At 46.5% G+C, this 70,313-nt stretch overlaps 4 protein-coding genes across 13 annotated transcripts; 3 read left to right on the top strand and 1 right to left on the bottom strand.

Annotated features, from left to right (window-relative positions):
• Nucleotides 1–11,276: 11,276 nt before the first annotated feature.
• LOC1278020 (dachshund homolog 2) lies at nt 11,277–32,917 on the top strand. Of its 9 annotated transcripts, none has more exons than XM_061656442.1 (12): nt 11,277–13,095; nt 20,188–20,214; nt 21,946–22,103; nt 24,098–24,311; nt 24,372–24,440; nt 24,796–24,872; nt 25,009–25,266; nt 25,367–25,621; nt 27,002–27,085; nt 27,597–27,743; nt 27,878–28,339; nt 31,282–32,917. In XM_061656442.1, exons 1-12 carry the CDS (start codon nt 12,281–12,283, stop codon nt 31,410–31,412), a joined length of 2,697 nt encoding a protein of 898 aa, XP_061512426.1. In that variant the 5' UTR covers nt 11,277–12,280; the 3' UTR covers nt 31,413–32,917. The 9 variants fall into 9 exon arrangements, with proteins under 9 accessions (XP_061512426.1, XP_061512425.1, XP_061512431.1 ...); XM_061656441.1 differs by having other exon boundaries at nt 21,934–22,103; XM_061656446.1 differs by having other exon boundaries at nt 11,278–13,095; nt 21,973–22,103.
• A 1,534-nt stretch (nt 32,918–34,451) lies between these two features.
• LOC1278022 (transmembrane protein 87A) lies at nt 34,452–37,967 on the top strand. 2 transcript variants are annotated; one of them, XR_009765999.1, is made up of 10 exons: nt 34,462–34,793; nt 34,948–35,008; nt 35,138–35,244; nt 35,323–35,493; nt 35,561–35,764; nt 35,843–36,126; nt 36,201–36,419; nt 36,499–36,770; nt 36,848–37,149; nt 37,215–37,967. XR_009765999.1 is itself a non-coding variant. In XM_061656484.1 (9 exons), exons 1-9 carry the CDS (start codon nt 34,683–34,685, stop codon nt 37,066–37,068), a joined length of 1,650 nt encoding a protein of 549 aa, XP_061512468.1. In that variant the 5' UTR covers nt 34,452–34,682; the 3' UTR covers nt 37,069–37,967. The 2 variants fall into 2 exon arrangements, 1 of the variants encoding a protein (XP_061512468.1); XM_061656484.1 differs by having other exon boundaries at nt 34,452–34,793; nt 36,848–37,967.
• Nucleotides 37,968–38,255: 288 nt separating this feature from the next.
• Nucleotides 38,256–41,155, bottom strand: LOC1278023 (uncharacterized). The gene is made up of 6 exons (XM_061656485.1): nt 40,490–41,155; nt 40,095–40,303; nt 39,876–40,011; nt 39,510–39,775; nt 39,289–39,424; nt 38,256–39,225 (listed from the first exon to the last, which is right to left on the bottom strand). The coding sequence occupies exons 1-6, from the start codon at nt 40,623–40,625 to the stop codon at nt 39,107–39,109; spliced, it is 1,002 nt and encodes a 333-aa protein (XP_061512469.1). The 5' UTR covers nt 40,626–41,155; the 3' UTR covers nt 38,256–39,106.
• A 9,148-nt stretch (nt 41,156–50,303) lies between these two features.
• LOC1278024 (uncharacterized) lies at nt 50,304–54,171 on the top strand. The gene is made up of 6 exons (XM_061658050.1): nt 50,304–51,160; nt 51,397–51,605; nt 51,738–51,873; nt 51,965–52,227; nt 52,309–52,441; nt 52,669–54,171. Exons 1-6 carry the CDS (start codon nt 51,049–51,051, stop codon nt 52,785–52,787), a joined length of 972 nt encoding a protein of 323 aa, XP_061514034.1. The 5' UTR covers nt 50,304–51,048; the 3' UTR covers nt 52,788–54,171.
• The last annotated feature ends 16,142 nt before the right edge of the window (nt 54,172–70,313 follow it).

Raw genomic sequence — 70,313 nt, 5'->3', positions numbered from 1 at the left:
TCGCTCTCTCTCTGCTCGGGTGCTATCAAATCCAAACAGTTGGTTTTTTGTTGCCGCTTTGCTTCCTCCTCCACCTCCTTTCCGCTTCGGAGCTCGGATCAGATTCAGGTTCGGATGGGTTTTGGAAAGAAGAGCACACGGCACTGACGCCACGCCACAGGGCGTGAAAGTTTGTTCAACCGGGATGTGTGTGGGTGTGGGAGTGAGTGGGTGTAAGCAGCAATACGATTCCTTTTTAACTGTCCTTAGCAGGCGACAGCAGCAACATTAGCTTGTACAAAGTACAGAGGACAGTTCTCGAAACAATCCGTCCTTACGGACGAAACGAGATCGGAATCGAAAGGGTACCCCCCCACATCTTGTAGCAGGCGTTGGCGCGTTGGCCGGGAAAGCATAAAAGGTTTTAATTAAATACTCATTGGTTATTGTTACAAGTCGACAGGACTACTTTTTAAATCCCCATTTATGCAAATGTAGTTTGGATGACTTTTGTGTCCTGTTATCTCTTCCCCCTCCTTTGTGCTGTGGAATTAATTGCGCAAAGCGGAGCGGGGACTACATGTGATGATGGACATTCGAAAGGATTGACTTTTGGTGGCGACACCGCAACAAAGGAGGCCAGCAGCGGTACACACACACACACTCATCATGAAGCATACGGAGGACACAAAGGAGCACAACCACGCAGTGGACCTGCTGTCGATCTAGTAGACAGTGGTCAGTTTGGGTGAAAGGCGTGAAAACTGTCATTTATCCTGCTAAACAACAAGTTCATACGGTCGGAAGGAAGCGCGAGGGCACGATTCGGGAAGTGAAGGGCAAGAGAAGTGAAAAGATCAAAGGAAATCATGTTTCAAGGTGGGTGGTTTGAAAAATATCAAATGCAGATTTTGATTGTTTTTGTATTTTGGGTGTGATGCTGGTCGATGCTAGCCATTACTTTATGCTGCTTTTAATGCTGTACATCAGCTCGTATCTTTTGAAGATCAATACACGATACCGCATGCATCGTTTCACCTGTGTCCATGGGCAACAGAATGTGAGCTCCACCTCGTGTACGGTCAACCGTTGTGTTTCCTCTGCACACACACACACACACACACACACACACACACACACACACACACACACACACACACACACACACACACACACACACACACACACACACACACACACACACACACACACACACACACACACACACACACACACACACACACACACACACACACACACACACACGCACACACACACACACACACACACACACACACACACACACACACAGACACACACACACACACACACACACACACACACACACACACACACACACACACACACACACACACACACACACACACACACACACACACACACACACACACACACACACACACACACACACACACACACACACACACACACACACACACACACACACACACACACACACACACACACACACACACACCGTTTGTGTGTGTTTGCTTGCGTTAAGGGACATTTAAAAAGGTAGATTTAATATTTCTGCGAGCTTTAATGCTCTTGTTTACGCACCGAAAGGCAACATATTTGAGATACTCCTCTTCAGAAAAGCGATTTAACCTTCCCATCGTTCCACCCTTGTTGCGATGCTCTTCGGATCCGAAACGGAAAATTTACCAACTATCTCACTATACACGGCAAGGATCAACTACATCTTGCATATGTGATAAGAAAGGTGCCGGCACCGTAATAAAATCAAATAAAAGGATCACCGGAAAGATACGGCGCGACAAGCGAGCGTGTGTACGTTGTGCCCGAACCCTGGGACACACAATGCGTGTGCGTGTGTTCGTGTGTGTGTGTGGGTTGCGCTCTCGTGGTGTGTGGGAGAGGTTGTTGGAATAAATTAAAATCTGTGTTCAAGATCTTATTAAAGATTCAATCTCACTTTTAGTTACACACTGAAACCAACAAAGTGTAAAATATTGTTTGGAATTATTATTACTTCCCAGGGACGATTATTTTCTTGAATGCTCTTTCTCCCCGACACGCTACATGCAAATGGAAACTTCAGATTTGTGTGTAATAAAAACATGAAACAAAAGGGCACACCCTTCCTTTATTAGGTATTCAAATAATTTATATCCTCGGTGCCGCTCCCACCCACCCTCCCATCCAAGCTGCTCTTCTCTGCTTCGCTAGAACCTTGGGCCTTGGCCGGAAGGTAGCCGAGACCGTTTTCGTGAAGAAAGTTGGAAAGGATTATTTCACGATTTTCGGGCGTTTTCAAGAAGTTTTAAGGGAAACAGGGGAAAACGCTCTGGAAAATGGGTGGGCCCGCGGAGCATTTCGGGGTTCGGAAAAGTCGGGGCCCCTTTTCTGGTCCGAAAGGGGTAACTGGTTTGGGCAGGCCTGCCATAGCACACCATTCATTGTAAAAACATTGCAGGGAACGGGCAGTGAGGCAGTGAGTGGCTGGAAATAGAAATAATATTATCTCTGACGAAAATTTAACCTGTTGATGTATTTGGCAGAGCAGAGCAGAGTGGCAGCAATAAGAGCAGCAATAATAGAATCAGCAAAAGCAGTGAAGAAGAAGCAACAGCGATGGTATTAGATCTAAAGCTACTTGGATGGAATTAAGAGCAACAGGCTTGCTGTTTCGCATAAGCACGGAAGACACAGGTTGTTGCTGTTGCTGCTGCTGGGGGATGTTTTGAGGCAACTCCCGATACGATTCAAGGATTTCTCCTAATTTTTCTGTCCTTAAGGCTGGCGCTGGCGAGGGATTTGCCCTAACCCGTTACCCCTTCCGTGGGTGGTAGGAGAGAAACTAAGCTAAAACCTGTTTTTGTGGGATGTTTTTCCCGTTTCACCTGTGCTCTCGGAAATGGGGTGAATACATTCACCCCGCGCTGGTGATAAGTTCCCTTGTTCGATTCTCGGCTCACCAGTTTTAATCGGTTAAAGCGCACACAGCGCGCACGATCTAATACGACTCGTTTTTGTCCCGGCGTACCCGCACAGTTGGCTTGAATGAATTATTAATTTTTACGCTACAGGTTGCCTGTACTGTACTTGCAGATTGTTGTAGGAGTTACATCCTAACAAGGATGTAGGAAAATAGTAGCAATGCCCATGGTGGCAGGCAAACAAAACTGCACCACCGTATTCGTATGTCATTTGCAATGCTGCCAAATGCTGCGGGAGGCAATGCTGCATTCTGCGAGTTTGTGAGCTGAAATATATGTAATCATACTTCACCACAACGCGTTCAATGAATGAAACGAATTCTGAGTGATTTTTGAATGCATCATTCCTGCATCAATTCAGCATTACAGCGTGCGGTCGCAGAAGCGTCCCAGGTTTCTTTGTGAGGGAAAAGTAAACACAAGCAACAGCAGCAGTGGTTTGCAAATCAAATACAGTTTTTCCCTGCAATTGCAAATCCCTGTGCCGGCCGTGCTGTGCTGTGCTGTGGTGAGGTTGGCTCGGTACACCCGTCTGGAGTGGGCTTGGAGTCCGATGCAAATCGTATCTTTTGCAAGCATTTGTATTTGCTTTACTATACAAACGGAGCAAATCAAAAGGGACCATAAAGCGTCTGTCCATAACTGGATGGATGGCTTGAAAATGCACGTCCCTTTGGCGGACATGCCAACCAAAGGGGGGGTGGGTGTGTGATTAAAGTGGGACATGATTTGCTTACTCTCAAATGCAGCTAGAGTAGGAATTCAATTCAGCAGTTTGCTTTTCATCAAACGGCCGATTACGGAAGATAAATACACAGTTTATAAACCATATCCACTTCTTCCTGGCACGTCTCATGCGCAGGATGCTGAATGGAACATCGCTTCTATATTGCAACCCAGTGGGCCTTGACCAACGTTTTTAGTCAGTTTAATATTCGTTAACAGCACAAGACACCCTACCCGAAAAAAAAAAAACCGCTGGCGGTGTTGTACCGGAAATATTGATTTTCCTGTTAAAATATCCAGCCCAAGACGCCGCTCTATGGCAGTCGTTAGCCGTTAAGGGCAGCAGGGCCGAGAGGCCGAGGTAGGACGGTGGTGGTGGAATGGTGTTATGATGGAAACAAAAAACCCAAAAAATTATCTTCGTTGGAGGTATTGTGGGCATGTTGGTCAATGTGGGATGGATTGGGAAGAAAAACAGCAAGCAAGAAAGTGAAATGAACCGTTGATGCTTTATTCACACAATGGCCCTACGCGGAATGAAAAGGGGATCGGAAATTTAATCTAACGTTATTGGTTAAGAAAGAAAAGAAGAAAAAAATCACTCCCAAGAACCACCTTGAGTTTCGGGCCACAGTGACAACAGCACTGTAAAGAGTACGAAAAAACAAAGCACAAAAAAACTGAACTAAACAAAAATCATTGATGCGGGCTTCCCGAGTTCTGTGCGGTTGGTGAGTTATTAAAGGACAGGTAGCAATCAGTTGCGTTTTTTTGTTGTTGCTGTTGGTTGTAGCAAACTTTTAACTAAAAACCTTAACACAAGCTGCCAGCAGTGGCGACAGCAAAAACTGAGAGCGCGGGCTGCAGATTAATTTTCAATTCTTTCGACGAACCCCCAGATTGGCCCTTGCGGTAATTCGCCCTGACAGTTGCACGGGCGAAAGATGCGCGGTGGTCCTGCCTCCTTTTGCTGCTCGGGCCACGACGCACAAATGTGGGTATTCATATTGTGTTTTTTTACATCGATTTCCGTCCTGTCTAATATAATTCGGCAGGCAAATTTGAATATCGGCTTTCATTCGGACGAAAATTTAAGAGTGATATTTGATATCTCGTCATCAAACATCAAGCAGCTGAGGGACGCGCCGGCTAGATTCGACACCAGATTCGTCTCGCCACAGAACACAGAACACAAGGCAGAATAACCAACAAACTTCCTTCTCCGAATGCTGGCTCCTTGAGTATTATGAGGCGATCCTTTCTCTTCGTAGTACCGTTTTCCTGCTGCGGGCACCTGCACCGCACCGAACCGAACCGAATGAGCTGTTGCTTATTAGCTAGATTGAAGATATTTCATTTCCAAGCTTTTGCGCTATACAGTGCGCAGTGTTGAGGACTCGTCGCTCACTTGAGATGCTCACACTTTTGGGGGGGGGGCAGTATTATAACGCTTCAGTTTTTACTTTCCCATTGACAAGCGCTGATTGTACGCTAACAAGAGTAAGTAATAGATCGAGGGAGGGGATCGTGGGAAGCTGTGGCATGCGAATTTACAGTAGAGAAGGGGCTGGTTTCCAACAGTTGAAAATGCAAACATGCCTTAGTTACTAATGACTACCGAATAAGTCGACTTATACAGATTGGGATGATAAAATTAGTTGGCCACAAATACGTGGTGGGGAGGACGCTTTGCTCCTTTCCATTCCGGTGATAAACGAGTGCAACATGGGTCGACCGCTATGCGGTTTCTACCAGCAGACTAATAGCGAGGAGGGGGGATATGACTCCTCCATGATGGTGTGGTGTGGTTTGGCACGTTAAATATGAATTAGACATTCTCCGCTGCGGAAAGTACGGACAGCCATTTTAAGGATGGTGGGTTTTGTAATAATGCTGGACCATATGTTAAACATTGCTATGAGTTATTGAACTAATAAAGTTGTGCATACAAACTTCCGAAAGATTGGCAAACGTCCCCTGCGTGGAACGGCTTCGGTAGCAGCGCTCTCGGTCGTCGTAGCAAGCCAGTAGTGGGCAAGATAGGAAGAATTGGACAAAGATTTTCGTGCCCTTGTGCCTCTTCACCGTACCGTACCGTGGATAGAATCCTACCAAATGCAAAAGAGATTGTAATAAGAAGAATTTAATTTGCATTTAACATCGATGCAGGTGGGCCAGGCTGGCCCATGAGGATTGTCTATTGTTGTGGAGGATAAGAAGCATAAATCGGTTGCCCACACTAAAGTGGTAGTGAAATGGGAGGGAGGTGGGATAGGTAACGAGCGGCCATAAGATTTGTGGAGTGAATGGAACATAGTACAAAGTAGTAGTACACTGCTGCCGCCCGGAGTCGGGAGCCCGGAGTCGTGCTTTCTGCGCATGGTCCCCACAAAGCGGGCGTGTTTTCGGCAACAGCAGCAGCAGTAGTGCTCATGTACATGCATATTAAAAGTCGTCCTGCGGGGCTCTATCCTGGCTAGACCCCACCGGCGAGGTATGTTGTGCTGATGCGCATCCATACACTGGCAGTGTAGTATGGATCCTTGTAGCTGGAGAGTTTCCTACCGCGACAGTTCCGTGACTCGCCAGTACGCAACCTACTACACTCTCGAGCGGTGGTGGCAGAGGCGAACAAATTGTAGAAGATTTCAAAAGCGAGTCAGATTTTCTTCTGCGGCCAGCACCGAACCCTACGTGTCGGCGCTACACGCTAGGCGGTGCACGCGTACAATCGATAAGCGCACATGTAGTCGGGCGTTGTTCCCATCCGAAACGGTGCAACCATCATGTTCTAGCGCTCTAGCTCTCCTCCATAGCTGGGCAGGTCTTCATAAAAACGCATCAATACGCTTGCAGAGATATAGAGGGTGATAATCGATTGATTTTCTTCAGGGGGCCCCCGAATATTTCCCCTCTCTGCCGCGCTTGGCAAAGGAACCGGGGCCCCATGGCACTGATCCTTTATTATTGCGTTTTTATTGCATCCAGTTCCTCCGGTTGTGTCAGAGAGAGATAATAAAGTGACGTGAGTGTAGGAAGATAAAACATGAAATATGTGCAGATAGAAGTAGTTCCGCAATAACCTGTACGAGTTTTGATAACCAACTCTATTCGACCTGGCCGGGGCCGGTGACGAGTGACGACGCAGCGGAAAGATTATGGAACGAATTCGAACTTATTCGTTCGTAGCACTTCATCATAAATTGGACACGATAATGGCGATGATATTTTTCGGAGTATCAAATCGAATCAGCGAGTATGCCTCGCTGATAAGTCCGATGATTGCACCGAGCACCGAGCACCTTATCGTTAGCTTGCCTGTGGGCAATTTTCCCGGCTAAGCTCTTGCAAAGCCGGCCACGGAATTGTTGCTTAACGACTTTCAGTTGTCCTTCACGGTGCTTCTTCCTCTATAACCAGGTGGCCATGGCCAGTTCGGCGGGGAGGTACTGTACTGTATTAGCAGCCGAAAATCCGCAATAACCGACCGACCACGCTACTGGCATGTTAAGTAGGATAGGCTGAGCAGGCTGTTTTTTTCAACCCTGTTCAACTCTCGTCAACAACTCGTCATTCGGTCGGTCAGCAGCGGACGAGGCATATTGAGATGCGATGAATTCTGGAACATGGAAAATGCGTGCGTGCTTTCATTGCGGAAAACGATTCTCATGAAGAGCGGAAGTAAAAACGGCTTATCATCTTTTGTGTGTTTGTAGATGTTGTTGTCGATGGTTGGAATTTCAAAGGATTTTGAACGATTTGTGCGACTGAGGGGCAGCCCCGGGTTTGTCGGTTGTCGGCTATGGCTGAGAAGATATCAATTTCTGGAATCTGTCAGATTGGTTAGCCTGGTTTCGAGAGGAAGCAAAAAACGGCTTCGTCATTGTATAGACAATTAAATTCGAACAGAGATTTCGGCTCAAAATTGAATTACATTCTGGCATGCTGGCGGCATTGGCGGCTGGCGCCGAGGGTTGAGGAACAATTTTAAAATGCTCCCGTTTGCAGCTACTACTACTGCTACGACGATACGCACGGAAAGCCTTTCAGCTATTGCCTAGCCGTTTCGAAGTCGAATGATAAAAATGGCTTTGATAAGGCATGTATGTGCAATAAAAAATAATAAATAGTCATCGTTTCCTTTTGTTGTTTGTGTCTGTGTGGCACGCAACGTATGGGAAAGCAGGGAGAGACTATCCGTAAAAGGATAATGTGAAAAGGATAAGTTTCATCTCCATCATTACGGTGGTGACATACGAAAAGCGATATTAAATTTATATACCGTAGCAGCAGTACGGGGTGAAGCAGGCAGTACTCCCGGTTGAAGAAAAATCATCGGAAAACCCCGACCAAAATCGAACGAAAGAAAATATCACACAGAAATATGAATATTACGACATTTTCAAGTCAACGGTTGATAAATATCGCGACACACAATGACACCAAACAAAAAAAAACGGCGACGAGGGACATCAGGCGACCGTGACGTGAAGGAAGGTGATTGGAAAAATAGGAAACACGTTCACGCGCACCCTTTTCTATTATTTTCTCAACTGAACCAAGAATGACATTTCACATTTTTGGCTTTTATAGCCTCATGGCCGCTGGCGGAAGGGGTGGCCTCTAACAAAAGCCAAAGTTTGAAATAACATTTATCACACGGGGCACAATGATGTTGCAAATGCATAGATATCAAATACAGATATCCCGTTACAGTTTCGATCAGCGGTTTTCGGGGATTGTTGCATGCCTGTGCGGTAATACCGTTGTGTATGGTTGTGGTAGCTAGTTTTTTGTTGTCGTTGTTGTTGGTCAAAAACAGTTTAAGCGCTTGTATCCGCGCGAATAGATAAGCGAAGAAATTGCTTTTTAATCTAGATCTGGACCCACAACACAGAACAAGAAGCAAGAAGATATGTATCGAAACAAATTGTGAATTAGACAAAGTTCAGCTTTGAAAGGTTTGAATAGACATGTCAGTTTAATTATCACTTCGCTTTAGTTTGAATGTCAAATTAACACATGAAAAGACACATTTGGTTTTGACAATGTAAAATATATTTATCATAAAACGTATTGCAATTTGCTGCTTATGTGGCGCAGCAAGCTAAGTTGACTTAGATCTACCATAAGCCACAAATGTACCGGGCTATGTATGACTGATCTGCTAACCTAGTAACAACCGGTTGCTAGGTGCCACAAGAGAAACGCGTTTTTTTAATACAGTTTTGTTCGTGATGTAATAATCTTTTCGCTCGTGTCGGCATTGTAAAGACTTACAGAGTCTTTTTTTATCATATAACCTGTAGGGTGGCTTGGATGGGAATTGAACTACATTCAAATTTTACAGGGGCCGATGCGTGTACCAGTAAACCATCCATTCATCCCTTTTTGACCAGAGCTCTCCAACCTCTTAGGTATCACGGACCATTGCATAAATGCATTTGCCGCAGCCCACATATATTTTGAGGGCATATATTTTGTAGACTTTTTTCAATGCTTTTTGAAGAAATGTGTTTAAATCTGATTCTAGACATGCCTGTTAAAAATATAATCTACATTGTTCAAAAAAATATTTACAGGATACGTATTGTAATCGCTTTGCTTTAAAAAAATCATTCGCGGACCAAGTCTGTTAGTGCCACGGACCACAAGTTTGAGACGACGACTTTAGACAGTTTTATTTTATTTATTTTTTCAAATTTTGTTCTGTGGCAAGAACTGCTGTATTCGAGGTATGTAACGATCCTGCCCTGTTTATTTGACGTTCCGACCCATCGGAGAGTTAACTCAGAATGTTACATTTACTGGCGATTTTGAGAGTTTTTGCGGTTTCCGCTCCATCTTACCCAAATCGTAAGAATGCTGACAATGTTTTACACTTTCTGGAGAAATTCGAACCAAATCATGTATTTTTATTTACATATTACCACATACTTTCTTCAACGTCTTGTGGAAAGTAAAACAACCGTAGAATGAATACAATTTCCTTGAAGGATATTCGTAAAAATATATTTGTTCAAGAATCATATTCTAAACTATGGTTTGGTTGTGTTTTAAGTTTCATCTAAATAAATGCTATATTTTTACGCTTTTGTGTGTTATAATTGTATTTGTATATTATGCATTTACATGCAGGCAAGCATTAAAAAGACTAACACTAGTCTTTACTTATTGCTCCTTCAAACTGTTGAAAAACTGTTTATCCAAAGCCTGATAGCTGACTAGGAACATGGACAATTTGCTTGCTTGGCATCCTGGAAGGGTGTGTCGTTACGTAAAGCACTTATATCTATATTGCATACTAAGCTGATGATAAAATAGGAACACGCCTGATTGAGCTAAAAAAAATGCATTTCAATACAGTCTAATTCCCTATTTTGGACAAAAAAGGATTGTATGCCTCTCCATAAAACCATTATGTTTGAACATTGTATGTGATCAGTTCTAGTAAAAATCAGGAGATCCTCATATACTCTGCTATAAAGTACTGCTACTGATTACAATTGCATTGGATGATTTGTTTGACAAATTGTGCATGAAATACATTTGAATCTGTTACGATTGCAGGAATAAACAACAAACTGTCATGTATGTTTGTAAACCGCAGAATGATCATTTTTACTAGCAAATCATACGAACAACGGGTCAAACAATTTCGTAAGCGAAAACCCATAAATAAAGCATTTAATCATGCATATGCCAAACAGTAAAACTCTTCCATCTTGAATAATAGCAGTTATTGTCGATGGCAAAATGAACTGATCGCTTGAACATAAACGATCACGGGACAGGTTTGGTCAGATTGTAGTGCTGCACCACGTTGAGGTAATTGTCAATACTTTTGTAATTTTGACATATTTTGTGAAGTGAAATCTCGTGTTGCAGCACCATTCGCATTCTGATTATGGCGGATTGTATATAGTAGATATGCATGTATATATAGACAGAAGTTTAATGAACATTTGTCTGCCCCGCATTGCCCTACACAGCTGCCGGGCGATAAGAAGCAAATAGAGATCGGTTTGCGAACCGTACCGGCAAGTATTGGTGCAAGTGGGGCCTTTTGGTGTGGCATGTCATAGTGTTTAAAACGGAAAAGATGCAAGAAACACAAAAAGCAAGAGGTTCGAATAATAATGTAAAATAAACATTAAATATGCATACATTTGATGCAAATATCAGCGAACTATTCCTGGCCTGGCATAAAGGTAAAACGTTCGATCCGATTCGAGGGGCGTGTCTTCGGGGCCAGGCGAACAGCATAAGCATAAACACAGCATAGCCCCATGCTCTCGCGTACATATGCCAGTTCATTCGTGTTCGGTCGCGGCTGCTTCGTGAAGCTGTCGTACTCATTCCCACAAGCTGGGAAGAGGCTAGGGCAGCGTGCCGGCTCGCTTGCACCAACACGGCTGGGCGGACTATTCTCGCTGCTCAGTGTGCTGAGACGGGCGCGTTCGGTCTCACTCACTCACAGTGGCGACGCCGGGATTACTGAGCATAACTGTGTGCGTCTAGCATTCGGCACAGAGGAAATGCTCTGTACATATGTAATGTAAGCGAAATACAGATGAGAAGTTGAAGTTGAATTGAAATGAAAATACAGTTGAAATGAAAATACAACCCACCTATTTTTGTTTCATTTCAATGTTGTACGATTAAGTGATTCGTTCTTTAATATATATTTTTAAACTGTTATTTATTATTCGTGTGACTGCGGCGACGGGGATTCGTGTGTATCTCTCGGTCGTGCTCAGCCCCAGCCAGCATAGCAATCCGATTTAGACACTCGTAACGAGAGCGCGTTTTGCCGTTTGTTGTGTGATTCTCGGGAAATAAAATCTTGTGTGTCTGCAGATGGGAATCTGCGGCTGCCGGCTCCGCTGGTCGGTGTAATTTCTGCTGCCGTCACAGACCAAAACGGACACTGCAGCAGCAGCGAACCGGAGTGGAAGCAGAGAGAAAGAAAATAGGCATCGCAAAGCGGGAATCGCAAGAAGCAAGTTGTCCGCTACAGAAGTTGTGGCCACGGCAAGCAAATCGCCAACCATTCGCCTTGGCGGATGCCGTCGTTCACTTGTACGTTCGTTCGGTTCGTTTGTGCGTTCGCTCAGATGGTCGTGCGTGTTAGCTGGCTGGGACAAGGATTACTGCCGTGTGTTCGCGCGTTGATTAGTTGGCTAGAGTGTGGTCAGTGAAGGTACTTTGCCACAGTGACAGTGTCTGAATATTGTTTGACGTTCGTGTTTTGCATCCAGAAAAAGGAAGAGCTCGGTATCGCGGTGCGTATCAGGAGTGCGAATAATTTATCGACTGGATAGTGTGGATCATTGCGGAGGTGCATGAGTTGTGCAAATTGCGTGCGTTCAAAGCGATTGAACGGCCCGAAAATGAATTGGCATCAGTTTTATTCGTACTGAAATAGTAGAAATGGTTTGAAATACGCACAATACGAGTTGTGTGCGTGTGTGTACGTGTGAGTGGTGTGGAGTGAATCAAAGTAAAGGATTAGATAGAAGGGTGTTTTTCTTGTGATTCATACAGTGATAGTGAAGTGTTGCTGTGATCGTCTCAATCGATCGCGAGTGATGGATTCCGCGATGGATACTGCATCTACGGCCAGCGATCACAGTATCGCTTCGTCGAACGATTCCAGGGGCCGCAACATTTCGTCCCCAATACAGCACAACCACAACGGTAGCAGCAGCCATCAGCACCAGCTGGACAAAACGCGCACCCCGACGCCCGTGAGTCCAGTGCACAATAGTCACAGCGGCGGCAGCAACAACGGCCCACTGAGCAATCATCACAGTAGCCGCCAACTTTCGTCTAGTCCACTGAGCGCCGGCGGTCCGGTCCAAATGATGGGTCACATGGGGCACCCGCTAAGCCCTCCGCACGTGTCCACGCCGAGCAGTATGGCGGGCATGGTCGGTATGCCGCCCCGGATGGCACAGAATCTGTCGCATTTGCCGCCCCACGGACTCGGCCTGCTTAACTCCTTCATGCACCACGCTAGTCCGCTCGATCTGATGGCCGCGGCGCACCATCACGTGCCGCCGCGATCGTACAACAGTCCACCGCCGATCTCCAGCTCTGACCCCACGGCGAACGAGTGCAAGCTCGTTGACTACCGGGGACAGAAGGTGGCCGCCTTCATGATACAGGGTGAAACGATGCTATGTCTTCCGCAGGCTTTCGAGCTGTTCCTCAAACACCTCGTCGGTGGTCTGCACACAGTCTACACCAAGCTAAAGCGGCTGGACATTGTGCCGCTGGTGTGCAACGTTGAGCAGGTGCGAATACTGCGCGGATTGGGCGCCATCCAGCCCGGTGTCAACCGCTGCAAGCTGCTGTCCTGCAAAGACTTCGACGTCCTCTACCGGGACTGCACCACGGCCAGGTGAGTGTTTTACCGATGCCAACCTGTTGGCAGTGCGCCGACTCATGCACACTTATATGTATAGCAAACCATATCATAGAGCGTATAGGAAGCATGCATTCAGTATTTTGTAGTTAAGTACTTGAAACACAACATTACCTAGAATGGCTTGCGAATGGTGGTATAGCGGTTCAAAATGTTGGACAGTTATAACTGCGTTGGACCGAAAATATTACACAAAGCATGGAGTGCAGAGTAAATTGTACGCGTTCTTAGTAAAAGTTAATAACCGTTTAGTGTTTGTTATCTGAAAAATGTTTGTTTTGTTGCATGTTAAATGTGAAGCTTTCAAGATTTTCTGTTCTATGGAGATGCAAAGATTGGTACTAATTGAATTATATGCAACAGCTAGTAACTAATTGATAATCGATCAAAATTGCTAAACGATCTTTCGATAAGAATGTTCTTTATAGAGCAATAGAAAGTAATGATTTATAATTGGAGTTGAAAATATTTGCAATTGATTTAAGATGGACTATAACTTCTATCTTTAATCTATAATATATGTATGCACATTTCATGGTACGTTCATGGCCTTGTCATAAATGTAATTAAAGCTTGCAAACAATTTTGAAGACCAAAAAACTCCCAAAATATTTGTTTACCAACATGCACGTAAAATTATTCCAAGCAAGATTAATAACCACTGCTACAGTACTGTATTACTGATAAAAAAAAGGATTTACAGTCTAGAGCAATGTTTGGCAACTGTAGCGGAGAGTTGGCGCGCTACGTCCAATTATTAAATTTCAAGCTGCAAAACTTCAACTGTATCAAGTACAAAACCCTCCCATATCACATCTGTCTCTCGAATTGTACGTAACCGTAAAATGTAAACTATTACCAGCATTGGAAGGCAAAACTCATTGAAGCGTAAAATCTTCTATCTGTTAATCCCTTGTTTGTGCACCGTAGGAAACCATCGGAACCGGTTGCTTCCCACCGTTCTCGCCCGAATCTCACCCGTTCGGTGCCAGGAACCAGGCAATAAGGGAACAGTTGGTGCCACCGCGCCTTTGGAAGAGTGGTGGCAGTGGTAAACCACCAAAATAGTTTGCGGTCATGGGCGGGAAGGGAGGCTAATGCACTCCGTTTTTTATTATTGTTCATATTGTACACACGTTGTAACACGTTGCATTCAATATTTGCTACATGTGCTGATCGGAAACGCAATTGTAGGCACCTCTTTTTTCCGACGGAGAAATGCTTTTTCATGTTTGCGCAATTTTGGCAGGGATATTGAACATCAGCGGTGGTTTGGAAGCCCGTACCAGAAGAGCACCGCAACTGCCATATCCGCGGTACAGGATCCACGGTAGGTGCGCGTGCATCTATGCTTCCCAAATGCGTCTCTCTTTGTGGTGAAAATGACGACATTCAGGAGCAAGGATCGCGATCTGAACCCTCTGGGCGATCATTGGCGAAGTGTAGAGCAGTGGTGGTGGTGGTGGTGGCAGCGGTGGCAAGGAGCAATAACAGAATCGATCACTTTCAACACGGGAAAATGAGAGCGGAGTCGTGATCGACGCCGCGCTCGCCGCGATCGTGGATCGTGGACGGGAGGACAGGAAGCTTTCCCCCGTCCAGCTAAGCTTGGGTCTCACTGCGAATTGGCAAGTGCTTGAGCGCAGAGGCGAATGTAGCAATTTTAATTCGCATCGCGTGGAGGTAACAGATATCGAACACGGTATGCTTGTGGACCCCGCCTGTCGAACGGTTCAACCCGGTTACCGAGCACAGAAGATAATGCGGTGGCAAGCAGGAAATGGAGTTTTGCTGCTTTTACGATGCGGTGGCAAATAAGCTGAACGTGTTTATGCCCCTTTCCGAGGGATAGGTTCACAGGCAGAAGAGTGGCCACGGAGGCAACGCGTATGTATGTGTGTGTGTGTGGGTAGGTTCGAATCGCAAACTCGCAGGATCAGAAGCGATGCGGCAGAGGAGAGTTTCATCTCGCTCGCCTAGCATACATTGTGTAATTATCGTTAACCTGCGTTAAGAAAACGGGAAGATATGATTGATGGATTTTCTTTTGAATCGACACTGTAATGAACGCGCACCATTCTTAAATTACGACTACTGTCAGTCGTAAATCTGGAGGGAAAAGGGTAAACTGTGTTCTTGAGCAATAACAGTGCTGATTGAAATCTTCGTTTCAAATTTAGGCATTAGTTCCAGTTAATTTAAAAGGTTCGGATTGTAATTAAACTGAGTCACTACTACCGTACAGCGCGGCGCTCGGCGCAAGGGCATCGATTCCGAGCGCGGGCAAGAAATGGTAATCAGTGATTTTGAACACCGAAGATGCGCGCTGCCCCCGAACACTAGTCGGCAGCAGCAGCAGCAGCAGCAGCCCGGCCAACCACTACTAACCCCCCCTTCGCCACCCTTCGTCCAGGTCCTGGCGAGTTGTTGGCTGCATCGGAATGCCTTATTTTAATGATCCAAAGTTCGACGAATCGTAATGGATGTTTGTGGCGTCGATGGATAGTTAATTGCCGGCTTGTCGTTAGGACGCAGCGCTATTTGTGCGTAAAGTGTGATACATTGTGTTTCGGCATTAAGATTTGAATACCGTAGCCGCGTGTACTAAAATGGAAGGAAGGGGGGGAAAACGGCAGAGAGAGAGAGCGGTGAGCAAAGGCTGTAAAATTGGAAATGTTCGATTGCCTCATTGAGGTGGAGGGCATAAAAAACAAAACAAAACAAAACAAAAAACGCTAATAATATTTTGTTTGCAAGCGGAAGGTGTAAAGTGGCTCATTCCCAATTAGGAGCGCTTGCCCAAGCATAAGGAACAACAAGTGCAAAGGTATGCCAGTGCATTTCACAAGACGATATACAAGTGATACGATGAATGAGTGGAACTGTTATAATGACGTGATCGTATAAACAGATTGGGTTAAAATTGCATTGCATGTACAGGTATTCCCCGATATACGTCATACTCGATAAATGCGATTTCGTTATCTTTTGTTTATTGTTTGTTTATTTGTCATTTTGTATCTTGCATAGATTTGCTGGGACACTTGCTTGTATAATACAGGGTTTTCGAGGATTATATAGACATGTTCAGCGAGTTGTAGATTCGTTCAGGCATATAAAAGACTCTTTCAGCGAGATATAGAATTGTTCGGAAGTAGGCGTTGACATGTTCGGTTATACTGTAGAGCTGTCACTTTCGTACCCCTTGGACTGCTGTTTGCATCATTCTCATCAGAAGGTAAACAAACGGTTTTCGAAAAAAATATGCTTTTTTTCAACTAATTTATGTAGTAAACAGCTTGAGGAATTATTATTTGCTGCTTTTAGGTCATTTAAGTATGAAAAATTAAACATTGCGGCACAGTGTGTAAACAAAACAAATGACAGCACTACAGAATCGCTGAACATGTCAACGCCTACTTCCGAACAATTCTATATCTCGCTGAAAGAGTCTATTATATGCCTGAACGAATCTACAACTCGCTCAACATGTCTATATAAACCTCGAAACCCCTGTCATTCCTTAATTCATGTACAAACTCCAGCGCTATCAATAAGGAAACGAGAGACAATTGGTTTTAAACTGAGCTATACTAATATTGACGTCAAAGAATCTTTGGTATTTGTTGAAGCTATGTATCATTTGGTTAATAGGCGCATTGTAGGAATGTGCAGATCTTGAGAACGTAGGTCTTAACAGCTCACGTGTCCTGAGAGGTCGTTGAGGAGCATAAAGATTCAGCTATTGTAGCAGGTAGGGAGAGTCTATGTCCCCGATGATTAACTTCGCGACAAAAGTAGCTTGTAATGCCTGACGTCTATGTTCTAAGGTTTGTAGACCAAGAAGCATGCACCGTGACAGGTAATCTAATTGTTGCTGATGAAGCCCATTTTAATCGGTATATTGCTATTCTGGAGAATCTTTTTTGTATGCTTTCTGTCCTAGCCGTCCACACGTGACAGTATGGGGAGAAAAGAACTGAGACTCTCTAGGATAGAACGTACTAATGCGAAATATAATGCTTTCAGACATTTTGGTTCTTTTATCTCAAGAGTTTGCCTGATTACAAATCCTAACATCCTATTGGCCTTGGTTATACGCGATATTCTAAATTTGACAGTTCTTTGAGCAAATTGCACTGATTTGAGACATCAATTGTCAAATGCAAAATAAATTCTCGTTTGGTTGAATTTAAAAATCAATTTTAAAAGGTATAAAATTGTAGTCTTGAGTTGAAATCAGATCCAATAACCTCATTGAGTGGCTAAAACCAACGACTTCATTGCCTCCAGTCCGCATTAATAGCTTTTAGCGGGTAATACCTGTATGTATCTTTTCCTTTGCAACATAGTCGTCATCGCCGTTTGGGTCGGCCCTTTCGTACTAACCAAATAGTTGAATCTGTTCAAATTGATTTAAAAATGATAAAATATTTAGATATAAGAAACACCACACCAAACATCGGTGAACACATTTTTGTAAAGTAAAAATTATGTATTCATATTGAAGTAATGTGTAAAACTAAAAAGCATTTTAAGTCTAGCAACACGATACGGATGCCCTTAGGAAGTTAGTTTGCGTTGTAGAACAGTACACTTAGACAATGGGCGATAGGATCAGGTGTTATTTTGCAACCGGTAAGAGAGTGTGTACTTCACTTCACGCAACCTTCCCAAATGCAGGCCTTTGTGACGCATACATGTAGTGGCATGTTAGACATGAATGATGAGGTTCCTTTATTATATTATCTCAATTAATCTAGGACGTAATTTTAGCAGCTCACTTAAGTCTGGGGGGGGGGTGAATGGCTGCGGCCCGTAATGCAAATGATTCGTAACAAGGCTTTATCACGAAATAAAAATATATGCACATCGAGGCTGCAGATCGTACCGAGTCGCACCGAAAAGGGGAACTTGGCAATAATTGTTCTGCTGTGCGCAGAACGTGCACTGGTAGCGAATAGACGATATGTATATATATATTTAATGCCTTTTCTTCATGCTAACACCTTCCTGCGTTGTGGCGCTCAGTGTGTTCCATTTGAATTCGTTGCATAATTGGCATACATTATTTCCTCCTAAATCCGAGTTTCCGAGATGTACGGACGGTCGCGGAACATGGGACGCTTACACAAAAAAGCCATGTAAGACGCAAAGTGTAGACATTTTTATTTATGGCGTAGTGGTGGGATACACCATCCATTACCTGCTCCAAAATGCTACCAAACGCATCGACCAAAAATGCTGAGAAGTAGAATTTGCGGTGAAATGAGGAGAAGCGAGCTAATGTGAAATTTGTTTCAATTGGTATAAATTAAATTACCTATAATAACTGGAAAATTCTGCATTCATTAACATGCAGTGCTGTGCTGGATGCACGTTGCACCTAGTTGCGCATGGTAAAGCAACAGCATGATGGCTAAGTATGTCTTACAGTACATAATATAGCAAGAAATGCCCGCACAAATAAATTTCAGTTCCTCACCATTACACTTGATGTCCATTGAGCCGGTATGGCTGGTATCCGTCATTCATTCAACACACTTGATGAATTGTGTCACGAAAATCCGTAACACGATAGCGATGGCGATATGTAAATAGACAAGTCCTTTTCGAGAATAAGTGAAATAAGCAACAGCAGCAGTAATAACAACAAGCACATACAAACGATACTGGGAATGCTGGGCTAGCCAGGGCTGGTGAAAATGGTATATCACTGTTGTGATCTTTGAGTGCGACGTCCTCAACCACAAAGCGAATCCGTAGAGGGTAGAGCAGCATTGGATGGGGGACGTAAGTTAACTTCTCCAGCGTTTGCTAGCGCGGGAACATTAGTAGCTAATTCTATTACGCCACGGAAGGGTGCCGATGGTGTCGTAGCGGCAACGAACCGAAGTATGCATTGCCATTGAGCATGGCAAAAGAAAGCATTTGCCAATGCGGGTTTGGCAGGGAAAAATCACGGTTTCCGTGCGTTGAATAGCTTGGACCTGACAAAGAATCGTTTAACATTACGGAGTGGTAGTCATCATTGTTGTTGTTGTCGTCGTCGTTGTCCTCTCCCTCGATTTTCTTTTCGGGCGTGTTTTATTGCGAATTGATGTTGAACAACAGTTTGTCCATAACCTGTTTGTCGTTTGCTGGTCCGTTTGCTGGTGCTGTCGAGGGGGAAAGCATTGGAAACAGATGGGGTGCTAGTGGCTGTGGGGGGAGATGGGGGAAGGGATAAAAAGAATGAAGGGATGGGAAGAGTGTGGCATCCGCAGGCAAAAGAGATGCAACAAGGACGAAACGAACGAATGAACGTGCGAGCGAGCGAACGAACGAACGACCAAGCGAACGAACGAGGCTGGGCGGAAGGATCCACTTGTGTGCAATCGGATCTCGGAAGATAAGAAGAAACATCGCGGTAGGCTTCACAGAGTTTTGGCGCTTCGCTGCTATGCAACCACAATTGCGGTCGCAACCACCGCCTGCTGCCAGGTTTGCGGTTTTACACCTTATGCAATTGCCCTCTTCTGTCTGGGCTGGGTTCGGTTGGTTCGGTGGGTGATTCCAATGGAACGGGGCCGCGGACGGAAGGACGGACCATAGAATGCGAGAGGGTGACCCGGGACCCGGGGAGTTAAAACATCACCTGTGCCTGTGCCTGTCCGTTTGGCTACCGCCTGCCTGCTATTGATATGCATTTATGATCTTAATATTCGACGTAGACATGATGTGCGTGCCCGTGCTCGTCGTGTGCGTGTTGTAGCACACTCTCTGTCGACTCCCATTGCTCGTGTTCGTGTGCTGTGTGTGTGTATGTGTGTTCGTGCCGTGGTTCGTGCTATGCGCCTTTAAATAGTTTTGGATGTTGTTGTTTACTAACGAATTGATAAATGTAAACGTGTTCCTTTTGTTTGTTGGTATCCGTGCGATTGTGTTAAGATTGTTTATCTTTCATTTTTGTGTTTTTTTTTCTTCTTCTTCAAACAAACCCCTTAGCTAGTTTGTGTATGTGCGTGTGTATGTGTGTATTTACAACTTCACTGAATGAATGGATGATTTCTCTTTTTTTAATTTCAGATGCTTGTCCATAAAGCCACCTGAGAGGTATGCCTTCCAAAAATGTGCGATTGAATTAATTGTAGATGTAGCAAAACTTAAACCTAAAGCTAGCCAAAACCGAGATTCGAGATTCGTGTACACCGTGTACGATAAGTAGTGCAGCCGTGCAGTGCAATGCAATGCGCGCTGCAAAGTAGCGTGAAAAGCGACGGTTTTCCTTTTGTGCCTGTATGTATGATGGTACATTTTTCCAAAACGGTACGTTACTTATGCGGCAACATGATGCACTTAGGCTAGCGGTTCGTCAAGCGCACCATATGCTCTACTCCATGTCGCTGGTTCAGCAGGAACAGCAGGAACAGAGCGCACACTGAAGCGAACACAACTGCGAGGAGTCATTTGCGTGCGTTACAATGCGTACACACGGTCTCGCGACGTGTTGAAATCAGTCTTAAATGAGTCGCGAAAACAAAAACAAAGCAAAAAAAAAAAAAAAAAACAGAATCATCCATTCGAGGACGTTCCGGCGTTCAGCCTCGTTGAGGACCGGCACCGGCATGGCATCCAACCATCGACATCGGTTTGCTTTTGGCGTCGGACCGTCTCAAGACAAATCTACATCACATACCCCGTACGAATGAAAGGGAGCTACCATTTGAAAGATGCTATCTGAGGCAAAGTGTGTGTGTGTGTGTGTGTTTAATTCTTCAGCACTAGCTTCTATTTACGAGGCCGAAGGTGGCCTGAATTAACGATAGTCATCGGGGGAGGGGGTGAAGAAAGCGGGGCGGGGGTGGTCTTAAGAGCAGATGGAAGAGGGATTTTTTTGTTGAAGAGAAGTCAGGCAAGGAGGCAATAGTGTATGGAGGGATCTAATGGAAAATTTATGCTTGAAAATTAATTTGTAGAAAATATAATTATTATTTTACTGCACCCCGATATAAATCACGGGAGTCTTGGGGAATGTACCACCGGTATTATCCGGGTGGGGGGAGGGTTTTGCAATACGATAAGTTACAAATGGGTTCCTGCCGCAGTGCCGTCGTCCTGTCTTGTAACAGACAGCAAGGAGCTTGTTTTGAAAATCCATTGCACGGCAAAATCCGCGGTATAATAAAAATAAAGATAATAAAATGCATAAATCAATTTTCAACCTACAATTACAAGTACTTGCGACTCCCGTGCCACTAGTGTGGCTCCGTTTGCCACAACCGACCAAAGTTGGTCTTCATCATCCGGTACCATGCATTTCCCCGTTTTCTGGCCGTTTCCCTTTGTACGAAATCATAAATCGTCAGTGGTGGTATTTTAGCAAAGTTCTTAATGCACGTTTCACGAATGCTCACGCAGGAAGCACCGCAATAGGGTAGGATCGTCTTTTTTAATTTAAACTTTTTTTTCTCTCTTGTACGTTGTTTGTTGGTGCAGATGGTAGGATGGAAACCCGGGAAAGAAAGTAAACTTCAAAGTGAGATAGGTACACCACCCCATTCAGCGGGGCAGCCCATTCGATGAGAGATTAATGGAAGAAAAATTGAAAAAAAAGGTTTTGTTTGACACAAGTACACGATAGTCTTTTGGTTTGTTTGCTTTTTGCGCGAATGCTTCAGTTACAACTATTGATACAAAAGGCCCCAGCACCTATCGCCTACCTATCGCGTTATTGCCTAAATGAAGAAAAGCCAAATTACAATATATTCCCATTTTTTATAAATATAGATAGATTTTGCAACTGAGTCTAATGTTATACTAACAATCTCCCAGTCTTAACTCCAGTAACTCTCTGCTATCGCACAGTTCCAGGCCCGGCAGACCGCCGAAGCGAGGCCCGGTAGGACTCTCGATGCCGACATCGCACATGCCCCATCATGCCCAGTTGAAGAAGCATCGGCTGGACAACGGAGAGTTTGTGTACGAGAATGGACATCTAAACGGTAAGATTTGCCAAGAGTGGCCAGGCACGGTGTCTATGATTGCGCGAGCTATATATGTACATTTAGATTAGAGACCCACCAAGCGTCAAGTGCGGCAATGCAATGGAACATTTCATAGGGATTATTGGATCAGTATTTTTGTTGTTGTTTTGATCAATAGAATTATTAAGCAATTTTATGGTTGCACTTTGGAGTGTTCCGCCTGAATTAAAAATGCTACTTTTTTTCATTATTTTGATGGGTGGTTCAGTTCAATTCTTATTGGGTTATGTGGGTAGCACAGAAGTATAAAATACAGGGTTGCCATGGGTTCTCATACTTCTAGAACCCTTTCTTTCTTATAAGAAGTGAACTAGATGTGATGTGTATTGGAATCTATAGCACCTACTAGATTATAACAATCAGCTTAGAAATTCCTATTGGATTCCCTTTGACATACAATTCCTGGTTGATTGTACAGGTCATTACGGCCTATAAAAGCGATGAAGGCTCTTTTGGTAAAAAATATTATACATTTTTTATGACAAAGGCCATTATGCAACGGATTATTGGTGTAGTTTGCTGATAAAAAATCTATCTTGATAATTTATTTCGTGAAGTTTATGTAAAACGAATTGAAAAAAAAACTACATGTATTTAAAAAGAAGCTATCGTGCGAAGATTCCTTTAGCTTGGATCACCTAAACTACATACGAATGTCGTGGCTTATCGACTACCTCTATTGCTGTTTATAAGAACTGTTGCAGTGGCTAAATGTGCGGCTGTACTGTGCAACCCTCTTGCTTGATGTATATATTTATAATCGGGCCAATACAGCTTTACGTAAAGCATTGTGATCATTATTTGCCCGAGCCACGGCGGCGACGGCGGCGGCAGCCATTTTAATAGACGGTATGGGCGGCAAACCTTGGTTAGGCTTGGATATATCAGCTATATCACGTGACATATGTGCAGGATTGCTAAACATTGTTACAGCCAGCAATATACGCATATTTTATTTCTGCTTGGCATACTTATAATTTGCATAATCAAAAAAGTCTATGCATCGCATTTTTTTCTGTGTGTGTGTGTGTGCACCGTGGCCTTTGTGGCGAAGTGGCAAAAGAAAACAGCCGAATCGCTAAATAATTGTCCGATACGATGAAGACTATACGAATATGCTGGTAGAAGCGCGTGTGTTGTTGCGATCACCTATTATTTGAGCCGTTGCAAAATATTTATGTTAATAGATTTACGGCCTCTATCGAAGGTGAAAAGCGATGCAGGCATCAAACCATCAAATCAGACGCATTCCGGGCGAGACTCATATGGATCCCCCCGGAACACAGGCACCACAGCCAACAGGCTGACGACGATCGATCGATTGTATCGCGAACGACACAGCGAAATATTAGAGAGTCTCGGCAGACGGAGCCGTGGGTACCCGTACGGCCCGACAACGGCCACGCCGCGTTGTTTGGTGATGATGGTCGGAACACGGAGAGCAGGCGAATGCAGATGCAGCAGCAGCAGCAACAGCAGCAGCAGCAGCAAAAGGAATACATAATAATAAATAACAGCTGGAAACGTTTAAAATGATTATACATGAAAGGCTCCATCACCAGCCGAAGCCAGTAAGGAAAAGTGCCCGAAGGACGACTGGGATGGCAAATACCCCCCTGACGGTTGGGGGACCGGGGGTAGGAAAGGCGGCACCGTGTGCGACGAAGGGTGTATCATATTGCGAAAGAATGTGCCAATTCCCCAAACGATTGTCGAGAGAACACTTTGATCGCAAGCCTAGGCTTCCCTCTTTGATCCACGTGATTGGATAATGGTTATTCAATTTTGGGGGGAGCGTTTGCCCTTTTTCGATTAGCAGAATGACACCCCAAAACGGGACTGGGACTGGGGAGGACACTCTTAATATTAATAATTCCACGCTCCAAATTCATTGACGCGGCTTTTCCGTGCCTGATTTTTCCTTTTTCCGTTTTCGGTTGTTAAATGCCCAGATTTGCCCCGGCTGGATAAGTCCCCGCTGCTGGCAAACGGTTACAATGCACCCCCGACGCATCTGAACCACATACCGTTCATGCAGATGAACCCGCACCCGGCCGCCGGCGGACATCCGCTCATGAGCCCCGGCGTTAACCCGCACGGCATCCAGCGACCGGACGGGTCGATCATCAAGGGTCAGAACATTCCCGGCATGGAGGCGATTGCAAGGTGCGTTGTGTCGTGTCTGTCCACGAAAGCCCATGAACCCAGTCAGTTGCTCATTCGCAGGTCGCATCACACGGGGATTTGGGAAAATTGCAGAGCTGCCTACGAGGATATAGTGAAGCATCTCGAAAGGTGAGTCGATAGCGATAAGTACGAAGCAACTGGCAACTGGCGCGCGAGAGAGTCGGAAGTCATCGTCGCACCAGAGAATAATCGATCGCGGGATCACCCTTGCCGTGTAGAGAAGGAGTAGGGAAAATAAACAATGTTAATGTTGTGCTCTTCGTTGCCAGTTGTCTTCGCTTACAAATCGATCGTAACAGGTTGCGAAGAATGAGTGAGTGGGGTCGGTTGTGCATATAATTTATACGTTTCCACTAACGTCTCTTTGTGTACGTGTGCTTGTTGTTTTGTTCCTTTTTTGCTGCTGCTTTCTCGAAATCATCGTCATCGTCGTCGGGCGTTTTTGCTGATCGCGTGAGCTTAGACTGCGAGAGGAGCGGGGCGATGACAGGACACCAAACGTTGACCACAAGCCGCGAGATCTGAGCTCACAGGGCAGTGGTAAGTGGTACCAAAAGGGCAGTGTGGTCCCGCCCGATTCGTCACGTGGAGGGCGCAACCCTCGTTGGCCCCGGCCGCGCGTAAAGGGAAGCAAATATAACTCTTTCTGTCATTTGTTTCCCCCCTCCCGAAACAGGTCCACCGCTGGCAGACTCCCCGAACGGCCAGAGTCCCGCACTGAACCTGTCCAAGTCGGGCGTCGGGGATCATGGGGGTGGTGGCGCTAGCGGCGGCGGAGTAGGCGGTATTGGTGGTGGCGGAGCTGGCAGTGGCAGCGGAGCGCAAAGCGAACGAAGCAACCCGATCTCACCGGAACCGTCCGTGCACGAGGAGGACGAGAATATGAGTGAAGCCAACATATCCGACATGGAAGAACCGAACGATAAGGACGAAGGTAGGTACTCCACCACCATTGCGTGCGCTTGTACGCGAATGCGCTGTTCCCCTGGTGCTACACATACTTCTTTGCTTCTGCTGCACTTTACCCAACACAGACATTAGCGACTGTGACCGGGACCTGCATTCGCCGGTGCCAGCCGTCATGCCGGTCCCGCCGGATATGGAGGCCCATCGGCAGCAGGCGCTGAATTATTCGAGCTTGGCGGCCAGCGTTGCTGTTGGCGCGGTGCCCACCGGCCAGGACCCGAGCATATCGTCCACCGAGACGCTACTGCGGAACATCCAGGGCTTGCTGAAGGTTGCGGCCGACAATGCCAGGCAGCAGGAGCGTCAGACGTCCTACGAAAAAGGTAAATTGGCGCGCAAATGCGCGACTGTTCGGCAAGGGTTTCGGGAGTTCGCTGTGCCTTCCTGCGCAATAACGACGAAACGCGACAAGTGATCCCATCCATCCATCTGTATCCATTTTGTGTCCATCGATGATTGAAGGACGAGGTTGGGCTGGGGCTAAGATTGAGGATAACGGTGCGCTCCAAATCGAATTATTCCGGTTGCCAGTGGAACCCGTGGTGTTGTTGGTGGGTTTCGGGAGTTTTCAGATTCAAATAATACCACCACCACTCAGACTCTCGGTATGTCTGGCTCTGCTCCTTCGTACCAGCCACGATCGCATCGATCGATCGACCGATGCGCTTGCGATGCGATCGGGAGAATTCATGCCCTTTTGCCTTAATATGAATGTAGATAAACGATTTCACTTTATAGGTCCATAATTAAAGATAATTGTTATCGATTTTGCGCCTTTGTTTTTTGCCCCATTCTGCTGGGGAGGCTGGTTTTGTTTTGGCGTGGCTGACAGAGCTCGCGGGCCATCGAATTCCGTCCCGAAAGGTCCGAATAAGATCAACTGCTTCAACATGTTAGATTTCAATTCCACTCTGTCGTTTTTTTTTGTTGTTGGTGCTTCCCCCCCCCCCCCCCTCCTTTCTTGACGACACCGTGTGTCGGCGGGACCTGTGTGGTGGAGATACCCGACGCATGATGGATCTCCCTTTCTTTCTGGAAGACACAGAGAGAGAGAGAATCGCAGTTGTGCATAAGTGGTCGTTTTGAAAATTCATCAATTTATTATGTTTCATTCCACCCTTTTTGGGGTTGAATCTTGGAATTTTGAAATTGCATTTCCCCGAGGACGGACGAGCGACAGAACAGAACAGAACAAGTCCGCCAGATCAGTGATCCACTAATAATGATCGTTTGCCAGTTGTTTTATCGTAAAAAGCAATGTTTACGCGAATTAACCTATCATTTTCCGTGAAGGCAGCGTACACTTTTCGATTATGCTTTGCGGTGCAGTTTCGGAAATCTCGCCCTGGAATTGAACGTCTCCCGTAGTAGAGTGGTATTTTCGCGCGATGATCGATATGATTCCGATTAGCTCGAATTTGATTTAGAAAGAAGGAATAAAAAAAACAAAATGCTACAGATGAGCTACACAGAATTTGTTGAGAACACACCAGCTCTGATGGACGAACGTACGGATGGATGGATGGATCAGATGGATCACAGGCCCAACAGGACCCGTTGTCGTCGTGTTGGAGTTGGATGCGTTCCGGTGGTGCATTGGGAAGAGGAAGGCAGTTATGAAGAGTTGTTTTAATTATAATTCGCACAAATGTGTATACTTTTCTCCTTTTACATATTTATTGTCCGTTGGGCCGTTTTCGCAGCCGAGCTGAAGATGGACGTAATCAGAGAGCGCGAGGTGAAGGACTCGTTCGAGCGTCAGTTGGCCGATGAAAAGCGACTGCGAGGTAAGTCTGCGAGAACGTGATCGAGACCGATTGCGCGATCGCATCAGTGCAGTGGTGCGGGAATGCTTTCCGCTTTTCCTTTCAGCCCCCTTTTTCCTCTGCTTTTGATTTGGTTGACGCTCAAACCAAATGCATCGATTCCTGTCCCAGATTACATCTTTGGCGGGTTCGCCAGAAATTGGTTCGCCGAAGCTGGCTGGGGGCTCGGTCAAAAAGGTGCATCGCTTTTTTGAGTTAATCTTTTGTTTTACACCGTTTTTGCGTCCCTTTTTTTTCTTCTGTGGGTCCGATGTACCCCTCCCCCGGGGCCAACCAATTTTCACTTCTGTCTTTCATTCCCGCTGGTTGGAATGATTGATGAAATTGCGTCAACGATTTAGCATCATAAATCACATAATTTAAAAGACTGGAAACTTAATCAAATTGAAGTAACGTTTTGTTTCTTTTGCGGGATGTTTGTCTTCTTCTTTTTCTCTTCTCTACCGTCCCCTGGGTCCTTTGGCCGTTGCAGCACTGTACCAAAAGCGGTTCAAGAAGGAGCGCCGATTGCGGATGCAGATACAGGAGCGGCTGGACGGGGAGCGCAAGCGGCGTGTGCAGCTAGAGGACATCATCAAGGCATCCGGCGCGCCGGCTGAAGCGCTGCGAATCATTGCAGGTAAGCGATAGCATCGGATAGCGCCCGCCAGAAGCCATTGAATGCTGAAGCAGCACTCTCGCTCTCTGCCCTTGTTATCGGCCCACTTTGTGACATGATACGGGTGTGTTGTTTTGTGTTTTTCCTTCGAGTAGAAAACATAAGTAGCGATCAGCAGCAGCAGCAGCAGCAGCAGCGCGAGAAGGAGCGTGAGCGCGACTCGGAACGTGAGAAGGACCGGGAAAAGGAGCGCGAGCGCGACCGGGACCGGCGGGAGCAGGGACGTGATAAAGGACAGGAACGTGAGCGAGAGCCGCTGCATCATCAGCAATCGTCCTCGTCCTCATCGGTGGATCGGAATCATCGCGAGCACCGGAGCACTATCGAGGAGTCGTTGCGCGCCGGCGATCGGCATCGCGTCGAGGTGGAGCGCGAGCGGCGGGCGTCCTCGTCCGAGCGGTACTCGAAGGAGGATAGCCCGGCGCCCAACCTGTCGTCATCGTCACGCCCGAGCCAGGAAGTGTCACCTTCCCAGCCCCCGCTCAGCGAGGGCAAATCGTGGAACTATCCCGGCCTCGACATCATGGCCACCGGGGCCTTCTGGCAGAATTATTCCGGTAAGTAACGAAGCGAGACGGTGCGACGGGGAGGGACGGGACGTTGGGAGTGTAGCGATTTGAATTATAGACAACAAAACGAGCGAGCGACATTCGATATGCAAATGGCTCATGCATTCATAAAATTTCACAAATTGCATTATCAGCGCTATTGAAAATCGTTGAACCGCGCAATTGCTGTTTGCCAACCGGGAAGCCCGCCCGCAGCCTCTCTTTACCGCACCACCACCGCGGAAACGAAAGGGGCCCGGGCCCGATTACAACAAGGGGGAAAGCACAAAGTGGCCCTCAAGACGGCATCAAGCACCAGAAGGAGGAACAGGAGAAGGAAAAGGCAACAAAAAGGATCCGCAACAACGGGCCAGTCTGGCTTGTGCCTTGTGCTTCCTTCTTTCGATACAAATGATGACAATAATGATGTCAATCGTAACGCCGTAACGAAGTTAGATCCATTTTCATAATCATTTTGCAATTTTACATCAATCTATTTATTTTATTTCTTTTCCAACTTCGCTCCGAGGGGATGCGAACGGGAAAACTTCTCCCAAAACAGAAAAAGGAAAGGGGCGCCACGCACTAATCGCTTTTCTCGGCGAAATGTGCTGCCACTTTCACCGTGGCGGTGCTGGTCGCTCGTTGTTGTTTGATTTGCTTCCCTGTTTCCCCCCACCCCGGTGTTCCGGTAAAGTTGCGCTGAAGCGGAGCGTTTTTCTCTCTTTGCCAGCCAGCCAGCCAGCCAGCCTTCCGGCAATTTTTGGTCCGCGAGGTTAACAGCAACGACTTGACACAGTGGTGGTACGCACAATTTTTCTGTCGATGAAAAATTTAAATATATATTAAAAGTAAAACAAAGCAAATTGGTCGGTTTCTGCTTCGGCTGGTAGCTGCCTTTTATCATACAGATGGGACAGGTGAAGGGGCGGGCACACGGAGGGGGGGATTTAGGCTGTTTTGTTGTTGCCAGAGTACATGCAACCATAAATGTTTTTTACCATGTTTCTCGGTGCGTGCGTGTGCGTCATTGTAACTTCTTGGAACGCGAAGCAGACTACTTTCTTTCTTTCCTCCTTGTTTTTTTCCCGCGGGCCCGAGTACGGACACATATACACATTCTGCCCCGTTTCATTACTTTTGCTCCTCGGCGTCGGATGTATTTGTATTAAATGTTTTTCATAAACATAATCCAATTTATTCATTTTTTTGCTCGTCCTTCTCCTGCTCGTCCTGCTGCTCGTCCTGGTTCCTCCCATCGGCCCATGGGCTGGCAGGCGGCTCGGCGTTGTGTTATTATATTCAGATAATGGTTATGGTTGACGATGACGGGAAAAAAGGGCCAAGGCCTACTACATCCAGGTATAAGGAAAGGGCTGGGGTGAGGACGCTCGGCCGGGTGACGAAGGGGAAAAATGGTTCGCTTTCGGCAAATAATTTCTGCGCGGTTCGGCTGGAACGATGGAAGCCAAGGGAGGAAGCACGAAGAGGAGGGTTACGGTTTCGTGAAGTGAAAAGCTGCCTGAGTACGCAGTAAATTCATGCATTTCTAAGTACGGGATGGTACGAGGATTTTGGGTGGTGTATCCTTTTTTTATTTTCCGTGGCTAACGCTAAAAAATCCGAAAATCACATGCGGCGCCTGCCGCAAGGCTTAGCCAGCGAAAAGAAACAACCGTGAAAAGAAAGCGAACCCCGCGTGAAACGGTATCTGCGAGGGTGCAGCAGCAGCAGTAGTGACGTCGACGGCGAAGGAAAAGGAACGCGTTTTCTTTACTTTTGACGTTTCATGCCAAACAACCCCCTGTCCAACGGCAACCCCTGGTGTCTACCGGGCTGCTGCTGCTGCTGCTGCAGTCAAAGTAGGCTATGATATGGCAAGTGAGACATCATAAACAGAAGAAAAAAATTGATTCAATTTCACGCTAGGCTACGAGATGATCCATTTACTTCGGGTGCGCTACAGAGTCAGCAAAAACGGTGGTGGCCCCATCATCGCCCAAGAATCGTTGGTGTGTGTTTGTGTGTGTGTACGCTTTGTGTGTTGATTGTAAAGGTGTCCTGAAACGGTTTTTTTTGTTTCCCTTTTCGTTTTTCTTTTGTCAACGCTGCGTCGTATTCTTGGGCACTTCCCCCGCCCCGTAAGAAGCAAATTCGTGTCGTGGGTGCGCTTGGAGAGCAATTGTAGCGGTGTGGTGTGTTTTTTTTTATTACTACTGTACCTATCTGTTGCCTCGAGTGACGATCGTGCCGCGATTTCGCCTGCCCCACGTAGACGTAGACTCTCGCCAGGTTGAGGCTTTTTATTTTTTTCATTTTTAATTTCTTAATACTTGCCACGGGATATGGGTTTTGTTTCGCTTTGGGTACTTTTTTCGTTCCTTTTTATTTGGTCCCTGGTCGCGCGCGCTAGGGGAGCCATCACACACCTGCCCTCGCAAACCGGAGTAGCTTATTTCGGATTTACAACAGGATTTTCTGCACAATGTCACCATGGTTACGACGATGGGCGGCGGTGGATGGGCACCCTCGCTCTCGCGTGACATGCACGCCACACTTGAATTGCCGGCAAATCAGTTTAATTCTCCAGGCGATAATCGCCGCAGAAGCGTTTTGTGAGCAAGGAAGAAAGCGGCACATTCCGTCATAGTTATGCTGCGAGGCCCCCGGGGGTCGAACACGGGAGTTGTTTTGATATTCGGCGCAATGGTTGTGGTGTGGTGTGCGCCCGTGGGAGTTGTAGCACGGTTAAAGCTAACTAATTTTACGAAAGAACATTGTTAAAATGTCTTTTGTAATGGAGCTTTGTTTGCATACCCACTAGCAAGACATTAATGGTATTACCAAAAAAGAAGAAGGTTATGAATGCGACGAGTATGCAGCAGTGAATGTAAGAGATTGTGCCGTTGATTTGTTCTTTTCTTCTGTTTTTGTATATTTTGTCTTTACAGAATCGCTAGCCCAAGAGCTGGAGCTGGAGCGGAAGGCACGGCAGCAAGCCGCGGAGGGGGAAGTGAAAGGGCCGCTGCAGGATCGCTCCAATTACTATAAAAACTCCGTACTCTATACTAGTGCCACTTAGTTCAAATTAATGCTAATCTTTACAACCACATTTTCAACACCACTATTCGTATATTGGTATCGCGTAACACATGTGCAATTATACTAAATCTGCAAGATTCGTGCATCTCACGGTAGCCGTGAATATGGCAATTCATTATCCGGACGACCACTACGTAACAGCCACTGGCCGACAACATATTTCAGCAAGCAGCAGCAGCAGCAGCAGCACCGTCACATTTAAATGTACATTACATGCAGGTGCATGCCATGACGCACCAAAGCCGGAGGGGAAGCACCGGGAAGCAGCGACGGCGACAGGCCGAGTATTAAACAATGAACGAAACGTTAAACACACCTTTCTTTACAACAATGCAAACTATACATTTGTACACTGTTTCGTGAACCTTCTTCAACTGGCAAGTTCCACAGCAAGCGCCACGCCACGCATAGAGCGTTGGAGCTGCGGTGTTTGTTTGCTAAGAACGCTAAGAAGGGTCTAGAGACTGCTGTGCACCATGATACGAGCCCGAATAGGAAAGATACATAGATAGAGCTTCGAAAAGCCATAATGTCGCATCCAGCAAAGGAACTTCTTGCGATCTCAAATCTGTGCATGTTGCTCTCACTTGATTTGATTTCGGTTCGGATTGATCCAACAAGCTGCACGCTCTCCGATGACAGGAACGATGGATAGGAAGAATTCTGTGTCTTTGTTTTTTTAAATAGAACATTAGAGATAGTCTAGCAGAAGCTGAAGCAGAAGCGGCGGGGCAAAATTGGTAAAAAAGAAAGAATAAAAAAAAATCACCCTGAAATAAACCTTTTTACACGAAGTATTGGATAAATAGTATAACCTACGGAAGAATTTTCATGGAACATCGCTAACATCATATTTAGAACTTGTATAAATAATAGCAGAGCAGACGACGTTTCGACTGGTAGACACAAATGCGAACTAAGCAACGCGACTATCGACAAAATTATTCGATAAGAGATAAGAGCAAGCGAAGGAGCATAGCAAGGAAGGAAAAACAAAACAAAAAAAACATCATAAGAATGAGAAAACATTTTATAAAATCAATCTTCGTATGTCTTTGTGTTACAACATAGCAGAAGCAGTTTGCAAAGGTGGCAAAAATGGGTTAGATTGTAGCTCACATACAGGAGGGTGTACAAATGGATTATTATTAATTGGTCGAAAAAGGCAGCAACATTATAAGTGGTTTTTTTTCTTTTTAATTATTGCATTTAACCGCTGAAAGGGGTGCAGCTTAATTTTTAATTGTAGCCGTTTTGATTATTTATTTTTCGATTATATTTATCGTTTTAACAGACCGCTCACAGGCCCTCTATGTGAATCACTGTTAGATTGTTGGCAACGATTAATTTCGTTTCTAAATTATCATACAAGCTTATTGTTATGAGGTCTAGGTTTACATGTAACTGTATTTCAATACACAAAATATGAAATGTGCTATGTGCTACAAAACACAAAATAAACCTGTATTAATTAGCATCAGCGAGTCTTCCCGCGCGGCCTATTGTGTCATTTGTGTTGATGTTTGGGATGGGTTAATAATTCGTTTTTTAAAATAGCATATATTTATTATTTATAAAATCAGCTACACACTGATTGCAACACGCAATACAACACTGGCAAAGGTAAGGTAAAAAGGAATATCTAAAAATCATTGATATCCACATCGATATCCGGTACCATGGGTTTAAGCCCCAATGAACCATACCATGAATGATTATGAGTTTCGTATAATAAAAATAAAGTTTGTATCTCTCATGGACAAACAATCTCACTGAATAAATCGACTATACGATATTAGAAATACTCCACTGCGGGACTTACGTCCTTGAATTCGGGACCTTTTTTCGCATCCAAATACAGTGGAGCGCCGTTTACCAGGGTATCTTTTATCCGGCTGTCCGGTTTTCCGTGTTGTTGAGAAAGGACAAATTAATACAAACGTGACATTGCGTTGTGAGGAGGATATTTGAAAGTTTATCAGAGCACATAACAAAAAAACATCATAATTCATGAACAAATTCAAATACAGTGGAGTGACGTTTATCTGGGTACCTTTTATCCGGCTTTCCGTTTATCCGTGCTGTTGAGAAATGAGAGCTCAATACAAAAGTGACATTGCGTTATGAGGAGGATATTTGAAAAAGCGGTTATAAGAGCACATTGTCATAACAAAAAACACTATAATTCATGGCAAATTTCAAATATTCTCATTGGAAAAACATGAATTTAATGAAAACTGGGTTATTTTTATCAGAAAATAAGAAAATTTTCTAAAATCTTTTCAGGAATTGGTAATAAAATAATCATTTGACTCATTACCCGTGTTATTCGCTTATCCGGGCGAGTTCAAGTCCTGAGAAGCCCGGATAAACGGCGCTCCACTGTATTCTAATTGGAAAAATGTGAAGTTCAGTGTTTTGCGAATATCCGGGCAAGGTCCAGTTCCGATGAGCTCGGATAAACGGCGCTCCACTGTACAGACGAATGTCGAGGGACATATGTACAGGAAACATAAGCGAATCGGTGTTTACACCAATCTAAACCAGCGGTCTGCATTATAACATTTGATAATAGCCTGCAGATCTTGATTGGGTATAAGACAGCTCTTTCCCTGTACAGAATTACAATACAACGGTTTTTTTTTTAAATAATAATTTGGTTCGATAAATATTTCTAGTATTTTGAAAGATTTCGGCTTGGCAACCGCTGACAGAGAGTCGACGCAGCCATTTTCTTCTGGGAGATAGTCTGGCTGCGTACGTGCTGAAAATTTTGTTGATGAAACTTTTCAAACTGGACTGAATTGTGCTGCTGCTTTAAATTTTGCATCACTTAGTCTTAGTCTCTTAGTCGTTCTTCAACAATGTGGACATACCTTTGCACATTCAAAATGCCTGTGTAAATAACTAATAAATAGCACTCAATAAATTTCACCGTTGCATCATGTCTACGCTGGTCACCTTGTTCAGGCTAAGCTGTCCGCTGTCATGACAGCTGTGAGCGAATCGTGGCCGTACCTGATCTTCAATTGCGTTGTAAACGTCACACAATTTGTTGGAAGGTGTAAACAAAGCGGCCATTCGGGCAAAATATTAATGGGATTTTTATTTCTCTGATTTGCTACAGCCGGTCTTCTCGCTAACTAAACGATATCGCCCATCGAATAGGCTAGTAATAACGCGCGACAGCTGCTACTGTGGCGGACAAACCTAGTATAGTGTAGAAATTGGAAGAATCAAGCAGGCAGGCATGAACGAAAGGACGGTGCGGCGTTGTTTGCGGATATGTTTCGCATTTTTATGTGTTAATAGCGTATTTGCTTTTCCGGAGCAAGGAAAATGGGATTTTGTGTTAACGAAGGTAAGTTTCTTTGGAATCGTCCATTCGAATGGTTTCTTGTATCAGGGCAAATGCAAACGGGAAGGGGAGGGTGCCACGTTCAGCAGACGACGTAGAACCCACAGTATGGTGACGAAAACAAATGACACATATTTGCTGCTTCTTATCATTTTAGCGGAACACGTATATTCCAATACCGAAATCACTGTACGATGGATTCAGCATTTATGTACAGGGTAAGTGAAAGGCTGTAACCGGTCCGCGTTTGAAGTCGTCGGCGCGTGTTTGCTTATCATCACTGCCAACTTATCAATGACATTATACCGTAACTTCCGCATGTTTTCTTTTTTTTTTGCATTTTAAAGTCACTTGCGAGGCAGCACAGACCCGAACGAGTGCCAGCCCGGAAGTACGTGTGAACATTTCCTGGAGCCTGCGGGAGCTAAAATGTTGGCAAGAATATGTGAGCTATGTGAGTGATGTGATCGAATCTGCGAGCTGCTGCTGCGTTCCGGATTGTAACTTTGTCTTACCTTCCTGCCCTTTTTAGTCCTATTTGCTTCAGGATGAACGTTTTCCTACGCGAAACAACATCACGCAGATCGACTCGGCAGTGTATCCGAACGTGTGCAGCAATGATCGGCACATTGTAATTCCGGAAACAAAGTTCGCTGCAGTCAACAGTCCCCTTCCGGCACCGTCTCGAAGAAGTATCGGATCGGTAAGAAGCATCAATCAAAGTTGGCGAATTGCAACCAGGAACTAAAGCTGCTGTAAACCTCTTTCAGCCGAACAACGAACAGCAACCGGTGTTTACAGTGACCAAGGATGGACTTTACATCTTCATTTTGCGTATAGAGCCGGGAGAGAAGGATGGCGGTGCACGTTCGAATGGAGAGCAGGAAATGTTCGATGACTACACGGCGAGTGTACATGTGGAAATACGACGCCCGAGTGGCTATTTGTCAGCCGTTGATTGGCCGCTTTTACCGGTCAGTGTGGTGGAGTTGGGTGGAGTGTAGTATGAAGTACGATTGACATATTAATACCCTACTCTCTCCAATTCACAGTTTTACGGAGCTATGTGCTTGGTGTATGTACTGCTGGGCATCGTATGGTTGACGGTGTCCTTTTTACAATGGAGAGATTTGCTTCGTATCCAGTTCTGGATAGGAGGCGTAATTCTACTGGGAATGTTGGAAAAGGCCATGTTCTATGGGGAATACCAAAGCATCAACTCAACCGGAGTGTCCGTGAAAGGGATGGTGCTGCTCGCGGAATGGGTGTCCTGTGGAAAGCGAACGTTGGCCAGAATGCTTGTGATCATAGTGTCGCTCGGTTTTGGCATCGTAAAGTACGTACGCCGGACTTGCCAGGTTGGTGTTCTCATTATATTCTCATTTACACCATTATTTTTTTTTATTGTAGACCACGACTGGGGCCAATGTTGCATCGGGTGGTTGGGACAGGGGTGCTGTATCTGGTACTAGCGTGCGTTGAGAGCTTTTTGCGCATCATGCACACGAAGAACGATCCCAGCAACCAGATACTGGTTGCTAGTATACCGCTTGCCGTACTAGACTCCGCCATTTGTTGGTGGATTTTCACGTCCCTTGTGCAAACGACGCGCACTTTGCGTCTGCGACGGTATGTATGCGATGAACGTGCATATATTCTACGTTGCGTGTGAGTTTTAACAATGAACACGTTGCATTTTGTTTTTCAGGAATATGGTGAAGCTATCGTTGTACCGACATTTTACCAACACGCTCATATTTGCTGTGCTCGCCTCCGTGGTGTTTATGCTGTACTCCATTAAGGTGCACCGGTTCGCCGACTGCTTGACGGACTGGAAGGAGCTGTGGGTAGACGATGCATTTTGGCACGTGCTGTTCTCGACCTTGCTACTCGTAATCATGATTCTTTGGCGACCGACGAACAACAACCAACGTTACGCGTTTACCCCACTGCTAGATAACCCTGAGGACGAGGATGATGGTATGTTTTGTGTTTAAAATTAAGTACATTAATTGTGTGAGATGTCTTAAATTTTGCTTTGAATTTACACATTTTAGAAGAGGAAGAACAATTCGTCTCCGACGCGTACGGTGTAAAGATGCGTGGCACAAGGAGCAACTCGCCGAAACCGAACGCCAAGAGTCCGACTACGGACGAGGAAAATTTGAAATGGGTAGAGGATAACATACCGGCTGCTATCGCGGACGCGGCGCTTCCAGTGTTGGATTCGGACGAGGAAATTATCAACACGAAATTTGAGGTCTCCAAAATGCAGTGAACTACTACACGGTCGATGGGGAGGAGCGTCATCGACATCCTATGTTATATAGTATAGAGTGTAGTGAAGTAAGCTTGCCAGGTAATAATGAAAACTGTTTCAGTACTTCTTTATATTGAGTTTCGTTCTAATCGCTTACGCATTAGGGGCATTCGCAAGGACATCTGCAAGACAGTATGGAATGGAAGGGGAATGGGTTTGAGTTCTAGTAGTACCTCCTCGCCGGAGGTACTTTGCATATGCGATGCGACTGTAAGGTGATACTACTTCGAACGGCACTAGTCAAACGATATATTTAACGACCCACACACATTGGACACATTGGACGAAACGACGTACGAACGAACGAAGAATGGGGAAAGAAAGTATCGTACTATTCGAAGATTAATAGTATAGGGACGACGATAGAATTCGAAAAGACGGTTAGATTAAGTTCTTACGTGATTGGGGCTTCGTTCGGTTTTTTTGTTTGGCGTAAGTTGTACGTGGTGATTAATTTCGTTGCGTTAATAATGCAACAATTAAAGTCTGATTTGGTTCAATAGAGTAGCTAACTGTAATATCCTCTCGATTATTATTAGCTCGTGAGATACAATCAGCAATTTTGTTTGTTTCTAAAACAGAGCTACTAATTGATATGCTGCAGGGTGTTTTCATCGTAATTTAATATATCTTGCTACATAGAACAGAAAGTATGTTGATTCGATTTTTTTTTCGTTTTCACTGGGCTTTGACAAAAAACGATGGTGTAATAGTATTGTTTCTCTATAATTTCTATAAATATAGACACTCTTACGAGCCACAGTCTCCAAATTGTCTTTGTGCGATTGTAGAGAGATAATGACGCATGAAGTGTAAGGTAGCCTAATAAAGAATACGTCTAATCATTCAGTCCTAAATCGTTTTAGAGAAATAAGTTTGTTAAAGTTTATCCGAAAGGACGCTAATTGACCACCGTACTAATCTAAATTACTTACCTAAGGTCCTAAGGAGGTCCTAAGAAAAGCTGCTTCAAAGTGTCGTACAAAACGGCCAAACGGTGGAATGAACTATTACCACGTATATGTCTTTTAAACGATTCTATGAAGCAACAGTTCTAAACAGACCTAAAGTCCCATATTTTGTCGAAAACCTTTCAACTCTTTCTCTTTTACAGATGGAAGTTTTATCGATGCATTCTCAAAATATAGCTTTTCTACGTAAAAATAGTTTTTATTTTACAAAACAGACAATATAATACATTCAAATTTAGCAAAACCTTTTCCAAGAAAGGTGTTTTGCATTACATTTTTTACCCTGCAACTGGGCAGTACAATGGTACAATCTGGATAGGAAATGATCTTTGTTTGGATTTTGCGTTGTTTATTGTAACAGTAATTTAATGATAGTATTGTGATATATCAGTAGAAAGTTCATCTTTCACTGGTGCTGTTGCAGAAATGTGACAAAGTAAAAGGTTTTGCTCTATATTATCATTACTCTTTGTTACGCGTTTCTTACATTCAACTGATTTTCATAAATACATTTGGCATTCCGATCGTGAAACGATTCCGGTAGCATTCTTCTAGACATTCTTACCTCCGACAAGTCTTTGCGGTACGATACAACCTGAATATACACCTCACCTTTGAGCTTGTGTGACACAAGTTTTTCATAATATTTTCGTTTTCCTCTCTCGACCCATTAACACGGGGGTGTAATGGAATAGTTTTCACTTTAAAGCTGAAGAAGCACATGCAGTAGATGTTTGTGTGTGTGCTGCTGCTTATGTACAATATGATGGACCAAGATATTGGGAGAGTGTTGGCAGAGTTTCTCGCTATGCAAGACAGTGGATTTTAAATGTAAATTTTACTCATAAGAACGATAATACCCACCATCCTGGGATTCTGTAAGGAACTGCTTTGAACTGCTTCTTGCGTTTCAGCGACTGTCTGCAAATTCATTGTGCCATTGTGAGTACAGAACGCAGAATGAATTGTTCCTGCAGCTGAAGCAATTAACCGTTTGGTTTGATTTGGGTGGTATGTAAGTACAGTTACCGTGCAATGAAGCAGATTTGGACTGTGTTAAGCAGAGTGAACCAAACGCTCAGCATGACGATGGTCGCCAGAGAGCTTTGTGCAGGGACTTGATGCGAGGAAACTCCGTTGTTTGCTAAAAACAGAGAAAAGCGGATTGATAAGACAGGAAGATCATGGGGCGATCATTAGCTATTACCTTGTACTCTATCCGCCCGGCTAGCTGTAGAGAGGCCGGATTTGCGCGACTCAAGAATGGGAGCCTTTTGGGGTCTGTCGCTTTCCATGCTTTCCTCATTGCTTTTCCAGTAGACGGTTGATATGGTAGCGAGGCACTGAACGAGACGCGAGAGCGAGTAATGAGCATGGCTGAGTTTGAACAGTTAAATACCTTTTACTTTGTCCAAGCAGAACACGCACCTTTAGCTTCAGGTCCCCTCGGCGGAAATGTTTGGGCTTGATACGAAATTCCAACCCCAATATTGAAGTCTCTAGATGATCCGGTGCGAGAGAAACTATTGTTGGATAGTGTTGAACGTACGCCGGATCGGCCAGTTCACTGTTGATGTACCACGCCAGTTGGACAGCTGGTTTGGATCGTGCCGAAGTGCAATTGACCCGCACATGATCACCGATCTGATAGCGAGGCCTTCCCCCGGATATGAAGGGATCCGACTCTGGTAGCACTGTGGACATACACACACACACACACATCAGCCCATTAACGATGATCACTGAGATAGTAACAAGATGCTAAAGGGAAGGGTAGTAGAATGCCTTACTCACCGACCACCATCATTTCGCCGTTCTCGGCGACGGTTTGAAAGGAAGGCGCTTCCGCCGATGCTTCGCACCGATATTTACCACTAGAGAACAAGTTGATGGACTCCAGCATCACGTGACTGTTGGTAGAGTTTTGCACCTGTGCCGCCGCGCAAAAAAGGCGAATAAAAGGCAATTAAGTGGAATGCTGGGGGGAGGGTGGAAAGTTTAGGAAACACGTACATTCACCGTAATACCTTCCACTGGGAAGGTCTGTTGCGGAGGATCGTCCCGTGGCACGTAGCGATAAAACTCTCGCCCATCCTTGTACCACTTAACGGAGTACAGGGCTTCACCTTCCATATCATAGTGGCACTCGAGCATGACGTCCTGACCTCGGATTGCGTGTTTGGGAACTCGCACTTCGGTCAGCTTAATGGCCAGCGCATAGTCTGCAACGTGGTAGCGTGTTAGAAATAAACGTTATAAAAGAAGTTGAATTCTATACAACGCGATTTGATATTGAACTTTCGTAGAAAATCGCAGTTTTGGAGCGTGGGAACAAGCACCAGTTAGACGTTGACGACAAAATCAACACATTAGCTAACACCAGATCTGTCTGCTGTAGTCTCTCTCACCTTCAATGATCGACAGTAGAAAAATGATCCATAAAATCAACACTCCATGCTTTTTGCAACTGGCAGTAGTAGCGTGCATCACGATTGGGAAAGCAAACCAGTCAGCGATCGACACCGGCAATTGTTGTTCATACATAATAACGCCACACTACTTGTATATATCTCGGTAAAAATGTCGAGGATCGTTTAATCATTGGTCATCATCTTCAACATCATCATCACATAATCCTTCGGAAAATCACTCGTTGCCTTCGAGTACGATTCGGGCGATCCATCGCGAGTTTACGGAGGTCACAGTAGGCGTTGTTAACTCACTCGGGATCGGAGTTCAGTTTGACATTTCCACGCTAGCACACTTTCGTTAGCTTGTTTGTTACAAATCCTTTACACAATATTGCACTTGTCCGTTTTAAATACCACTTTACGCGCTTGCTTTCAGAATCCTGTGTCGAATCGAACTTTTTTAGGTGAATCGAACCCGGTAATTAGAACCGAAACGCGAAACTGTCTTCCACCAACGCGAATACGGGAAGCCACATCCAATGTCCCCGAGACACGGGCGACCACAGGCAAAGTCAGAGCAATTGTGATGAAGTTGAACGGTACCGCACGCAACCCGCAGCTCCTCGGCATTCGGGTGGCCGATGTGGCCGACTTCGGGCCCCTTCTGTGGAAAGTGAGCATAATTCTCGCTCTCACGCGCGCGCTCGCGATTTGGTTCTACGGCCGCGTCATAAACTCCCACACACATACTCGCGATGCGTGTCAGCTGGAGCGAATGCGACCCAATGCGAAAGGGCGCAAGAACGAAACGGTAGAAGGCAGTCGCGTTTTTTGTCCCTCTCCGAGAGGAACCGAAGCGTAACAAAAGCACGCTCTAGAGCCCTTTGCCCCTTTAGCCGATTACGGACTGCATCGTGTGTGTGTGTGTTTGTGTGTGAGGAGGGTTGCTTCGATGTGCGGGAAGAGTCCTTAGCATACAGCAGGGACCCCGGGACGTGATGTTGTGATGTTGTTCTAGCCTTCTTCTGGTCAAGGTCCAAGTACTGGTCACTCGAAACGCGCCACATGGGTAGTGGGGATGAGTATTTACGATACGATTTTAGGTTCATTTTTTGGCGTACTAAATTATGTATCTTTGTCACCACACACACACACGATGGGGCTCACAAATGAGTGTGGTGGAGCATGCGTCACACAGGGTTTTTTTGGTATGGCTTCCAATAGTGGCCACCACTGCCGGTGGGGACTGCAGTCAGCGACAGTGTGTGCAACCGGTTCAAACGGTTTGTTTGGCGGGTTGTCACACTCCTTTTGCGCGCGACTGATGGGTGTTTGGGCACGCATTATGACGCTGGTGGCCCCAGAATTGGTAAGAAATAATTCATTTTTCTCTGTGCCGCTGCGGCCTTCTCGGGTGCGTCTGGTCGAACGCAAGAAAAAGGTCCATTTTTGGTACGGCTTGGCGGGGGTGGATGGTGGTTCAGGGAGCCCTCCCTCCACGCGTATGGAACCGAGCCGCGAGCAGCGCAAATAATCGATTAGACACGCATTATGCGATCATGCGAGCGGTTGGCTGGTGGTTCCGTACATATTGATGACTCAAAAGGCTGGAAAGAAGGGAAGCGTTCTATTTTTGAGAGCATCAGGCAACATGATGTCACGGAAGGTTCGTGTTTCAGGGACACATTTTGACTTGAATGTCGCCGAAACCAATTCCGAATGGATTGGGTTAGTTAGCTCGTATATGCTCTATCGCTTGGGTTAACACACACGCTGATCGATTGGTTTTCAAAATTTCGTTCAATTGGCTCGATGAAGCTCGTGTTCGTACTTGGACAGCTGGAATTGGCTTAATCCGAGTAGATTACCATGTGGACAGCGGTCGCTATAAAGCGTCAGCAGAGCTAAAAATCAATGTTTCAATGCGTTTGGCAACAAACTATTGAAGAGCTACATATACATTAGCCGGTGGGTTGGGAGTTTGGGAAGAAAAATCCCATAATCGTTAAACTAACTGAACCACGCAAGGGGCACCACAGGGGTAAAGAGGATTTGAGCGTGCTTGAGCGCATAGGGAGAGGGGGGGGGGAGTGTTGTTGCAATTAATTATTCACGTCTAAATGTTCAAAGCTGCCGATTCGCAATCCGTTATGTTTATTGCCCGGTTGCCCGGCTGCGTGTGTGTGGCGCGTTTCCCGTTCCGTCCCGTGGGGGGAGAGAGTGGTACCACACATGTCTGCACGAACATTTTCAGCTTGTCAAGAAAAGCAATGCAAACAATGGCGCGAGCGTCGTGTAAACAGGGATATTTTCAATTAGCCACAGTTACTCGCTCACGGTACGGGGTTGGTGATGGTGGAGTGGGGCTGGAACGTTATGCTTATGAGCCCCGTCTGGGGCCTGGGGTTTCTTTGTGCAGCAACACAACAGCGCAACAACATGTTATTTATGGCCAATTCCTAACTACAGCGATTTACGGGACCGATCGGTAAATCTCAATAATCTCGAGGATGAGGCGCGCTCTTAATAAATGCCTCTTGAAGCACACACACACAAAACACGGGTAACGACTTAGACCTTGGAGAAGTTTCGGTGCAGATCGTCAGCGAGCTGATTGCCATACGATTTGGATGTGCTCGTTTTGCACGCCAACCTGGTGGAAGCCCTTCAGCATCAACCGGAGTAAGGAGTGGGAGAGTAATCGCAAGTACCATGCCTGCCTCTGGCAAGTATACAAAGCGCGTGCCAAGGAGTGGAAAACAAAACGAGAAGTTTTTAAATTGGGTCCTTAAAACCCCTCACACACACAAGTAGGCGGGATTTTCCCAATGTCGTGGAGCGTGGCGTAGGCAGGTAGCAACAGCAGCAGCAGTTGGTAGGAAGTAGTATTTGTCAAGCATTTGTGTGACCGATTCGTTACCTCCGGGCCATCATCGTGGCCTGGGAAGATTGGCGATTTGCACTGGACTTGCCCCGCGTATTGCGGAATCGCGGAACATGCTTCTACAACCAAATAGTGCACACACTATGTGCGTTGTCATGGCGTACCAGGAAACAGGCCCGGCAATGTGAACGCACAGACCAAACAACACCAATTAATCACTGATGCGTCTTGGTGCGTTGTTAGTAGGCTGGGGTTGGTGGCGATGTGGTGCCACCGAGACGCGGCATCAATTTGTTGCAGCGGGCGCTACCAACAATTGAAACTGTTTGTTGCACACAGTGAGAGTGGTGTATAGTGTTTCATTTTCTTTTCGAACAATTCGTTAAGCATGAGCATTTTTTTGTGTACAATCCTTTGCCTTCTTGCTTCTTTCTTCGTGCTTGGTGCCGCTGCTGTCTGTGCACTGTGGGGACGGCTTTTGGAGTGCTGCGTTTTCAATTTAACCCGAACCGATCTGTGTTTGCAGAGTGTTTCTGATGCTTGAGAACGCCCGAAAAAAATGACATCTGCGGCCCATTGCACGATGAGCACGGGGCGTGAGCGTTGGTTTGGTGGGAGTAAGAAGTACCATCATTTTGTCACTTGTTTGTTCCCATGAAGTGTGGGTGCCCGCCCGGAAGCCCATCTACGGCAGCGGGGTTGGATGTATCCGTTGGCTTCTTAAAAAAACCCCGTAGGAAACAAATTACTTCAAACAAGATCACCACTCTGTGTGTGTCGCCTTCACCCGCTCTGTGACTCCGCTTCGTACGCAGCAATAATCGATGATGATTGAGCCGTGCCCAGTAAGATCATCTTTCCGGGCTTTGGAGTGCAGCAGAGTGCAAGTCAGTAACAACGTGCTTCCATTGGAGTGCCATGCGATTTACGCGCCATACTTGATGGTCAAAGAGGCAGATTTAGTGCGTCGAGTCGTGTTCGTCTTTTTGAGAAAATGCATGCATCCACTCGTGAGATGACTAACAGAAGGGTAGTACAAATTTATAAAAAACAACAACACGCCACACACACACACACACTTTAGAGACCTGCAAAAGGGTAGCTGCGGACGCAAATGGAACAGCGTCAGTGAAATGCATTAGCGTTATAGCGTGAATGATCGAGTTTAATGGTTTCGCTCTCGCGCGCTCATCCATGTTAAGTACTTTTCAGCACTTTGGAAGGATGCGCATTGAATCGGTCTGTCCTTTCCCCGGGCTGGGTAGCATGATGGTCCCACGCCCGACGACAATGTGTCGTTCGTAGCTGCTTATCGCTTAAGTGTGATGCGTAATAAAAAAAAGTATGTATGTGCAGTAGGCGACGCACGCATACACGCTATCGGTGGCATGATCGGTGATCAATGTATCAACACGTGTTGCTTTCGCGAATGGAAAGAGGGAGAGAAAGAAAGAAATAGGGAGAGAAAAGAGCGACTAAAAGTGTCGCGATCGAAAATAAAATGCCAAAATTCAAACGGTTTTATCGGATCACATCGGAAGGCGAGAGTGTCGCGAATGTTGATAGACCGCGCTCTCTAATTGAAACCATATGGCGATTTGGTGGTGGGTGATGGTGGTTCCGTTCGCTGGAGAGGGTCACAATGAAGGGGGTCGATATGACACACCGAACAAAAAAAAAAAAAACGACACATGACGCGCATTTAGTGTTAAATTTCATGGCCGGCAAAGGGCGATCCGCTCACTGCTGTGAGTGACGGTTTTGTAAGACGGGGGTTTTATTCTTTTGTCGGGGTGGTACAACAATTTTGGTGTTGGTTTTGGAAGCATCCATAGCACTTCATATGCAGCATCGATTCGGTGTGTAAGAGAGGAGAGGTTCGAATCGAGGTGAAGATCGAGAGGAAGACTGCGTACATTCGGTAGCGTTGTTGCCATCATGTGTGTAGAAGTGTACCACGGAAATGGGAGTGATGCTAAGCATTTCTAAGCACCAGTTCGTTGTTTTTTCTTCTGTTTTTCACTGGCTTTTGTGGTTTGAATGGGTGGAAGAGGACGTCATTAATCACAGCAGGGGTGCGTTCGACCGTCCGTGCGTGCGTGCGTGATTTACGGCGTTCGAAGTAGAGTCGTGCAGTGGGCGCGGGCGCTCGCTCGCGCCATACAGAACATACAAATATGCTTTACGTAAACAGAGGGCAAAAACAAGAAGCAAAACACTAAACAATTTTCCAAACCAACGTTCTGTATGACGTGCGCTCGGGAAGGAGGGGAGTGTGATGCATTCGCATTACGGGGCGAGGCTTCCCCGAGTTCCGGGCATTCCCAATAACCTGGTTATTGACTGTTTATCTTGCGTGTGCCGATGTCCGATCAAATGCACGTTACAATTGGCGTTACGGGCTGCGTTCTGTGTTTATTTCACGCTCGTTTGAAATAAAATCGATCCCTCCTGTGGCAGGCCCTTTCACCCAAAAATCCAAAACATTGGGATAGGGATCCTTCGGACGCTTCTCACAAAATTACAAATACAACGTGTCTATTAAATGGCTTCCTTGTGCTTCTTCTTCTTCGTCTTCGTCTGCCTTTTGTGCCTACGTTTTGTTAAATGTAGGCTAACAGCGCTCTCAAGAGTGGGTAGGGCCAGGGGGGTTTTCGATTGAATATGTTACTCTTACTCCCGTTCCGGGAAGTTCGTTCCGGCGAGAAACCTAATCGCCACCCCCTGCAACCCCGCATGTCCGCATGTGTGCTGTCCGAAGCCGAGACAGTGACACGCAGGCAGTGAAGGCCACTCAGCGGGGGAGGGTGAAAAGTGCAAGTCAATTCCCTGTTTTTTTCTGCAGGCTGACTGGCTGACTGACTGGTTGGCTTGCAATTGGGTTACCGTAGCGTTTTATGGTAAACTGTCGACACCCCCTCCCCTCCTGGCAGGATATGTGTATTCCATATCTCGAGCATGAGTCATTATGGGTATTTGGGAAACACAGCGTGGGTCCGTTTAAGGGGTGCGTTGCACGGGTCGCATTACTCACCGTGGCGGGACCACGGGCGCACATTGGTGAAGGTGAGAACACAGCTGTCATTAGGCAGGAATACAAATAATGCATCACCGTATTTGAGGGAGGATAAGAATGGACAAATAAAGGCAGGTTTAAACACCCTTCAAGCGCAGGAAAAAATCATCTAATGGTCAGCCGGACCGGATGGTGATGGACTGGTCACAAACGGGGCTGCACAAAGGGCACAAAGGGCGATTTAGCATGCAGCAGTTGACTCAGAATGCACCAAGGCTTGAAATTAGCAACACACGGACGTGTAAGTTTGCGATGAATCATGGGCAAATAAATAATTTATGCATTTTATTGCAGGTTATTTCTTACAAGCCGCAAAGGGAAAAAGGACACGCCAAATTCAACCAAAAGACAACAACAGAAAGGCTCCGCGGCGTTTCCTTCCGCGTTACAGAAGGAACCTTGCCTCACACTACAGATTGCATTAGACAGGGCAGGGTGTGCTCTTCTGGCCCGGGAATCCATGGCCAAAGTGGATGCTGAAGGTTGAACGAACGAACGAACGCCAGCGAACGCCTCTGTGTTGGGGAAAAAGCTCATGTGCACATGTTTACCGCAAAAAAAAAACTGGAAAGGGACACTTCAGATGGGACAAAAGCGTACCGAACCGAAGTGTCCCTCTTTTGTCTCCAGTCACGTACAGCAGCAATGCACTAACTAGGTGAAAAAGAGTTGTCTCCATCAGAATTACGTGATGTGATGATGATGGTGCTGCTGCTGCTGCTGCTGCTGCCTCCTTGTCGCTCATTGTTTCATTACACGGCAGACGTATACGGTGTCGCTTGACGGTGTCTCCACGGCACTTCCCCACAGTCGCCCAGCCCGGGTCCAACTGTTTGTTTTGCGGCGAAGATTTGAAAAGTGTGCAGCAAAGTAAACCCTCACAGCCCCCGCGCGCATGATTTGATTGCGCACAGGTTTATCAACGGGTCTCGCAAACACCACGACCAACCAGAGGTCCCAGAGGCTTTATATACTTCTTTTGGACCACAACCATAACAACAGCAGCAAAAGAAAGGGTCATAATTTCCTTCAAAAAAACACCATTTGCACGCGATCGTCACGTATATTTTGTGTGTGTTAAATTAGACTGATCCTTGCGAAATGATTATGCATTGCAACAACCACATACAAATCTTGCGCTTTTGGACAAACAAACTGTGCACAAACGAATGATGATAGACCCCTCCATTCATCGGGACACTTCTTAGGGTTTGGTGAGGAACGGGCGTTTAGAAGATGCCACTTTTGGAAGTGGCTAATTGGCATCAATTTATTCTTTGGCCAGTGCTTAATTGTTTAATTGTACTGGAAACAGGCAGAATGTCGCTGTTTTCGCTTGTGAGTGGTTGCTGTTGCTGCTGTTTCTGTGTTGCAAAACTTAAATAGATGATTATGGAGCGGGAAGCAGTTCTTGGTATTTGTGTGTGTATGTGTGTGTGTGTTCTAATCAGCCCCATCATCCCCCACAGGAAGGTTGACACAGGCCAGAAATGTTGGGAAACCGTAGCTTGAACACTTGAACTGATAAAATTACATCAAATTAAAATTAAAGTAACGCCAAAACATTCCACTGATTCCAACACACACTCACGGTCAAGTCATTTTTGTGCTGGAGAGGTATTAAACTCTTTTGACTGCAAAAGTTGGCACTTTACTCTTCCATTCGTGCGTGCCACTGCGGGCTAATGGAGAAATAATGGATTAATCAGTGACCCGTAGTGGACCCCGATCCGTTCTCGATCCGATTCCGATTCCGATCTGGGCCGAGAACCGCACTTTAAGCTTCACACATGCACACACACACACCCCCCATTTTTATGCGGCATGGAATGCATTATTATGGCAGGGCAAATTTTGCGAGCAGCGGCGTTACACGCGCGTTCTCATAAATCACTCCCGCCCTTTTTCGCCCGATCGGGGGCCTTTGAAAACCGCTGCGCTGTGTCCTGTATATGCTACACTTTTAACAGCATTTTATCGACTGCCGAGTGAGTGAGTGAGGGATGCCTGTGTGTGTGTGTGTGTGTTTTTACAAAATAAAGAAACGCGAAAAAAGCTCTTCACCATTTGCGTGATACCCGGGGTTTTATGCGTATACGTGTGCGGGGCGCGTTCGATAGAAGAAAGCGCGTTTGTAGAGGCAATATATTTAATCCTTCGTTGAACTGGAAAAATCGATTCCGATGCACTTGCATTTTTTATACCACTTTTCGATACCACCCACCCATCACCCACCACCCACTACCACCATTCGATAGAGCGTTGGGGTGCGCGCTGCAGCGCGCAAGAGTTGCAATTGCAATAAAAAGAGGAGCAAAACCGATCCGTCGACGAAAAACGATTCCATGCGGTTTTATATGCGGTGCTGGAGTAGTGTCCGTTGAGCAGACGATTTGGCCACCGGGTCGGATGATTACAGTGCAGCACACACACAGGCACACATACACATTGGATCATATTTGTGGGAATGTGGATAGATGCCAGAGAGAGAGATGGAGCGAAAAAACAGCATTAGTTTTACACTGTTACCTTTCGTAGTGTGGTGTACTGGCTCTGTTGGGTGAACGAAAGATAAACTGAGCGCAATTTTGGGGAATAAGATCATAAATTTGAGTTTTAAAGCCAATCAAGTGTACGTTACGGTTCGCTGTTTTGTGTTCTTATTTTGTGTGTGTGTGTGACACGAAGAAGAACCCACGGGTAACCAGAAGGTACGCCCAGAGGGACCACAGCAAATGGGTAGAACCACCACCAACACGAACTAGACAGTTAATTTACCAAAAAACCGGGCGTCCGATCACCACACCCACCACCAGCACCAAGACGGGATTCGGGGTTCGGCACGATGTCTTAATTTACGCCCTATGTGCCTTGCCTTTTTTCCAGCCTCTCGCCAAGCGGAACCATCAATGCAATTGGAAGGGCAAACAGAAGACTCGTAAATGTCACAAACTCTTTGATTGACTTCTTGAGAACATCCTCTCTTCGTGCGTGGCAAAAGGTAAGCAGAGAAGGGGAGTGGCACCGCCGGCAGAACAGAACAAACCCGTTGGCGCGCGATCGTTTAATTTATGACATGAACGGAACATTTTGATTGAATTTCTAACGCACGGCGGCGTTCAAAGCGCATCGCAATCGCGAGATGACCCTTTGCGCACGGCCACGGTTCATCTTTTCCACCTCCCCCTCTATTGTTTTACACAACAGTCCGTTGCAAATAATAATTCCGTTAATGGGTGGGAAGTTCGGTCGGTAGATAGTAGCTTCGAAGCCATCGGAAGGGCTAATTGATTGATAGAGCAGTTGATCGCATTGTCGTCGTCCGAAGTGAACGACACAGACACTCATGCACACGCATTGTCCACGCACGTCCTCCCACGTCGGAACTTCCCCGGGGTGGAGGTTTTGGGGTTGTTAGTTCCGGTCCCAACCGACAGAGTGTTTGGAGTTTTCCAGCTTCATTTTTCCACTACAAAAGAGCGCTTGCGCTTCCGAGGCGTGAATTACGCTCTTTCTCTCTCTCGGATATCGAATCTCGCCTGAAATGGGTTGTTCTTCTTGAAACAGGATTGAAAGCATAGTACGGCTGGGTTAACGATCTACTTAACACGACCATAGCAAATAGAACATTGTACTTACAAGCGGAGGGATTATTGATGGCACCACCAAATGCAACTGTGGTGGTTCAGTTTAAAGCCTATGCACGTTGCTCGTCCCTGTACTGAGCTGCACACGGCTCGGTAACATCGGGTGCAGAAACGAAATCGGAACTCTAAACGGGCCCGGCCGTCGGTTTCGGCCCGACCATAGCATGGAAACGACGCAGCACGAAGCGAAGCGGTTGCGTTGGGTTTCGCAGTCCATTAGTTACCACGCGTTCACAGGCAAAACGGCAGCAGCAGCCAGCAGCACAGTGTCGCGCTCGGTGGTGCGTACGGTTTTCCACACCCCATCCCACACCTGGCTTTTCCCGCAGCAAGCAATTGCGACTGGCTATTTTAGTGCGAAAATCGGTGGATATGTGGTGGACATACAGGACATACAGTAAAATTGCTCATTTTGTGAAACAGTTGTGGTCGTTGTGAGCCGAAAAAAGAAGGGAGTCGAGCAAAGAGGAGATCGATTAGCAGTGCGTGGGAGTACGAGTGCAGCTTTATATGTTACGCATCGAAACGTGTAGTGGCCGGTGAAAGCTTCTCGGGGAGGTGGGATGGTCGGGGACGTGAAGTGGATAGATGATGTTACTTTTTTCCTGCCACTGATCACTAACCGAACGAATGAGTGTGTTCTTCCGCGAAAAGTTTAGTGTGCACAGCAACGAGCTAGTAGGCTTTGAAGTGGTTGTCAATAATCGATTACGAGCGGCAGTGCGACAGTGCGACAGTGAAGCTAAGCGTCCTCGCCAAGTCCTGGCCTAAGTGGTTGGTGGCGTAGTGTGAAGCGAGAAGCGAACGAAACGGAACGAAAAAAGTAAACCAGTGAGAGAGAGAGGGAGTGAGTGGCAAAGGACGTAGGAAGAGTGAAGTGAAGTAGTAGTGATCAATTAAAAAATGATAGCATGGGCCCCTGCTGGAATGTGGATTGCTGCTGCCGCCGATGAAACGATATGAGCACGTATGCGTACACGGCCGGTTGTTGGGAATTACGCAAACAATGTACGAGATGTGGCGTTGGATAGTCGTCATACTGCAGCTCCTCTTGGCGGAAGGTGAGTCGATGAGAGTGGGACACACACCATTTAATGCTTCACATTCCTACATGTTAATTATCCTTTTTTGATGGTCATGGCTTACTCAGTCAAAACATGATCAATCAATCGAATCGGAACGGGAGGTAACGCTCCGGAAAGCCCTTGCAAGGCGGCGGATTCTCGCCCGTCGCTCGCGCCCGGTCAGGTCGTAAGCATTAATGTTGTAAATTTACGTTCCTTGTCCGTGCGGACAGAATTCGCTTCAGGTATTATGCTCACGGAGGTGCGGGTGCCCAAGCACACCATCAAGGGCCACTCGGTCCGGCTGGAGTGTCATTATGACATGGAAGGCGAAGCGCTCTACTCGGTGAAGTGGTACAAGGATGGGCGCGAATTTTATCGATATGTGCCAAGGGACGACCCGCCGGGGACGGTGTTTCCTCAGCCGGGCATCATAGTGGATGTGAGTAGTAAGCATTAGCAACCACGCTTCTTGTTCTCCTTCTTCGGTGGATTGTTTGGACTGGTAGTAAACGACCCTTGTTCTTGTTGCCTTGTTGCCCCCAATCCTTGCCCATCCTTCCTTCCTTCGCAGCTGCTGAACTCTACCAGCGAGCAGGTGGTGCTGGATCCGATCGATCTCTCCTCGAGCGGTAAATATCGATGCGAGGTGTCGGCCGAGGCGCCCTCCTTCCAGACGGTCTCGGATCACGGCGAAATGCTGGTAGTTGGTGAGTACAGCACGGAGCCCAGGACGCGCTGGAGCCGATTGTAATGATGTCTGTCTGTTTCTGTCACACCCACCCCCCAAATCGGCCCCAGTGCTGCCCGAGGAGGATCCGTACATTACGGGCGGGAAGCCACGCTACCAGATCGGCGATATCGTGCGGGTGAACTGCACATCTGGCCGGTCGAAACCGGCGGTTCATCTGGCGTGGCACATCAATGGGGAGCAGGCGGACGGGTCGCTCGTGAAGCGGTACGAGCCGGTCGTGTCCGGGCCGGACAAGCTGGAAACGTCCATACTGGGGCTGGAATTCCGTGTTAAGCCAAAACATTTCAAACGGGGCGATATGAAGCTCAAGGTACGCGGTCCCGGGGTGGGGAGGGTGGCGGGCAAGAAAAATGTCTAAAACATGCAAATTTCTCCTTGGCTTCTTCGACAGTGCCTCGCCACCATTTCGACCGTGTACTGGAAGAGCAACGAGGAGAGCGTCGAGGGGGAAAAGATTCAAAAAGCGCCCATGCTCGAGTCGCGCCGGGCCGTTTCGAGCGACACGCGAGCGGACCGAGTTCAAGGTAAGTACACGCGGTACAGCACCACCATCGGCGGTGCTGCGGTGCTGCGACTGCGGGCACGGTTCTTTATGGCGCAAATTTCGCGGCTGTCGCTTCCCCCGGCCGGGCCCTCTGTGTGCCATGTGCCAATGGCGCACGGCCTACACGGCCGAAACAGCAAAAGCCCCATTGACAGTCATCCCTTTTGTTTTGTATTTTTTCTTTTCGTGTCTGATTCCGTGTTTCAGCGGCGAGCGGCGATGCATTGGCGAATAAATATTCATCGGGCTTGAATTTTACATTGCGCTGGCTGCTCACGGTGTTGGCCGCCGGTCGTTTGCTCTGGCCATCGGCTGCGCTGCCCTAAATGCAACTTAATGCGAGCATGAATCGGGCGGGCCGGGCCGGGCCGGGCACAATCCAAACAAATCGCTCTCTTCAACTATAACAATTTTATTATCATTCACTGTAATACATTCCGTCCCGAGTACGGGTCCGACTCTTTTCGAACCCGCGACGTCTGCCCAATCGGTCGTATTGTCCGGCACCTGGCCGAAACGTGAACCGTACGTCCGTCGTGGTAGCAGCGCGCTTTCTAGCAACGGTCCTGGGAAGGCTGAGCGCCCGCTGCGGAACAGAAACAGAAATTGAACGCGACGCGGGGCGGTCGATTCATGTTACGGAAAAGATGAAGCATATCACGCCATTGTTCGGTGCGCCAAGCACAGGGTGCAAGCAATTGGCTGCGAACAAGGTAATCCACAACTTGTGTACCACGACGACGGCGACTGCAAACAAACTGCAGCGCGTGTGTGTACGGTGCACGAAGCTGGCTGCCTGCTGCTGGTCGACTCAACAATCATCATCTCAGCGAGTTCGCCACGCACGCTACAAGCAATGCCAGCCAGTAGGCCACGCGCAAGGAACGAACGAATCAAACGAACCGGCGAACGTACGAACCAGATGGGCAAACAAGTATCGGCCGCCGCGTGCTTTTTAACTATGGAAGTATAGCGTCGAACAAAACGACACGGATCATATCACTACGACACAATGAAGTAATATCTTGATGTGCTTTTTCACTGTTCACTCCCGAAAAATCGTACTAAAAATTTGACAAAAACAAAAACCCGCAAAGGAAAATAACATTTAAAAAACATATCACCAAAGTGAAGTATTTGAGGAACGTAATGCAAAAGCATAAGAAAGCAACCAAAAAAAAAAAACTAAAAAGAAAGCAAGCAACCGAACAAATTTTCACTCCAGTTTATTCGTGGATAAGTGTGTCGCAAAATCGATTCGATGATCCCTCTTTGTAAAAAGTTTGTAAATATTGTAAAAGACTCTCACCTGCGGCTGCGGTAGTAGGTCGGGTCGGTCGAAATGTGCCCAAATTGTTGCTACATTTTTTTTTTATTTGTTTTTAATTTCTCCCCCTACACAAAGTACGAAGATTTTAGATAATAATGTGAAACAAACCAAAAGAACAATTTGAATTTATATACACTTAACTATACACTTACACACACACACACACACACACACACACATACAAACACAAACACAGACACAGACAGCTAGCCAACACTACTCGACCGACGCACACCGAGTATAGTCGATTATTCTTCTAGACAATTGTTACTGATCCCATACGATGGGGAGAAGACCGTATGAACAACGATGCGTGTGCAAAGAACGAGGCCGTGACTGAAAGAATAAAGTACTTTTATCCATTATGGTAATAACAATTACACCGGACCGACGCGTTTGACTTCTTGTCGAAATTGTTCCGAAACGGCACCCGATCTGGAGATACATAATAAGGTAAGTAGGCTATGAAACCGCGCCCATAACGCATATACAGGGTTTGCCAGGAGTTCTCATAGCTATGGGACACTTTATTGACTTTTTCTTACACGAAATGAACTAAATGTAATGGGAATTGGACTCTACAGCACCCTTGTTGGAAAAGTCCAATAGGAATTTCTAAGGAGCCTGGCCAAAGAGTCCAATTTCCAACATATGAAGTCAAGGAAGTGTCCCACAACTATGAGAACCCCTTGGATAACCCTGTAATGCATCGTTGTCCTCGTCAGCGGGGCAACCAGTGCGTACTAGATCATTTTCTTCCGTAATTTCATTACTCTCGGCACTCCATCATCGGGCGAAAACGGAGGCGAAAAGCAACAAATCGGTGACCGGGAATCGCCATGAAAGTTAATATGCGGAGGTGCGGACAAAATGATTTTCCGGCTGCGCGAACCCTCCCAGTATCGCGTAACGCAGCCGCGTGTTAATAGTGTGTGTGTGTGTGTGTGTAACGTCAGCAAATTAATAAACGTCCAAGGTGATGTCTGCGTGTAATTGATGCCAAACTAATGGTGTGGCAGAATGAGCCGTTCTTTTGGTCGTTCTTTTCGTGTCCTCGCCCACTCCGCGTGTCCCCCGCCCGCTCCGCGAAACCCTGCAGCAGGGTGTCCAAGAATCCTTTTCAGGGTCCGGCTGGGAATTATCAATCAATTACTTTATTTGCCAAATAAATGTCAAATATCTTTCACATCGCTTTACCATCGGTACACTCCATCCCACCGGGGCATGGACCCTGGGTGACATTTGTTCTATTCTCACCGGGTGCACGTGCGGGTGGTGTCGTGCGTGCGTGCGCCAAACACGTCGTCCGGATGCTGTGGGAGAACACGAGGCTCGAGGGGTGGTCGAATGAGGGTGGCTCAGTAGTGGAGTACCGAGGTAAGGACAGGTTTCGTTCACTCTCCCATCACCAGAGACACACGAACAAATGTGTCCACACACACACACACACACACACACATACACAACCGCACACAGCAGCCGCTCCTCACGCACCGGGTGTGTTGGAATGTTGTCCGGCGGCGGTAGCAGCAGCAGCAGAAGTGTTGGCAGCATGACACGGGACTGGGCAAAAAGGACACAACAAAAATGAACAACACACAGAAAAAAAGGGCAGCAAATAATGTCATTTTATTTATGTGGTGACTTTGCGGCAAGCAGCAACAGCAGCAGCAGCAGCAGAAAGTCACACACTCGAAGGTGGGATAAATTTCGGTCCCCGTAGTTTGGCCGCCAAGGGGCACACAGGCACAGGCAGGCGTGCGCCAACCACCAACACCACCACCACCACCACCAACAGTGCTCTAGGCGTGTACGTCCTCTTGTGTCCCATTACCGGGTTTTGGTATGTTTGTGTGTGTGTGTTTGCGTACATACCGCCGTTGTTTCTTCATTGTGTGTGTGCGCCCTCCGATGGCAATATCCAAGATTTATGGTTTCTGTAATCATATCCGCAGAAGTGAAAGTACAAACGACCTGCTACGTGTCTGGTTTTCCGGATGTTTACGCCGCATTTGATGACGCTAGAATTCTTGGGCCGCAGGCAGGGGCTGTGCCCCTCCCCCCCCTCCCCCGCGGCGCGGAGGGAGGGTCGCACTGGAATAGCAAAAGTTGTGTCATTTTTCATGTAGTTAGCAGCACGCTTATACAGTTATTTTGCGTCGGGTAAAAAGGAAGCGGTGGGAAGAAATTTGATAAATGCTACAAAAGTGAAATGACCGATGGATTACAAAAGGATCGGAAAAGTGTTATTTGATTTACTGCACCCAATGTCTTGCACAATTTCGCACCAATGCATGGTGGCGTGGCGTGGAGAGACTCCGGGGAACCGTTTTGCTCCGTCGCAAGATGAAAGAACAACACAAACCCCTTCCCCAACGTCCTGCATGGTGAAGGCCTCGTTCAAAGAGTACTCTACCGTGCAAGTGACAAACTGTGTGTAGCTGCTGCGGAAGTGCTGTTGGAAAGAACAGGACAGCACAAGGGTCCAGCACCAGTTCCAGTTAATCGAGAGCCGCTCGGCGACGAAAAATGGCACTGTGAAATGGTTAAAGTTGGACGATTCTCGGCTAAAATGTGGAACCATTACAATAGAACGGAAACGGTCGGTGTCCGGGCAGTTCCGGGTTTATTCTTTCCGCCCTTTTCCCCGCCTTCGACGACAGATAACTTTCCTCGGTGTTATTAAAGTCATTACTCTGCACAGCGACGACACTCCATCCTTTGCTGCGCACACCGGACCTCCGTTGCACACACACACCGGTGCTGCTGGCCCAACGTTTTGGTTGTTTAGTTGCGCTCCTTTGTCCCCGGCTCGCAACCAGCAGGACAGAAGGCAAAGTTATAAAAAGTTTATATATTTTATTATTATATAATTCATCTGTTGAAAGCATTTTTATCACGTTTGTCCTTTCTCGCTGCCGTGGCTGTTGGGTGTGTGTGTGTGTGCTGTTGCTCTCGACGGTATCGTTTCCGGGCTTCTGCGAGGAAGACTCTTGCCCGGCGTGGCTAGCATTTTTTGCTTTCCCCCGGGGGAAAATGAACACGTCAGATAAATAAGGGCAGCGAGGGCAAAAAAAATCCTTTAGCTGTGCACGGCACGGCAAACTCACTGAAACGGGAGATTGTGGGAAGTGTGTAAAGGATCTGGCGGTCGGAGACCGACAAACAGCGACACCGAAGGCCGAAGGTGTTTCCCGCGTACCCATGCTTTGCACGCGTTATGGCGTCATGCCATCGTTAGAAGACACAAATTTCTTTCCTCTCGCCCCGGTTTTTCTCTTGCAGTTTAATTTTTTCGCCAAAGTCCGTTGACACGCGGCGACGGCGTTCATTTTCTACACACATCCCCGTACTTTGTGATTTTTTTACGCTTGCGATCTAAGCAACCGCGGAAGGTACACACAGCTTACGTCAGTGTGGATTTTTGTTTTGCCCGCTCTGTCGGTGTGTGTGTGGGGGTCGTCCGTCAATGCTTCCATTTAATAAGCGTCACTCAAGTCGATGGGCGATCATTTTTTCCCTACTGAGGTGAACCGTGAGACTAAATAGAAACTGAAGGAAAAGTTCAAGTGATACCTCAACATTGCCGTAAGCCGATGTAAGCTGAACTGATGAAAATCCAGCAGCCAGCCAGCCAGCAGCCAGCCAGGGGTAGACGCTCTGTACGTGGTGGTGGAATTGAATAGACAGCGTTGTAGAGAGAGAGAGAGAGAGAGAGAGAGAGAGAGAGAGAGAGAGAGAGAGAGAGAGAGAGAGAGAGAGAGAGAGAGAGTACTTAAGTAAATAGTAGCTTTAAAATACATCCAGCAGGTGAGTAGGAAATGTATTTGCAACAGCTCTTCTCAATCAATATCGGTGTAGATTATTTCCATGAAAGCCTTCGCCTCAAGCGAGCTGAAACGAAACGAAAGCCTCTTACTAATTGCTGCAGTAATAGTGTGGTGCATTGCATGGAATGGAATGGATATTGCCGGGCAGAGTTACTAACATTTGTAGTACGACGTACTTATTGGAGGTGTTTTAATAATCCGATAATCCGTTCACAAGAATACTGGTGAATATTTCTTGGTGAAAGGTTCTTCTAAGATTCGTTAAGCTTCTTTTTAAAGAAGTCCTGTTAAGTTACGGTATTGGTGTTCCAGAAATAGATGGAATAGCTAAGAAAAGGACACCCACTGTCACCCGGGAAAGATCGAAGAAAACCCGAAATGACAATGAAAAGCATCCGTTGCTAAGTTTTTGTGTGTGTTGCCAAGGAGTGTGCGTTTGCGTCTGTGTCTGTGTGAGTGAGTGAGTGTGAAGGGTGTTTTGGCAGAGGTTGGAAACATTTATTTTTAATATCCTTGTGCCGGAATGGCGAACTAGGCGGGACGGGGGAGAGTGTCTGTAATGAGCCGTTCCGGCCATATGCGAAGCAAGATTAAATTTTCCACATGAAAATTAAATTTAATTAAATAGAGGCTCTCTCTGGAATCGGGAATGATTGCAGTTTTGAGTTTTCCGAGCAGTAAACTTTGGAGTGGAGTGTGGGGTAGGTCCTACTAGAGTGTGAGAGAGGGAGAGAGAGAGAGCATGCTTTTCTTATTGGGAGCAAAACGTTCTTAGTCATGGCAACGACGACCGTACAGCACGCTGTCCCTGTGTTAAACCGTAATTGATAAGGGCCGGACGGGCGGTCTCTATCAACGCTTGGAGGTGACCGAAACCTACCCAGCAGGTACCCAGGAAGTGTTGGTGCTGTCTTGACAGGCCGCACAAGTGCAAGTTTGTAAAACTAATACTCTGTGGTGGTTTTGCGCGACAAAACGGAAGCTTGGACGCTTGTGTGGTACAGAACATTAACAGAAATAGAGATGCACGGTTGCGTCCAAGAAATACCCAGCCAGTAGCGAAAAATCTTGTAATGCTCCGCAATAAATAAATGCAAACAAATGATAATGAACGCAGTCTTTCGTCCGTTCGTCCGTCCGTCCATCGGTTCTCGTTATTTAGCAACTGTCGGGCTTGTCCTTCTGCGAGGTCCTTCTGTCCATTCGGCCATTGCTTGCGCTGCAGTGGGAGTCGGGCCCGGCATGGAAGGGACTAAGATACGCCGCTCTATAAAGATAACGATGGTAAATTTGTGGGACATTGAAGCATAAATTTTCATATCTTCTACCCGGGGCACCATCGTGAGCGGCGTCATCGTGAGCGAACGTCGTCAGCCAAGTCGCCGGCGCCGTTCGGCTATTGTGTGTTTTTATAGAGCAATTTTGCTTGCGGAAAAACATTGAAAACAAGAATAAAGAACGCAAATTAAGGTTTGTTCTATTGTCCTTAAACTAGCTCCTTTGCCTCCTCTGCTCATTTCCATTTTTCTATCATTTTGCAGTCGCGCGCGAACAATGTAATGGGGCAGGAGGGGAGGCAAGGTAAGACAAACAGGGGTCCGTGCTCGAGAAGAGAAAGGTGAAAGAGAAAGCAGCTCAGAAAGAGGTCAGAAATTACTTTATGTGCGTTCCTGCTTTTTTTTGTTGTTGTCGCTATTCTTCATTCCTATTCTTCTACAACGCAGATTGGTGTATTAATCATAATTGAATGTAATCATGTTGTCAATCTACTGCTGCTGCGGTGAAAGTCTGTTGCGGCGCTCGTTTTGCTGTGGGATGGCAGGGCACAGCTTCGTAAAATGGAGGTTCGTTTTTTAACCAAGTTTTTTAAATACTAATCTTAAATGATTTTACGCAAAAAGAAAAAAAAATCTACATTGCGTTTGCCTGCCTGCGAACCATGTTGGAATGGTTTGGTTTCCGGCCTTTTGGTCGTTCGGGTTGGATGCGAAGAAACCACCAAGCCAAGCAGTGCAGTGGCTGCGGCGCGATTAGCTGCGACGGTTACAACAATTAAAAGTTTCTATTTTGGCCAGCTGCGGTTGTGGGGCTTCTAACCTTTCCACCCTGAACTCTTGGCAGGGATCGACTGTCCAACCACACACACACCCGCATACACATATACTGGGGCACTTGATAAGTTTCTTTGTCCCCGTATATTCATTGCAGACGGCGGTGGCGGCGGAGAGTGGGGCATTTCGGAGCAAAAGTTTTGTGTAAAGAGCCTAGTCATGGTTTGTCCCCTGGACACACCCACACACACACACACACACGCTGGACTCGAGGAAGACCGATAAGAAGCAATCGCATAGTGTCCTCTTTGTTGTGGATGTTTGAGAAATCTTTTGCTGCCGTGTGCTTGCCGACTGTCGACCGTCCAACCGACCGTCCAACCGACCGACCATTGCCTTAGGCGTGTGAAAGTGGTCTCGTTGCATATCATAAAAGTTTCAAGGCTAATGGTAATGAACTTTCCCTGCAGAAGACACCATTCTTAAATAAGTGTGTCGGTGGAGGAGTAGCAAAAGAAAGAAAAAAACATAAACGGTGTGTCAACACTGCCGTCACCTCCGCCCCAACAGAAAACGTTGAGTGTGTTGAACAAAATGTGAAACATTGATGACGCACATGGATGGGGGAGTGGTGGGCATGGGCATGGGTGGGCGGAGAAATAAGAAACGATTTCGCTATACTAAATAAACGACGGCATTTAAATTGGGCACACTCTCTTGATTCTGCTAACTAGTGCAATCTAAATTAAAGGACATCTTGTGAACGCCCCGGCCTTGCGCCAAACGCCAACCGTTCGCAACAGAGCCCACTGGCAGCCCAATTTCCCAGATTCACCGGGCGCTTGTTTGCCGGTGTAAAATATTGAAGGCAGTTTTGAGGGTGGTAACTGTGTGAAATTTGTCTTGAAATTGCTGCCAGAAAGCGCTTTAGAATGAAAATTTATGGCCCATTCCCTTCCCATCCCGTTGCCAGTATCGGTACGACAGTTGTGTTGTGTTGTGTTGTGTAGTGGCCGCTGCTAGTGCGAGAGGCGATAATATTTTCACTCCTTTCTCTGGCACTCCGGCATGGCGAATGGCTGGCTGCATTGGAGTAGCGCCACACAATGGTCATCGTCCTGTGTACGACGAGTGCAAGCCGGCAAGGCAAATACTGCGCGGTCTTGCACTGTAAGGCTAAGTGTTTTTGCAAGAAGCGAAAGTTAAAGTGTTGCCAGAAGTGGCATGATGAAAAGAGGGGGGGGGAAAGAGGGTGCGGTCATTCACGGGGAAGGTGGAAGGAAACGGAAAGCCTCACCGTGAGGTACGGTGTCGGCTAACGGTGGCAAAGCACGAGCGAGCGAACGGACGGACGGACAAATGCAATAAGGGCAACTTAGTGGTTTTGACTTCTCGGTTCAACGCTGACCATTTACTCATCCGACCGCATATTCAGAACTCCAGCCCCTCGCACACACACACACTGCAGAGAACACAAAGCAAAACTGCGCAATATTTTAAGTCCAGTGAATTTGAGCAAATCCCCTACACACACCACTACTCGTAGCACTCCTCCTCGTAGCATAGCCTACTCATCCGGGGAAAGGTGCGAAACAGTCACCCATTCACAGTCACACCCATGGCTCCCCGTGCGTTTTTGAAGCGACGCGTCGCATTCGTGTACAGCAGCAGCAGGCGAGTGATAGTTTAGTTCGGCGGGAAATGTTTTGAGCGCTGTGAGCTGGGTGAGTGAGTGGGTTTTGCCCGGGGGCGGCCCCGAAGAGAGAGAGAGGTTTTGTCATTTTATTGTTTGGTATGGTACTGGTAAACTGATCGCGAATTAACATAAAGTGGGCAACCTAGTCTAGTGGCTTTTGCTGGAGTGGACAAAATGTGTTTAAATGATGCCTCCTCAGTTGTTGACTCAGTTCGAGTGTTTTGGGCTCTTCAGTTCAGCTATGAGCTGCTATGAAATGGTTACAATGAAGCGGTTTTTAGAGGGGGTTAAAGCCCGTTCCAACCATCATTTGCCATCCAAATTTGTGTGCTGCTATCCCCAAAACCCCCAAACCGTCTCCCGTCACTGTGGCGGCGTTTTTCGCCACTTTTGCGCCAAGTGAGAAGAACAATAAATAAGCAACTTGCGCGGATTAGTGAAATCCTTTTTGCATGCCTCTTTTTTTTCTTGGTTTAATTACCGATGTAACCGAAAGGAACCGCAAGAATTTCCGCTATCGCGTTACCGCGAGAACAGCGCCAGATTTTCGGCTTGCACCACGGGACAACCCAATGGCGGAAGGGCGGGATGTGTGTATCGTTTTCCTCAACAGACCATTTGTCTTTATCGCGCCAACCTCGAAGGAGAAATTTTTGCCTTTTGTGGTTCGGATGGAAAATTTCGTTCGGAAAATCGCTCTCCTATTCGGCGAGCCACGGATCGCCGGACCCCCAACGAAAAAAGAGAGTACAATAATGTACAGCAGGAATTTATCGATCGAAGAATTAACTGCGCTCGTCGGGGGTAGGTTGCTATCATTACACATTAGCACGTTGTTGGTGGTGATTCCAGAAGAGTAGCAAGTTCTCTAATCGTTGCCGAAGTAGCAGAAGCGAAGCGGTTTTGGGGTATTTAGGGGATATTGAAGTGCTGAAAAGCAGGCTGTGTAATGCTGTGTATTGCAGTGCTGAGTAAGTGTAGCCTTAAAGCGAGAGATTGAAAGGTTGTCGCAATATGAATGCACAGCGCAGGTCAGCGTTGCTAAGGGAAGAGGATTCAGCAGCAGCAGCAGCTAACACAATAACAATGCTTCAGAGACAGAATAAAGCAGCAACCTACGTGTCATTGTTGGCAAATAGTAAATCGGTTTTGGATTGGTTCGAATTTGCCTCTTCACTGGTGTGATCGCGCGCGCGATTTTCCAACCCCCACACTCCCGCCCTCCCTAAAAAAGCGCGATTGGCTACGGCATTGCTGCAACACACAGTGGATAATTTGGCTTGCCTGCAATCACGGAACATTCACCACAGTCATAAATTTTCATCGCATTTTCCCTAGCTGCACCTCTCGGCTCGGGGAATCTCTTCTCTTCTCGGCCTGCCTTGCGACAGGCCCGTTAACGGGTTTCGGTTCGGTGCCGGCTCGTGTGCCCGCGTTGCAAGCCTCCCGAATAATAGAGCGCGGGGAAAATTATCGAGTCGATTGGGTTCGGGCCTCCCCCCCGCCGACAACAAAGCGTTCAATTGAGCGATAATTTTAGCGTGGGTGCCGAAAATCGTTGCATTTTCCCGCACACAGTCCACACAGACAGACAGACAGACAAAACGCGGGCGGCATAGACACAGTGCACAGTGCACAGAGAAGAATCCTTTCACATTCAAAGGTGGTAATTGTGGTGTGATGGTGCTGGTGGTTTGGCTCGAGTGCAGCAGGTGCAGCTGAGAATGCGCCGAATGCATGCGAGAGACATTGTGAGGGGGGTGGGGGTCTTGGAATGAAACTCATAATGGGATAGATCTTATTAAAAGGGCACGATTTGCACACAAAAGCTTGTGGTGTGTTGTGTGACGTGGCGTATATTATTTTCCAAAATGTTTTCCCCTAAAACGCCAACATGCTTAGGGGAAGGGAGAGTCCCTCAAAAGGGGTGCGGTGGGAACGCAAATTTCGACGTCTAAGGATGGAAGGAGCGGTGTTTCTCATCGTTATGGTGTGTGGAAGGTACATATGTTTGTTTCCTTTCTTTATAGTACCACCATACATTTATTACGTGTCCTAAAGAATCAGCACTGCGCGCCCCGCGACCCGATGGGAGGGTTTGCCATTGCAATAATGTGGAGGAGGAGGAGGAGGAGGAGGAGCGAATGTAAGGTCTGGCGTTGCTTGGAGCATAAGATTGTAGGTGTTATGTTGCGTACGTGACCCTGCGTTTCGTGTGCTACTGTGATTCGAAGAGTCAACGTGTATGTCGGTGTGTGTGATGTAGGTTTTTTTGGTTCATTCCAGTCCCTACATGCGGCATGCATTCGTGTTTGTCCCAAGAAATAGTTTCACACATCTGGAATTCCAAATTCTTGACAATTTTATGCGTTCCTTCCTTCCCTTTCTTTCCCACAACTTGTTCCGCTCTCAGACTCCCTTCCCTCCGCTAGGCGTGCTGCTTTGCCTTATGTGTTGTGAGGATCTGGGGTAGTGATGGGTAAAGTTGGTACAAATCCAAAGGCGACTTGGATCCGAACTCCAGAAGAAAGGTTCGACCAGTATTATCTGGAGCTGTCCGGAATCGTTTGGAGTTATCCAGAGCTGGCCGGAGTCATCTGGAGTTGGAGTCCTCTTGAGTCGGAGTCATCCGGAGTAATCTGGAGTTGAAGTCGTCTCGAATCGCAGTCATCCGGAGTCATCTGGAGTTTGAGTCCTCTAGAGTTGTAGTTTTCTGGAGTCATCTGGAGTTGAAGTCGTCTCGAATCGCAGTCATCTGGAGGCATCTGGAGTTTGAGTCCTCTAGAGTTGGAGTTTTCTGGAGTTATCTGGAGTTGAAGTCGTCTTGAGTCGAAGTCATCTGGAGTCATCAGGAGTTGGAGTTCCCTGGGGTGGAGTCATTCGGAGTTATCTGGAGTTAAAGCCGTCTTGAGTCGGGGACATTCGAAACCGGAGTTTGAGTCCTCTAGAGTTGGAGTTCTCTGGAGGTGGAGTCATCCGGAGTTGGAGTCGTCTTGAGTCGGAGTCATTTGGAATCATCAGGAGCTGGAGTTCTCTGGGGGTGGAGTTATCCGGAGTTATCAGGAGTTAGAGCCGTCTAGAGACGGAGACATCTGAAATCAGAGTTTGAGTCCTGTAGAGTTGGAGTCATCCGGAGTCATCAGGAGTTGGAGTTCCCTGGAGGTGGAGTCATTTGGAGTTATCTGGAGTTAGAGCCGTCTTGAGTCGGAGTCATTCGGAGTCATCTGGAGTTTGAGTCCTCTGGAGGTGGAGTCATCCGGAGTTATCTGGAGTTGGAGTCGTCTTGATTCGGAGTCATTCGGAGTCATCAGGAGTTGGAAGTACTCTGGAGGTGGAGTAATCTGGAGCTATCTGGAGTTAGAGCCGTCTAGAGACGGAGACGTACGAAATCGGAGTCGTCCGGAATCGGAGTCGGTCGGTCGGTGTAGGGATCATCGCTAGGCCCTATTCTTAAGAAAAAGGCTTGTTTAGTGGAAAAAAACTAAACGAAATGAAATCCCAGACCGACACTAACCGGCTCTGGCCGACTCAGATCGACTCCGAACGACTCGGAATGACTCCAACTCCAGGTTGAACTAATGATTCCGATTTTGCCGGAGTCGGAATAGGACTAACACTAGTCGGAGTGCTTCAGAGAGCACATCACTAGTCTGGAGAGACGCGCTTAGTTTCTTATACTTATTCGGCATGCTGGCACGACTGAACCGTTATGAATTCAACTCCCCCTTCCCCCAGATCATTCTTTCGATTCTGAGTGTATTGCGTGTGTATTACCTTCCTTAGCAGTGGTGAATGTGTAAATAGAAGCAGGAATGCTATCAAAATGCTTTATCGCGTAATCTCGTTTACACGAAACCCTTCTGCAACCTTCTGTAAGCAATGTGCAATGTTGCCTTGCTTAGTACTAAGGCCTTTCCACATCTCTCTTATCACTGTACCAATGCAGGGGTTCTTTTTTATATATTGACAAACGATTGATCCAGTACCACCTGCTCCTGCTGTGTGTGTCTGTATAATCAGAAAGTACCAACGTGTGCGAGGGCGCGCGTGCAAATAAACCTGGATTAGGGTAACGTTATTAAATACACACCCACGCCACATCCACAAGTTCGGGCTGTCAATCGATTTCTAATGGGTTTGTTTATTTGGTCAGCTTTGCTAGCCAGCTGCCAGAAGTGCAGGCAAGAGCGTTTGTGTGTGTGTGTGTGTGCACGTGTTTTACAAGCTGGCCGGGCTTATGCAGATAAACGCTGACAAACGTTGACAAACAACGCTGCCAGCTGGGGGCGATGTGTATTTTTTCGGTTTTTTCTGTCCATTTGGGACACTTTTTGGGAAAGATTTTGATAAGCTCCGAGCGAGCTCCCATTTTGACCGTGTTAATGCTTGGAGCGCTCTGCAAAAACTGACGTCCAGCAACGGAAACGTAACATAGCAACGGAACGGCCGCCGAGGAGTAAAAGATTTTCCAGCCGCGATTACCTAATTGCAACGAGCGTTTCTATTATTCGTCGGTGTCGTTAAGCCTATTACAGTTTATCGAATTATATCAGAATGTTCTATTTTCATTACACACTTTCCCTCCACCACTAATCCTATTGTGAACGAAAAGAGGGAAAGCGAAAGACAGAGAGAGTAGGAGAGAAAGAGAAGCAAAAGAGAGAAACATTCCACAATCCAAGTTGGCCAGGCCCAAGTTGGCCCTGTTCGGTGAACGACGAAAAATGAGATTGGATTAGGGCCCGGAATCCGTCGCCGAAATGGTGTCGTAAGGCGACGGTGTGTAATTAGGCGTGTAAGTGAGGTTTCTAATGAGCAAAAGGAAAGCTTCTCGATCCTCCAAGTGTACCAAGTCTGCTCTGGTTGTTGGAGATTGTTGTTTTTCCGTACGCTGATTGCTGCGTAAAGCCACAACAGTGCCATTAATTATTTAGCCCGTTGGCCGTACGGCTTTGGCCGTGGACTTTGGACGATATCAATTATAGGATAAAAATATCAGAAGGAATTTATTGCTCATTTTAGCCTGCGCTCTGCCTCTGGATGATACAGGTTCACACAATTTAGGGGCACACAATTTAGCGTTCGGTGTTCGGTTGGACGGTGAGTTAGGGTGAGTGTGCAATTTATTAATCAACTTAGGTTTGTGGTGGTCAAACGATCCTTTGCTCTTTTCCCTCTCGCACAGAAGCAGTTCGGTGATTGTCGGGTTTATCCGTGTGCGTATAAATTATTGCCTAAATCTAAAGCAAAAGTAATGCAATAAAGTCAGTTCCGTTTAGAACACACAAAACATGATCCTCGCATTGGCTCGCTATCGAGACGTGGCGTTATCAGCAAAGGAACTCGATACCCCCTTTCCCTTTCGGTCAGTCCTCAGGAAGAGCTGTATTTTGCGCGAAGCAGTACGAAACTTTGCACCATTTATCCATGCTTGCGTGAAAGCTTGCGCGTGTACTGATCTGGATTCTTACACATTGAATCCTTTTATTCTGAACCTGAATGGCTGTTGAAAGTTGCTTGTTCTTCCCTGTTTTTGCTTGAATGTTATCTCCAGACACGGGAGGAAATGTGGTCTTAACCTTTTCCGGTTTCCCCGCTTTCACTGTAGCCCGGTCCAGCCCGGTGTGTGTGTGTGTGGTGGGCGTGAAAAGTCACGCCAAAGTTTGAGGTTGTAAAAATTATCTTTCCACTCTGAAGAAATGAAGATTTTTTATGGTTGCTCTCTTTCGCGCTCGTTTGGTGCGGTGATGGTCAGGCACCGCTTTCGTCCGTTTTCCGTTTTCCGAAAGGGTTGATTCTGCGTAGTAGTTTTGAGAGTGCCCCCCTCGCCCCCTGTCCACGGTGTGTTGTTGGTGCAATGCCGCGTTTTTGCCGCACAAAAAAAGGGGAAACTTTAACATTGTAAATTAGTTTCGACTGAGCCTTAAGTGCATTTCAGTTGTGTCCTGCTTTATGACCAATCAACGGGCCTGCGTTTCACGGCGCGAGAGACAGACAAGGAATGTGCTCCGTGGCCGCAAGCAAGCAAGCAAGTGGGGGAGGGGGAGTAAAAATGAAAATGAAATTAAATTAAAACTTTTAATTTATGGTTTTACCACAAAGGGTCCACTTTCTAGCTGATGTTAATTAGAATTCATAACAGCGTATCAGCCTGCGGATTGCTGCTGCTGCTGCTACTGCTGCTGGTTTTGTTTTTGCGCACAAACACGCTGCGCTGTAAAACCCGCGGTAGCTTGAATAATAATAACAACTTTAGGCTGACGTGAAGTTGGAGTCTTGGCATTGGCTCCATAGTTCTGTGATGAGTCATGCAGTAGTAAAAAAATGTATTGCACGAAAGAAATGAATACTTTATGCGTCATTCACAACAACACATTGTTGGTTACATGCTGGAACAATGCTGGAAGAGTGCAACATTTGAAAGGAAAAGGATGAACGAGAAGGGGAAAAAATCGCTTACAGGGGTTTTTAGGTATTTTGGGACCTTCTCCTATTGGAAAGACACATTTTGTGACCCTTTTTGCCTAAATCCAATAAGATTTGTGATGTGTCTGTTCAATGGTTGCTATAGAGTTAAATTCCAGTCCAATTCCCATAGAGATCATTTCCTATCAGAAAGCTATGAGAACGTGTCTCAAAATTATGAGAGCCCCTGAAAATCCCCATAATTGTACGCAGGGTTCAACAATCAAAAGGGTGGATGGATTAAAAAAAGATTAAATCGAAATTTGAACGATTTGTTCGCAAAATTTTACTTGCATGAGGCGAAAGCAGGCTTCATTTAGGGGGATGATATAGAAGAACATTACCATTATACAATGGATGCTCAATGCTTAGAAAGGGCCAAAGTTTTCCCCCAGCAGTCGAAAGTCTCTAAAGGAAAGTTTTAAGTGACAAATAAACCAACTCCCCTTCCGCCTCCCTTGGTTGCTAGTAATGAAACGGAAAGTCGAACGCTTTTCGAACGGGTGCCCCGGACTTACCATTGTCATTGCCATCCATACCGTGTGTATGTGTGTGTGCGTGCATAAAGCGGAAGATGCTCGTCCTTTAGCATTAACTTCCGGCCACTGGTGGCAATGTACTCTGTGGCATCGCACCAACAGCGCGCGCGCCCAGCATCATCAAAATCATCATCATCAGCATCGTCCGGTAAGCCAGTGTAACAAACACTAAAGCACTTATCGTAATCCATTTCTTGCGACTGAACGTAAATTTGCGAAGCATTTCGGAGTTTGGGTTTTGCTCGACAAATTCCTCCATTTTCCTTTCGGAAGGAGCCAAGCCAATGCCAATGCTGCGATGCTGTGCTGTGGCAGTGCGCTCGGGAAAAGGGGAAATGCTTTATCATGCTATTTGGAGTGCACTTATCTGTGGTTGCGCCAATCAGAACCACTGCTTCGGAGATGTTTGCGGGTGTGTGTTTGTGTGTGTGAGTGTGTGTGCTATTACATGGGAAAATACAACACGGGTAAAGCTTTCATTGATTCACCGCGGGGAAAAGGGGAGGAATGGATGGCAAGGACGAATGAAACCGTTTAAAAAGCTCATTTATCTAGTCCTTCCAATAACAATCGCTGCTGTAAGCTTTGGGATGAGTCTCCGATATGCGAAGCGTAACTGCTGCAATCGCAACTGCAGAAATGAAAAATGCACTCACTCACGTATGCATGATGCATTCAAAAGCGGAGACTGCATACTGCAGTGTTAGAAGACTACTTCAGTTTCAGTTGCTGGTAAGATTCTGGGGTTTTGCTTGTTTAAAACCCCGAACTTCCGATCAAATGTGCTCAATTTCCTACACTACAAAATCGCTCTTTTACAAGAGCAATTGTAATCTATTTGATGTTTAATTGCGAATGCGAACGTCGAAATGTCTCGTCGACAAAAACTAAGAAACTTTACACCAATTACACATTTAAATGCTCGATTGTTGCGAGTACGCGCGCGAGTCCAACTCCCGAGTCGGCAGCCTGCTGCGTTCTTTTCATGCTGTGAGGTCTCACTGTTACCCTACACGACCAATGGCAACACATTCGCGTGCTGCAGACGTAGCAGGCGGGCCCAAAGAAGAAAGGCATACCCGCCTAAAAGGAATATACATGAGCATAAATTGTGCTTACCTGCTGCTGCTGCTGCTGCTACTACTGGAGCAGCCCCTTTTGGCTTGCGTACATTGCGAAGCACAAGAAACGTCGATAATCGCGCGCAATACGATCCATTTAGCATTCATCCCTTAGTGCGCTGGATAGCCGATTTGGATAGCGTGCAAATTGATACTGCCACCTTTTCGGCACGGGGGATGGGTAATTACATTATGCATTCATGTAATCAGACCGTTCAGACGTAACGTCATTAAAGGAAACTAGTTCCCTGACCTACTGCTGGTAGGTGGTGGTGGTGCTAGGTATTGATTAGACCGATTCTAGCACTGCCCCCACACGCGCCCCTTCCAAGTTCTTTCTTTTGATTCTAACACACACACACAACCCACTCACCCGCTGCGATGGGTACCTTTGCGCTGTTTTATCTTTCATTCTCGCAATGGAAACAGACGCGATCGAACGCGGGCGGGGTTCGAATGCTTACTTAAAGAACAATCGGAAATGGGACGCCACGTATTTGCCCGAGCCCTCAGCCCAGCCTGCCAACGGGTCCACAGGGTCATATGGACCTCATATGCTGCTGCTGTTTTCTGTGGTTCCGTTTTGCGTCCACATTCAATTTGCGCGCGACCGGAGCGCGACGAATCGGAGCAGAAAAATGCACTTTTATTTGCGTTTGCCTTCTCTCGCGCTGTGTGTCTGTGTGTGCTAGTCACATTTAAATAATGTTTTGGCAAGACAGGTATCGGAGTCGAGGAATGTTTGCACACTTGAGAAATGTGTGCTCACGTGTGTTTGAGGGCCTTTTTTGTGTGTGTGTGTGTTGCTCTACCTTCATCA

The sequence above is a fragment of the Anopheles gambiae genome, chromosome 3, assembly GCF_943734735.2.
Source record: "Anopheles gambiae chromosome 3, idAnoGambNW_F1_1, whole genome shotgun sequence".
NCBI lineage: Eukaryota > Metazoa > Arthropoda > Insecta > Diptera > Culicidae > Anopheles > Anopheles gambiae.
This window is presented reverse-complemented; position numbering and strand designations above follow the sequence as displayed.

Coding starts and splice junctions, on each gene's coding strand:
- LOC1278020 (XM_061656441.1), top strand. CDS start 12,281: ATGGATTCCGCGATGGATACTGCATCTACGGCCAGCGATCACAGTATC. Junction 24,873..25,008: donor TCTGAGCTCACAGGGCAGTG/GTAAGTGGTACC, acceptor CTCCCGAAACAG/GTCCACCGCTGGCAGACTCC. Junction 25,622..27,001: donor TCAGACGTCCTACGAAAAAG/GTAAATTGGCGC, acceptor CCGTTTTCGCAG/CCGAGCTGAAGATGGACGTA.
- LOC1278022 (XM_061656484.1), top strand. CDS start 34,683: ATGAACGAAAGGACGGTGCGGCGTTGTTTGCGGATATGTTTCGCATTT. Junction 35,494..35,560: donor CTCGAAGAAGTATCGGATCG/GTAAGAAGCATC, acceptor AACCTCTTTCAG/CCGAACAACGAACAGCAACC. Junction 36,127..36,200: donor CTCGGTTTTGGCATCGTAAA/GTACGTACGCCG, acceptor TTTTTATTGTAG/ACCACGACTGGGGCCAATGT.
- LOC1278023 (XM_061656485.1), bottom strand. CDS start 40,625: ATGTATGAACAACAATTGCCGGTGTCGATCGCTGACTGGTTTGCTTTC. Junction 40,304..40,489: donor TCTACTGTCGATCATTGAAG/GTGAGAGAGACT, acceptor ACCACGTTGCAG/ACTATGCGCTGGCCATTAAG. Junction 39,425..39,509: donor GAGGGGACCTGAAGCTAAAG/GTGCGTGTTCTG, acceptor CGTCTCGTTCAG/TGCCTCGCTACCATATCAAC.
- LOC1278024 (XM_061658050.1), top strand. CDS start 51,049: ATGAAACGATATGAGCACGTATGCGTACACGGCCGGTTGTTGGGAATT. Junction 51,874..51,964: donor CGGCGAAATGCTGGTAGTTG/GTGAGTACAGCA, acceptor AATCGGCCCCAG/TGCTGCCCGAGGAGGATCCG. Junction 52,228..52,308: donor GGGGCGATATGAAGCTCAAG/GTACGCGGTCCC, acceptor CTTCTTCGACAG/TGCCTCGCCACCATTTCGAC.